The sequence below is a fragment of the Cupressus sempervirens genome, chromosome 1, assembly GCF_028749045.1.
Source record: "Cupressus sempervirens isolate cs-2001-9-10 chromosome 1, ASM2874904v1, whole genome shotgun sequence".
NCBI classification, from domain to species: domain Eukaryota; kingdom Viridiplantae; phylum Streptophyta; class Pinopsida; order Cupressales; family Cupressaceae; genus Cupressus; species Cupressus sempervirens.
The window spans coordinates 354,493,135-354,565,223 of record NC_143118.1 but is presented as its reverse complement, the minus strand read 5'-3'; the positions used below and the strand labels follow the sequence as shown (position 1 = coordinate 354,565,223).

The window sequence follows — 72,089 nt, the reverse complement described above, 5'->3', positions numbered from 1 at the left end:
GAAGGAAAAATTTAAACATGAACAAGATCATAAATCATATGACGATGACATATTGCAAATGCTTAACTTATGTTTAAACAATGATAAAGTTTATTGTTAATCAATATTCTATTAAATTTTTGAATAGATTGGGTATTGAATTTAATTTCATATGTATGCACATATCTAATTTAATTTCATAAACAAACATATCTAATTTAATGTCATACATGAACAAACATATCATATCATATGTCGTATATGAACAAACATATCATATATTAACCAATAATGTCATAAGTCGAATAATGTCATACATCGAATAAATGTCATACATCAAATATAGAATGTCATATACATCAAATGTGTATCGAATATGTTGACTGATGCCTATATATACATGTCTAGATCAACTACATCTTTTCCTTCCCATGAGGGGAAGGAAACAAGTCTCTCGACGTCCTTTGCCATCATGTGGAGGGAGATAGTGGAGATGACGGAGCCCTCCTGACATGCTCACTTGACCTCTTGTTGAGGCTCTTCTCCAGCTCCAACTAATACAAAGAAAGTAGATATGAATCAATATTTATTATATGTTGAAATAAAATATATGTACAGACAAAATTAGTTATTTTCTTACCACCAAAAAATAGTCACTCTGTAAATTCACCTCAAATGCTCATGGACAGTCAGGCGTGACGAGACCCTACAACAATTCAATAAATATAATCACCTATAAATACACATATCACCAACAAAAATATTGTACCCAAGTAATTATCACCAAATTCATCTTATACCCACCAATTCCAACCCAAGTTTTGATTATGGGTCCAAGATATTTAGAGCGTGTGAAATTTGATCTAACAACTTATTTTTGGGTTTAGAGAGAAAATACATGTCATAAATGGTAAGATAAGGTCCAATAAATGAAAGTAATTATTTTGTTGAAGTTGAAATAGAGAAGCACACTTATAGATAAGGGTAACCTTGAGTTTTTTAAGAAAATGAATCAATATAGGACTTAAATAATAATTTGAAGGTCCAATGAGTGTTTAAAGGAGAGTGTGAAATCAATGTAGGAACCCATAATGTATATTAAAATGGGGCTAAAAATAATACCAAATAAATTTTCTTACTTTTTCAAATGATACATGTAGTCCCCACTTTATTGGAAGCATGTGTCCACCTCATGCACACAATACAGTAGAAGAAAAAAAGAGAAAGAGGTAAAGATCTTGGGAAAAATACAAGGAGATTAAATATCAGCAAGCTGAAGGACAAAAGCTCCCAAACCAAGAATATTAACTATTACATTCATTTTCAAGGATACATAAAAGAACAACAAAATCCTAAACTAAGATTCCAAGTCAACTAGTTGAAGAGACCTCACTCAAGAAAATGTCTCAATCTCAAGCATCGTGTTGTAAAAGCTATAGCAAAAGCTCAAGTGGTGACTTGAGAAAACAAAGAGCAAAAATAAAAGATAAGAAAATTCTCAATTATTTATCCCACTAGCATAGCTATAAGAGTATGAAAAGAAGAGAGAAGGGCCATGAATCTAAAAGTCTAGTAAGTTATCTTATCCAAGTTTATTTTGTATGAGAGGAGGAGGAGGACGAGAATGAAAGAATGTAGAATTTTGTTATGCTAGTTCCATTCATCCCAAAGAAATAGTGAAGGAGAGTTGATGGTGTTGATTCCAAAAACTATAGTTTCTTTGAATCATACGGATATGCCTAGTTCTATTATCAAGTTCAACATTTGACTTTGGCCTATGAATAATATTAATTTAAAACACAAATTCTCCTGCACTTATGACTCTACTAGACCAAGCTGAGTATATCTAATCACCAATTATATCTTTAAACTTGACTATTATTTATAGAAAACATATAACTTCCATCTTGTAGGTCCTACTCCTAGTTGCAATCAAATTGGAATACAACTAATCTTATATTCCTATCTTTACTTTTAATTTCATTATCTCCTACTCTTAGTCCTCATACCTTTATTTGATTTTCCTACTTCTTCTCTACTTCTAACTTCAATATGTGCTCCTAGTTCTTCTTTATCTAATTCTTTCACTGCTACTTCTACCTTCACTCTTAGTTTTTGAATTAAAAGTAGCCAAAACTAGGGGGCTGACCCTTTAACAACAAACTAACCTACTATTAGTAGATAACCATTAAACAAAACTACCCCTTACCACTTAGTGAAACAAAAACAAGGTTTCGATCCATAATTAAAAGAGTATCAGTAGGCCTAACATACATACTGCTTGTGTAAAAATCATAAAAGCTATAGTAATATATAAACAAAGGTTAACATTAGAAATTTTGAGAGTAACTATTATAAACAAAAACTAAAATGAAGAAAATTCTTTCATACCTCCGTTAGTGGCTGTGAGCTAGCCACAGCTGCGGCCACTCCACTATCAACAGACTGTCGCAGATGAGGAGGTGTGTCTGACATCATGAGATGCATGCCCTATAATACATGTTACATCTAACATGAAACATAAATAAATATAATCAAATAAATTAAATTAACATGAAACAACTGTACCTGTGTGAAGCTCGTATGATGTCTATGCTCTGAGTTTGTGGTAAAGGTTGAGGGTCCTGTGGATAACTGATGCACATGCATAAATTTTTTTTTTTCAATTCTGAATATGATTACATAATAAATATATGTATTAATAAAAATGATTAAATCGATATATACCTCAGGACTTGTGGAAGGGACAAAAAATGGGCCTGGAGGATCGCTACTAGGCCCAGCAACACTCTGACCCTATATTTTGAACAATTCCAATAGACACTAATTAATTAATCATTCACTATACATATGAAATGTGATCAAATTAGTAAATTATAATTGTAATTTACCCATGTGTCAATGACAAATGTCTCGTTCAGGAACTGATCAGTGACAAGTCCATCATCTGCACCATCTCCAGCATGAGTGCCAAATGTGCATAGGGATTTGCATGAAGTACACATGTGACCACGACGCACAAAAGGCTCCCCCTCAACTAATGGGCTCGTGGAATCGATGAGGGTCTGCGTCAAAGCATTAATGGTCCCTAGAGTGCTAGCCTCTAAATTTTCCTTCACAACTGAAGGAATAGTCACATGCTCATGCTGTGGCTTAACCATAGGTGCCCTAACTACATTAGGGTCACGACGTGCTCCCAGCCTCTCAAATGATGATCCCCCACCTCTACCCTGGGAGTCTAATATATCAAAATAATTGGGGATCTCCCCAAGGACAAACTCATAATATAATTTCTTCAAAAAATACATGGGGACCTCATGATTGTTGCGAGGAGGGGCATCAAAAACCATCCACCATCTATCCCAAAAATTATTTCTAATAGCCTCGTGTATGCACCAATGGATGGGGAATCATTTAGTACCCTCTATAACAATATTTTTCTCACTGAGTTTTCTAAATAATGCACATATACTACCTTTTGGTATTTCCTTTTTTTTAACATCTTCATATGACAATTTATTTGCATAAAATCTTTTTTGTTCATCCCTCTTAACCCACCAAATATCTAACTGACCACTAACTGAGGCTATCTAGGTGTTAATGGATTCGAAGGATGATGCCAATTGAGCCCTTATTGGATTGGTTTGTCCGAATTCTTTCAACTGAGCAATGAGTCTTTCTAATTCAATTTTGCCTCTCACTATTTCATTTATTATATTTTCTTGTGTGCTTGGTGGAGGTCTTGCAATTGGTTCAGGTTGTGGAATTTGTTGTACTTCTTGAGAAGGGTTTTGGTTTTGGGGTTCTTGAGGGTTTTGATGTTCTTGTGGATTTTTTGGTTGATTATGAACATTTCTTGATAAAAAATCAATTGAAATCCAAATAAATAAACAAATCTAAATGAAATTTGTAAAAACCCTACAAAAGAATATAAAAAACTTACAAAATAATATGAAAAATATGTCAAACAATGCAAAGTTAGGTTTATATCACTTATGGCGTCATCGTGGGTGCACTTGTGGTCTTGGATTTTATCGACAAGGAGGAATTTTGGCAAATGGTGGTGAAAATGTTAAGTCTTCAACTTGCGTACGCGCTGCTTGCTATAGGAGTAGAAGAAAATACTGATGAAAATGATGGGTTACGAGTCTATAGCCCATCATATATAATTTTTATTTTTTAAATAGCGCACACACACTATAGCTTTGGTTGCCCAAGCCATAGTACGTGTGCGCTATAGCGCGTATGCGCTATTTAAAATAGGAAAAAAAAACTACTTGTCACCTTTTTGGCACCACAACTCGGTGCATATGCCCTAAGCCTAATAGTGTTGATATGTTGTTATTATTCTTATTAGACTAGTATATTTTACATTTAGTGTCTACATAGAATGTCTTTATATGTCCTTTAAGTCTATCATTACCTTGCCATTTGTCTATGGTGAGAAGTATCTTGTATTTTTCCATGTTTATTATCTTAAATATTCTAATCATGTTTAACTATTAGGATCTCTCTCTCTCTCTCTCTCTCTCTCTCTCTCTCTCTCACACACACACACACACACACACACACACACACACACACACACACACACACACATCATAATGACATGGTGCATATTATTATAATGCGTGTATCCTACATATTCTATATGTGCTTGCATGATCATTTATCTTGTTTGCATCCTTTTTATTCTATAGTTGATTCCATATTATTATCCTTACTATGCTTGCATCATTTACATTCTATATATGATTACATGATTTTTATCTAGCCTCTAGGGGGTAAGTGCACCAGGTTGTGGTGCCAAAAGGGGGGTATAGGTGGACACCTTTTTCCTGAAATCAACAATTTTTGAACTTCAACAAGAATTTGAGGATAGTTACTCTCAAAATTTTACGATATGATAAAAACAAAAGTTGTAGTCCTTTGAATCTAGTTTCTAAACTACTATTTATTTTTTCAAAATGGTTTATTTTTAGGTCCTCAAAAAAGGGGGCCACAAAAAATTGTACTATTTATTCCCAAAAAACATAACACAGTACAAAGTGTGGCCCCCATAAAATTTTTACTTTTTTTTTGAAATTCTTTAGTCACTTTGGTCAAAAGTTAACACTATGTAGTTTATCCTAGAATTTTTGAATAATTTTATAATGTGTATTTTTTTTTTTAATGAATTTTTTTTAACTAAACACATCCCAAAAATGTGAAATATCTGTGTGCTCCCCCTAGAAATAATTGAAAACTAATCTAAAATCAAAACTTTTTTTTTTTCAAAGTGTGTAGAATGGAGTCTAGTTTATAAAAAAGTAAGTTGTTGCAAAATTCGATGAATGAGCTAAAATCTATAGCCCAATTAGTACATGGTACTTTTTGACAAAAAGTGAACATACATTCAAAAGAAATTATAGATGAAAGGCTTGAAATAGTTCAAATTACAAATAAATTATATGGTTAGATAGCTAACATAGAGACCTATAATGCCATGTAACCTGATCTTATCAATACCCAACCACGAGGAATCTTGAAGGAGAGCACACAAGAAAAATTAATCATTTTTTGTATGTTTGCTGGAAAACACGTCTTAGACTTGTTTATAAACTCCAAACCTTTGGGTTGGATCTTCCAGGCAAAACCAAACCTTAGGCTTGGTTTTAATGCAAATCTTTCAATAGTGCTTGCGCCCTATAGCATGCACATGCTATTAGAACCATTTGAATTCTCAATAGCGCATGCGCACTATAGGGCGTACGCACTATTGAGGCCTTCATTGCAAAGCAAGACCAAGAGAGAGTTGGGGGGGAATGGTTATGTGTGTCTGTGTGCATGAGAGAAAGAGATAGAGAGAAAGTAGGGGATGGGAGAGGGGAGAGACTATGGAATGGGAGAGAGGAAGTGAGAAAGAGTAGGGGTGGCAGAGAGAGTACAGGATGGGAGAGAGAGGAAGTGTGAGAGAGTAGTGGTGCCAGAGAGAATACAGGATGGGAGGAGAGAGGACGTGTGAGAAAGAGTAGGGGTGGAAAAGAGAGAGTACGGGATGGGGGAGAGAGATTGAAAGTAGGGGATGGGAGAGAGAGGAAGTGTGAGAGAGAGATTGAGAGTAAGGGATGGGGGAGAGAGAGTAAGCGGTGGGAGACAGAGTGGGAGAGTGAGAGAGAGAGAGAGAGAGGAGGATGGGAGTGCATGTGTGTGAAAGAGAGAGAGTAGGGAATGGGAGAGGGGGGAGACAGAGTAGCTCGAGAGAGAGTAGGGGATGGGAGAGAGAGTAGGCAATGGGAGAGGGAGTGGGAGAGGGGGAGAGAGGGGGGATGGAAATGTGTGTAAGAGAGAAAGAGAGAAAGAGTAAGGGATAGGAGAGAGTGTGAAAATGTGAGAGTAGTAGGGGGTAGAAAAGAGAGAGTAGAGAAGGAGAGAGGGAGAGAGAGTGAGAGAGAGAGAGAGAGAGAGAGAGAGAGAGAGAGAGAGAGAGAGAGAGAGTGAGAGAGTGAGAGTGAGAGTGAGAGTGAGAGTAGGCAGTGGGAGAGGGAGTGAGAGAGGGAGAGCGTGTCAGAGACAAAGTAGGGGATGGGAGAGGAGAGAGGGGGGATGGGTGTGTGTGTGAAAAAGAGAGAGCGGGGAATGAGAGAAGGGAGAGAGAGATAGAGAGAGAGTAGGGGATGGGAGATAAAGAGAGTAGGCAATAGCAGAGGGAGTGGGAGAGGGAGAGAGAGGGGGGATGGGATGTGTGTAAGAGAGAAAGTAGGGGATGAGAGAGAGTGTGAGAGTGTGAGAGAGAGTAGGGGTGACAAAGAGAGAGTGAGAGAAGGGCATGGGAGAGAGAGGGAGAGAGTGAGAGAGAGAGAGATAGTAGGCAGTGGGAGAGGGAGTGGGAGGGAGAGAGAGGGGGAATGGAAGTGTATAAGAGAGATAGAGTAGGGGATGGGAGAGAGTAGGTAGTGGGAGAGGGAGTGCACAAGAGAGAGAGAGAGGGGGAATTGGAATGTGTGTAAGAGAGATAGAGTAGGGGATGGGAGAGAGTGTGAGAGTTTGAGAGAGAGTACAAGGTGGCAGAGAGAGCTCATACAGGATCAGAGAGAGAGTAGGGGATGGAAGAGAGAGAGTGAGAGTAGGGGATGGGAGAGAGAAAGTAGAGAGGGAGAGAGAGTACTTGAGAGAGAGATAGTAGGCAGTGCATGAGGGAGTGGGAGAGGGAGAGAGAGGTGGGATAGGAGTGTGTGTGACAAATCTAGAGAGTAGGGGATGGGAGAGGAGAGAGAGGGGGGGGATGGGAGTGTGTGTGTCTATGAAAGAGAGAGAGTAGGGGATGGGAGAGGTGAGAGAGAGAGTAGGGGATGGGGGAGAGAGAGTAGGCGATGGGAGAGGGAGTGGGAGAAGGATAGAGAGAGGGGGAACGGGAATGTGTGTAAGAGAGATAGAGTAGGGGATGGGAGAGAGTGTGAGACTGTGAGAGAGAGTAGGTGGTAGCAAAGAGAGCTTGTACAGGATGGGAGAGAGAGAGAGAGAGAGAGAGAGAGAGTGAGATTAGGGGATGGGAGAGTGTGAGAGAGAGTACGGGATGGAAGAGAGAGAGAGAGTGAGAGTAAGGGATGGGAGAGAGAGAGAGAGAGAGTGAGAGTAAGGGATGGGAGAGAGAGAGAGAGAGAGAGAGAGAGAGAGAGAGAGAAATTGAGAGAGAGATAGTAGAAAATAGGAAAGGGAGTGGAAGAGGGAGAGGGAGAGAGATAGGGGGGATGGGAGTGTGTGTGACAAATCTAGAGAGTAGGGGATGGGAGAGAAGAGAGTGGGGGGATAAAAGTGTGTGTGTTTATGAAAGAGAGAGTAGGGGATGGGAGAGGGGAGAGGGGAGAGATAGAGTAGGGGATGGAGGATATAGAGTAGGTGGTGGGAGAGGGAGAGAGTGAGAGTAAAGGATGGGAGAGACTATAAGAGAGATTAGGGGATGGGAGAGAGTGTGAGAGAGAGTAGGGAGAGGGAGATAGAGAGAGGGGAATGGGAGTGTGTGTGATAGATCTAGAGAGTAGGGGATGGGAGAGAAGAGAGAGAGGGGGATGGGAGTGTGTGTGTGTGTGTCTATAAAAGAGAGAGTAGGGAATGGGAGAGAGTGAGAGAGAGAGTAGGGGGTGGTAGAGAGAGAGAGTACCAGATGGGAGAGATAGATTGAAAGGATAGGAGAGAGTGAGAGAGAGAGTAGGGGTAGCAGAAAGAGAGAGTATGGGATGGGAGAGACAGAGTGAAAGGATGGGAGAGAGTGTGTGAGAGAGTAGGGGATGGGAGAGAGTGTGAGAGAGAGTTGGGAATAGGAGAGAGAGTATAAGAGTAGGGGATGCAAGAGAGAGAGAGAGTAGAGAGGGAAAGAGATAAATTGAGAGAGAGATAGTAGGCAGTGGGAGGAGTGGGAGAGGAGGAGAGAGAGGGATGGGAGTGTGTGTGAGAGATCTAGAGAGTAAGGAATGGGAGAGGGGAGAGAGAGGGGGGGATGGGAGTGTGTATCTATAAAAGAGAGAGTTTAGGTGATGGGAGAGGGGGGGGGAGAGAGAGAGAGAGAGAGAGAGAGAGAGAGAGAGAGAGAGAGAGAGTAGTGGATGGGAGAGAGAGACTAGGTGGTGGGAGAGGGAGAGAGGGGGGATGTGAGTGTGCATAAGAGAGAGTAGGGGATGGGAGAGAGTGTTAGAGACAGTAGGAGGTGACAAAGAAAGAGAGAATGGGATGGGAGAGGGAGAGTGAGAGTAGGGGATGGGAGAGTGAGAGAGAGAGAGTAGGGGATGGGAGAGAGTGAGAGAGAGAGAGAGTAGGGAGAGGGAGATAGAGAGAGTGAGATAGGAGTGTGTGTGACAAATATAGAGAGTAGGGGATGGGAGAGAAGAGAGAGGGGGATGCGAGTGTGTCTATGTCTGTGTCTATGAAAGAGAGTAGGGGATGGGAGAGCGTGTAAGAGTGTGAAAGAGAGTAGGGAGTGGTAGAGATAGAGTACATGATGGGAGAGATAGAGTAAAAGGATGGGAAAGAGTGAGAGAGAGTAGGAGGTGGCAGAGAGAGAGTATAGGATGAGAGAGATAGAGTGAAAGGATGGGAGAGAGTGTGAGAGAGAGTAGGGGATGGGAGCGAGTGTGAGAAAGAGTTGGGGATTGGAGAGAGAGAGTAAGAATAGGGGATGGGAGAGAGAGAGAGTAGAGAGGGAGAGAGAGAACTTGAGAGAGATAGTAGGCAGTGGGAGAGAGAGAGGGGATGGGAGTGTGTGTGAGAGATCTAGAGAGTAGGGGATGGGAGAGGAGAGAGAGTGAGGGGGGATGGGAGTGTGTATCTGTAAAAGAGAGAGTTTAGGGGATGGGAGAGGGGGAAGAGAGAGACTAGGTGGTGGGAGAGGGAGAGAAGGGGGGGGATGGGAGTGTATGTAAGAGATATTAGGGGATGGGAGAGAGTGTGAGAGAGAGTAGGAGGTGGCAGAGAGAGAGATCAGGATGGGAGAGAGAGAGTGAGAGTGAGAGTAGGGGATGGGAGAGAGTATGAGAGAGAGTAGGGGATGGGGGAGAGAGAGAGATAGTAGGCAATGAGAGAAGTAGGATGGGAGTGTGTGTGAGAGAACTAAATAGTAGGGGATGGGAGAGGAGAGAGGGTGAGAGAGCAAGAGAAAGTAGGTGATGGGAGAGGGAGAGAGAGAGAGAGAGTAGGGGATGGGAGAGAGGAGAGATAGAGTGTAGGGGATGGGAGAGGGGAGAGAGTAGGGGGAGAGAGAGAGAGAGAGAGAGTAGGGGATGGGAGAGGGGAGAGAAAGTAGGGAGAGAGAAAGAGAGTAGGGAGGATAGGGAGTAGGGAGGATGGAGAGTGATGTGTTTTCACATAGTGTGTACGCGCTTTATAGTGTGTACGCACTATAGGGCATACGCACTATGTGAAATCATCTAAAAATGGTCAAAAAGCTACTTTACGGCTTATTTCATCCATTATCTACTTTTGGTCTATTGTGCACTCTGTTATTCTGATAGAAACCATGGGTTTCAACATAGCAAACACTATTTCAACACTTTTTGAAGCTAGCAAAAACCAAATTCAATCATTGGATACGTGACTTGAAGACTTTTTGAATATTCCTTGTATAGAAAAGGTTAGTACGCCAATCCATTTTAAATATTGTTTGTTGATATATAGATACAAATTTGATTATAAATTGACATGTTGTTTAATATATGGTGAATTCATTGAAAATTGTATGTTTGAATAAAATGTTATTTTGAAATGGTTAGAAATTTGACAAATTGTTTGATATATATATTTTTTATTCATTCAAATAATTATAATTTTTATATGTATTTGAATAATTTGTAATTTACACAATTTAAGTAATTTTGATGTTTAAATCATTTGACATGTAGAAATCATCATCATGCCAAAGAAGAAACCAAAAACTCAAACAAATGAAGATAGGGAGAGAGATTTGGCAATTAAAAGAGATAAAATGAAATTACTACGTGAACAAAGAAAATTGCAAACCAATAATGAAGAATTGACTTTCGAAGAGGATCAAGAACCATCGGTACAAAGAAATAAAGTGGAAGAATTGGAAAGACAAAGAGAACGAATGAGACTGTTATGCTCAAGAAGACAATTGAATTTTGAAGCTACACCATCTTCCAATGTTGAAGTCATATCGTCGTCTCATGTTGAAGAGACGCTAATTTTTAGATCTGATGATATACACACTCCATCATGTCATGTTGAATGCACAACATCAACACATCAAGTACGTGATATTCCATCTTTTGCATCTTATTGCCAAGGCACATCATCTTCAGTTCAAAGTATGCAATACACTCAACCTTATGTTAATGTTCAAAATGTTAAGGGAATTGAAGAGATTATAACACCTTCTAGAATTCGTTTTAGAAGACCAAAATATTTGATTGATATTGGTACTAACATTTTGAAATCAATGCCTGACAAGATTAGCAAGCGTACTTGTCAAAGAAAAGTAAATTGTATGTGGAGATTATTTTTTGAAGAATTAAATATTAAAGGTCAATGCCACTTATTTGTTGAAATGATGAGGAATTTTAAATTTAGGGCTATCATGAACATTCTTGGGCTAAGAACGATGGACGATTCAAATGAAAAAAGTATTATAAAGAATCTAATGAGTGCTTATGACAAAGTGGATTCTAAATCATGCACCAAATATAGTAATATCACAAGACGAGCACTTACATCAACAATAGTAAGTAGCCAAAAGAAGAAATCTCGACTCATGAGAAAGAAAAGCAAAAAATTAAAAATTGGTAGAGGTACTCTAAGGAGGGCCATGCTAAGATTTGAGAGATTGGAAAATCCAACAAAAAATGAGTTATGGACATTTAGCGGTAGACTACCTTGAAAGGATAAAGAAATTAGTGAAGCTTTGAAATCATTGATCGAAGATTTTTGGAAAAATAACACACGTGTTTCCCCTAATCAAAGAGATGTTGTAAGAAGGAGGATTGGTAGCCAAAATCGTGACCAACATGCGAAACATTTTTTGGACTCAACTTAGACACAATTTTTTACAAAATTTATTGATATGTATCCTCAAATTTGAATAAGTCAATTTTTTTTGAGATGGGTAAACCTTTTTATGTGAAGATAAATCACACACGCACAACTTTTTGTTGTAGGATACATATTGAATTTTCTAACCATTTTGATATTTTTAGGCATATATGCGTATTTTTGCATTCTCAATTTATTTTGCAAGATTGTGACATGAATGAGCCACCAAGATCTTCAAGGGAATTCATATCCAACATTTTATGTGAAATAGGGAACGACCAACAATTTTACTAGATATCATGCTTGGATGGTACATGCTTATTTTGTGGTTCTCTGCAACTTTTATCAACTTGTCAAAATATGGATAGTACATATGCAATTGAAAATGAAATAGTAGATTACGAAAAATTTAAGACAGTGACATATGCTCTAAAAGATGGGAAACATGGTAAAAAATGTGATTTAGTCATTGAAAAGATTCCAGTGTATGAGTTCATGAAGATTTTTATGAAAAGATTATTTACAAGTATGCAAGGCATACCCATAGAGCTTGATGGCTAGATTTGCAATTCAAGTTGTGCAAGGATACGTTTCCACTGGATACCATTGTTTCAGTTGTAGATTTCGCAGAGAAATACACACTACAACCACAAAATGAGGTGCAAGAAAAATATTATACTTCTCAATAGGTTTCCATATTTGTTCACATAACATTCATGCATTCACCTACAAGTACAGAGGATGATAGGAAGATTTTAAGGGGGTACCATTTTTACATCAGCGATGATCGATCACATTCTACGAAGTACGTACATGGTTATTTTCAACTATTGTATGGAGATTTTACCAACAAGGGGATACCATATCATCAACACATTATTTGGTCAAAAAATTGCACATCTCAATTCAACAATGCACAGATGTTCTATTGGTTGAGCAGGATGCACAAGTTGTGTAGAATTCAATATATGTGAAATTTCATAGAGGCTAGTCATGGTAAGGGAGAGCACAATGGTGCAGGCACATGCATCAAAAGAGCCTTGGCTCGTGAAGAACTAAAGTACAAAGATGGATCAATATTGATAGATGTAAAATCTATTGTCCAATGGTGTAATGCTACAATTGGTCTAGGTAAGGAAGGTGAGTCTACGGTTCGTAAATTAATACTAACATTGCACCATATTAGGATTCTTGCACACTAACAAGATCTAGTGAGTTACACTCTTTTAGAAGCTCTAATGCAGGTTCATGGAGTATCCACACATGAAAAATGGCATGCTATTGTCCATCATGTGCAGAGAAAAATTGGGATGACTATGAGTCAACTAAATGGGTGGACAAATGGGATATATGATTTTTGGACCCAATTGACACCTATCATCCCCCATAAGCACTGGAAATGGTAGAGATGGATTTTTCTATTGACTTTGACCATTTATCAGGTCTAGTGCAACTTGGCAATATATATTTATATATCTTTGTAATTTCAATATGTAACTTTATAACTTTTACCCAAGTATTTTCTAAATTAATGACCGCATTTTGTACATTTGTCACTATAGGCCATGTTTTTGTTGTTATTGCACTTGAAGATAATGAAGAAGGGATAGATTATTATTTGTGTCATTGTGTCCAAGCCAATCAAAAATTGGATCACTCGGTTATAGATGGTGAAGGTTTAGAGTACCATGTCGGTGCGGTGGTTGTAATCGGCACATGGCTTAGACGATATTCTATGAAGAACCCTAACTTGTAGTTATTAGAGGATTGGAAAATAGAGAGGAAGGTTCTTCATTATTCAAACCTTGTTGTCACATCAAATGTCCACTTGATAAAATATGGTGGAAAATCACATAATAAGATTCTTTGGAAAGTTCGTGAGTCAGACCACAAGGCAATACTTGAGACATTAAAATGTCGAGCAGATCAAGTTGGCTCATTAGATATAATAAGGAGAGAGGGAGAGAGAGAAAGAGTGATCAATTGGATCCAAATAAAATGTTTCAACCTCTTCCCCAAGGTTATCCACATGACTAAGGTGGACCGTATTGTTATGATGTTTAAGTGATGAGATTTAGTTTAAATCATAGATTTTATGTTTTGATTTATTTAGAATCTAGATACATTATTTGAATTTATATTAGATTCCTTAATAGGACGCATTTTTAGATTAGTCATTTGAATAAGTGAAAGTTTAGAATTTTTTTTTTAGATCAAAATGTAATGAAAGAACATGAAAATTGTTAGAATGTGAATGCTTTGTGATGTAAAGTCATGATTGTGTGCATGTAACCAGAAACTTCAAACTAGCAAAAGCAAGGATATAATGGGAGGAGTTTTCAATACTCATCAAGCAAGGGTTATCATACAACTTAGAAAGCATGGATTTGTAAAAATGGATAATTCTTAATCACAAGCCAAATTCAATTTTTATCATTCTCTAACTTTAGTGGATTAATCTTATCTTAGATTTTTTACTGTGCTAATTCTTCATTTACAGGTCACCAAAGAAGAGGGCTAATAAAGTCAAAGCACCAGTGATAAAGGGTGAGATGCCAAAATCATCTGGGAAAGAGTATTATCAATTCACATCCTCAATATTTATTAGTGCTTTTTGTTCAAGTACCATTGTGTGTTAATCATCTTATGCTGGAATTGCAGAGGATCATAGTCATCAAAAAGTAAGAAGGAAAATAGGTCTCAATCTGATGATAGGTTTGTAACATTTTAAGATTTAATTTTTTGGATTTTTCCCTCATGTTGTACATGATAGGTTTGTTCAAGTGACATATGATGAGGTTGTCTATACAACATAATGATTGAGTTGAAGTGATTTATGAAGTAAAGGGCTATTTAATGTGGTTATTTAAATCATGCATATTTGATGGCCATTTCCCTCTATCTTGTAGTCCTTTTTCACAACACTATTTTTAACATGGTGTTAGTTGTTCAAGTTCATGAATGATCACAATATCTATGACTATACAACAAGTGTGTGTGTTTGATGCAAAGCCCTCCTATATTCCCCTAGGAACCACAACTCAACTCTGGGATTCTCTTGTATTCTTGGAATCTACCCAAGGAATCAGACTCTAATAGGGTTCAAGAAGAGGTCTCTGACTTGGTAACATCTTCTTACAACCATGTCTAAGAGGTTATAACCAAAATCTTCAATTTGTCTTCTAAACACTCACATTGTTCACCATGCACCTAATGTACCCTGGTGCCTCCAACATACCAAAACTTGTCCTTGGCTTCATACCATGACCCCAACACCTTGGATCATCTCAACACATCCCATCTAACATTTTCCAAATCCTTACATACTCTCAGCAACTCATCTCTTACACTTTATCAATTTTGCCTCTTTTAGGCTTGTTCCAACTAGCCCTTGCCAGTAACTAATTTGTTGTTTTCTCAAAAATTTCCCACATAAATTTCTAAACTATTGGGTGATTAAAATACCCTTTTTTCCACTCTAAAATATACTCCAAAACTAACTACACTTGTTTTGTAAAATATCACTCAAAACTGGCTATTTCAATCTACCAACTAGGCCTAGTTTAAGATTTACAAAGCAACTCACAATCCCTTGACTCCTAGAACTAACATGACACAAAAAAGTCTTAATACATGACTCAAATGCAAGGATTCTTCTATTTTTTTGGTCTCATGATCAACTTTACAATATTTTTTACAAAACCCTCCTTTCTAGCCCCTTTACCCTAGGCCTTTCTAGAAATCTTACTTTGCAATGTCTCTAGAACCAAAAAATGGTTCAAACACCTTCACTTTGGTTATATTAGATGACTTCCAACATAAAATTCAACTCTTGTTTGGAGAAAACACTAAATTCACCTTTGGAGCAGTCACATACCCCTTTTTATGCACTCTTTCTCACTCAACCCCATACCCTTGGGCATCAAAAAATCAACTCCAAGTTCTTCCCTGCACATGAATGATTAAAGAACATATTTTACAATATTCCTGACCCATTCCACAAGCCCTAGTAATTACATAAAGTAGAATGGGTCAGATTCACAAAATGACTCTCAAACCCCTCTTAAACTATCACCTACAACAGATTTTAGGACAGTCAATATGAAAAATACAAAATGATTGATTAAAACTTCATACCAATGCTAAATTAAAGTTAAAACATTTTCCTATCACCTCCAAAAAGAATCAGAACAAAAGGTACTGTGAAAATGAAATTACAACAGTTACAAGTTTAGATTTTTGATCAAAATTTCAGGGAAAACTATGTATTCATTACTCAAACTTCAAAACTCTTACATTACCAATCAATTTTGACCATCCAAAATTGTCTCCCACATGTGTGAATGAGGTTTTAAACTCACTTAGACTCTCAAAACCAAATGAAACCTCTCTAACTACTCCTCTAACCACCTTTGTGCATTAATCACCTTATTTTGTCGTCAAATTGACACTTTTAGTTGTCAATTGACAAGTTTTTGATCTTCCCTGCTACATGACTATCCCATTAAATTAATATGGTCATTTGAGACCTTATTAAACAAAAAAGATAAAACAAAACTCATATCTACCCTTTGAACCCCTTACATGACTCCATTAAGCCCATTTTGGCTTATATTTACAAAATATTGCACTTTTAGTGCCTTTTACATCTTTTAGAGGCTTTGATAGCATTATTAAATTATTCAAGACCTTTATAGGTATTTTATATCCACCCCTAACTTAGGATCAATCCAAATCCATTCCTAGTGACCCCTAGGTAACTTAAAGGCTCAATAATGCCATTAAGGCTTACATTAAAGCTTTCATTACAATATGATCAATCTATGATCAAAACAAGATCACATGTCCATGATTAAAATCATTACAAGTTTTAATGACCTTAGAAGGCCATTTGTCTTCCAATCCACCTAAGGATCCATCAATGTCCCAACTACTCATCTAGCCTCCTACTTGTGACCTTGGTGCTCCTGCACCAGTGTTGGCCAACAATTGGAAAATTTGTGTTATCGATTGAGCTACTAGATCTTGTCATTCTCAATTGGAAAATTAGTCTTGCAAATCCAAAGGTGTGGAGTTCAGTGGGTTAAGCCTTTTGAATTATTATTCTCTGATAAAAGATTGAGTGGGCTGGGTCATTGTTTTAGTTACACTTAAGGAAGATATAAGGGCATTTTTCAAAGCAAAGGGATAGTTAGTTGTTTCTACATCAAATCATTGGTCGACCACTAACCTATACATCACTTAAGGTGCCATCTCTAATTATAATTGAACAAACTATATCATTAACTCTCTACATAAATGGTGAAATAGTTCACTTTCACTCACCCTTATATCTTCATACTTCCCTTAAAGACCCTACAACTCAGATTGCTTAACATACATGTCACCTTTACAAATAGCTTCTAGCTTTTTCCATGCCTCATGGGCTATCATTTATCCATAGATGTGAGAATACTCTATATCATAAAAGGCACTAATCAAATATTAACTTTCTATCATGCATATAAAATTGGCTAGTTGTCTCTACTATCTCATACTCTTCCTAAGATCTCCCATAATTTCTTGTGTATCCCTACGCCTTTTTTAAACCTCATGGTTCCTATTTCCAACTACAGAGGATGGAATATCAGCCTCTATATCTTTTGGATGCATTTCATGTTGCACCGGCTTTTCCATATTTTGTGAATCTTCACCACATGATCCTACTTTGTACTAGTAACTATACTTGAGATTTGATGCCTTTGACTTGGTTGATTTATCCTTGTAGCTTTTATCAGCTACTCACTTTGATCATCTAGTACAAAATATTTATACCTTCTAAATGCCTTTTCCTCCATGAGCTTAACATCACATCTGAGTATAACTCTTCCCTTGGTGTCATCTTCCTTAGCATCTTGTGTGCAGATTTTTTGTATGTGTATACTATTATACTACATGTCTCTTCCCATAGGTAACAAGGAATGTCCTGGTCATGTAGCATATAACACTTTCTACCTTATATATAGAATGATTCTTTCTCCCAGCAACTCCATTCTACTATATATTATAAGGAATATTTCAATCTCTTTTGATTCCTTCCCTGGTATTTCCTTTGTACTAGATCAAGAACAACCTCAAATCTAGCATCACTCATTAGAAAAGATGGTTTTTTAAACTTCCCCAAAAAATATCATTCACATGCATCATAATGATCTGTGCTTATCTCCAGAATACATGTCACTATCTCTTGAAGAAATTTAAGTTATCCATGACGAATAAGGCCCATCCTCCTATTCCATATCTCTCTAAGACAATGCTAATGGATCAGCATTAGTTCATACAACTAAACACTTAGCAAAGGGCCACACCATCTTTTCACCTCTTTAGACACCCTTTAACCACTTCTTAGAGATTCCAAAAGATCAAACTTTGACTCTGTTCCAGCACCAACACACACCCACTTTGAGTCACAGATCTAATTGACCATATTAGGCTGGGTTACAAAGGAAGTATGAGTACAACCAATCCATACATACCAACCATACCAAAATTTCACTACTAACAATCCGTACAAGCCATACAAAATTGAAACAACAGAGAAAAAGGTAGAAATTCTAAGTTTTATTCAATGTTTGCTGCTCATTGGTCAAGTTGATCACATATAAGTATGAATATCTAGTATGGTTGGATAGCTTTGTGAATCTTCTTTCTGTTGCACTTGAAATGAGGTTCTAATTCACTCTACAACTCAGGATATTTCCATTTTACTAATTGTTGTCCCCATTTTGTGCCATTACCTAGTGTTTCATCTATTTTGCCTCATATCTTGAGATTCCACCATGGAAAATTAATGACCCTTGGTGGAATCTGAGTTAGGACAATTTTTTTTATGTTCCTTTTGGTTTTAGGTCAAAAAAATGAGGTTGGAGAGAAAAACTTGATGCCCTAGGCATGCAAGATCCATGTGCATGCTAGATTGTAGCAACATATTCCATAACTCGCTACAGAGAAGGTTTCGAGGCTTGAAAATTAGTATGTGATCATCTTATAGGATCCCCCTCATGTTCCAATTTCTGGTTTGAATTTTTGTTCAAGGGGTAGGGTACTTCCTTTGTTAATGGATGCCTAATTACCTATATTCCTAAGTAAGCCTTAAAAAACTTAGTTGCTTCATACTTCTCTTGAGATCCCAAGGCTTTACTATGTTGTATAAAACCCAAAAGGGTGTCCAAACCTATGACTCTTTTCTTTGGGTTGTGAGGAGATGTTTGTGATTTTTCATGTTCAAGGCTATAAGCCTAGTCTTGAGTTTGTGAAGCAACTAGCCAATGAAAGTTGCATAGTTTGAATTTAATGTTGGATTCATGTTATTTTGGACCTAAATAGACCCTTTCCATGCTTGGAAGTCACCCTTGGTCATTATTTTTTAGTTGTGGGGTTTTGTGTCAAATATGCCTATGGGCCACTTTTTAGGCATAAAAATGAGCAATATAGGTGATTTTTCAAGGAAAAAAAGAATTTTATGTTTCTTAGAAGGTTAAAAATGTCCTTAGGGTCATTAGGTTAAGTTTTAGACATCTAGGAGTTAAGATGTCAAAAATTGCAAAAGTTGTCAAAGCAAAATTGCGAAAATGCTAAGAACTTTGCAGGAGTTTGGAAATTGGTAAAGGGATGAGCATTTGAAGATAATTTATTTTATTATTGCTGAACCTTTTCTAAGTTTTAGAATTGGAATCAAGTGAAAAATGTTAAAAATGCACTTTTTGTGCAAAGTTGCATTGTTGAAAGTTGTAAAAGTTGCTCAAATTTGCAACTTAGTGGAAAAAGGGTCGTGGGATCGAATTGTCTACTCCATTAGCTCTAGGTGGCTGGGTAAACCCTATCCCCAACCTCGTCATGTCCACTTCAATGCTTGAACGTTCTCAGGCACGCCAAACTAGAACATCCCTAAGGGTCACTAAATGCCATAGGGCTGCGATCTTTGACGAGGCATATCTCGAAGCTTGTGTGAGGTATGGATGTGATTCTAGTTCCTAAAAGACCATGTTGTGGAGACTTACAACAATATCTCTCACTTTTTGGAAATCACATTTCATTTTCATTTTACGACGCCATCTCAGGTGATGCTGAAACTTTTAGTGTTGGTTAGTACAAAGTTGTCAACTACCAAATCTCTCTCACCTTTCGTTATGGGATCAAAATATCTTCTTCGTTAGCTCCGAGTGGCTGGGAAAACCCTATCCCCAACCTCATCCTATCCCCTTTAGCACTCAAACGTTCTCAGACACACCAAATTAGAATGTCCCTAAGGGTCACTAAATACCATAGGGCTACAATCTTTGATGGGGTATATCTTGGAGCTCGTGCAAGGTATGGATGTCATTCTAGTTCCTACAATATCATGTTGTAGAGACCTACAATAATCTCTCTCACTTTTTGGAGATCACACTTCACTTTCATTTTGCAATGCCATCTCAAGTGATGGCGAAACTTGTAGTGTTGGCCAGTATAAAGTTGCCAATTGCCAAATCTCTCTCACCTTTCGTTGTGGGATTGAACTTTCTACTCTGTTAGCTCTGGGTGGTTAGGTAAACTCTATCCCCAACCTCGTCCTATCCCTTTCAGCGCTTAAACATTCTCAGGCATGCCAAATTGGAATGTCCCTAAGGGTCACTAAATGCCATAGGGCTGCGATCTTTGACGGGGCATATCTCGTAGCTCATATGAGGTATGGATGTGATTCCAATTCCTACATGATCATGTTGTAGAGACCTACAATAATTTCTCTCACTTTTTCGAGATCACACTCCATTTTCATTTTATGACGCCAACTCGGGTGATGTTGAAAGTTGCAATGTTGGCCAGTACAAAGTTGCCAACTGCCAAATCTCTCTCAACTTTCATTGTGGGATCGAACTATCTACTTTGTTAGCTCTAGGTGGCCAGGTAAACCCTATCCCCTTCAAAACTCAAACATTCTCGAACACACCGGACCGTAACGTCCCTAAGGGTCATGAAATGCCATAGGGCTGCGATCTTTGATGGGGCATATCTCAGAGCTCGTGCAAGGTATAGATGTGATTCTAGTTCCTATAAGACCATGTTGTGGGGACCTACAATAACCTCTCTCACTTTTTTGAGATCACACTCCATTTTAATTTTATGATGCCATCTCGGGTGATGCTGAAACTTGTAGTATTGGCTAGTACAAAGTTGCCAACTGCCAAATCTCTCTCACCTTTCATCGTGGGATCAAACTGTCTACTTTGTTAGCTCCAGGTGACCGGGTAAACCCTATCTCCAACCTCATCCTATCCCCTTCAGTGCTCGAACATTCTCAAGCATGCCAAACTAGAACGTCCCTAAGGGTCACTAAATGCCATAGGGCTGCGATCTTTGATGGGGCATATCTCGTAGCTCATGCAAAGTATGGATGCAATTCTAGTTCCTACAGGACTATGTTGTCAAGACCTACAATAACCTCTCTCACTTTTTGGAGATCACACTCCATTTTAATTTTACGACGTCATCTCGGGTGATGCTAAAACTTGTAGTGTTGGCCAGTACAAAGTTGCCAACTGCCAAACCTCTCTCACCTTTCATTGTGAGATCAAACTATCTACTCCATTAGCTCCAGGTGGCCAGGTAAACATGGCTAAATCAATTTGGCTGGGTAAACGTGCCAAATCTCTCTCACCTTTCGTATGTCTTTCTTGATGTGTTCCTAGATTCTAAATATTAATTTGAACTCAGTTGACATGGTTGTAATGATATGTAGGTAGTACTTTACAAAGTGTTTAATGGTTATCTAATTTCAACTTATTATATGATATAGCTAACCTATATGAATATAAAGTTCCTATTACTGGTATCGCCATTGTAGGTAATGAAGATTTACCATAAGACAAGGAGCTAGAAGACCTCCCTCAACCACCAGTACAAGAAATTGAATGCATTATAGACAAGAGGATAGCCAAAAAAACCAAGAGGTCTAATTACTATGAATACCTAGTAAAATGGAAACACCATTTATTGGAGGATGCTACTTGGCTGACACTTTAAAACATTAGGAAGACTGCTTTCAATTTAGAAGAACTCCTAACTAAAGGGACTTAAGTTGTTTGGTCTTAGGGAGTATGGTTTTAGTTGTGTGATCGTATCTATGGTGATTCTTACAAACTAAGTTGATTTTTTGAATATCCTTTGTGTTATTGTGATATTTTAAATTGGTTTGAGATAGTTTATTTTTGATTTAAAGTGTTTAAGGCAAGTTTTCTAGAAACAATCTAGGAAAATGCTTGTTAAGAGCTCATTCCACAAATGAAGCCCTTTTTTGTATTTGAACCAGTGGAATTCTCTAAGATTCTAGAAAATTCAAGGAGGGTATAATTATAGATTCCTAGAGCTCGGGAAGTGTCTCAATGGAAAAACCATGTTTGCATTAGTCCCTAAGTTGAATAGCTTAATGTATTCAGGTAGGATTGAGACCAAAAAGATTGAAAAATGTTGAATTGAATTGATGGGTGTAGTTTAGTCATGGATTTGAGTTATTTTTGGTTAGTAGAGGAGGTCTGAGGCCATGCACCAATTATCTAGTAATTACTTCGAAAACTAGACCTAGTGTGACCTTATTAGGTCTATGTACTTTACATGGGTTAGGTGCCACAGGAATGGAATTAGGAATCTAGGCTTTGGAGTCTTAAATAAATTCAAAAGGATGTCTGAATCTACACATAGAATAGTTAGATTTCAACCTAAGAGGAATTTAAGTCTAGAAAATTAGGGTAGGAGACCCACAAGGAATTCTGTGATAGTCAACATTTTGTACTATACGACAATTAGAGGGTTAAACCAAGAGTTGATTCTCGATCAGTTCAACATAAGGAAGGTGTCCCAGTAGAAACTTGGGGTTTGTGAAGCCATTGATGAAGAGTTATAGTTATTGGCTTGGAATAGGGCTAGTGTCCCTAAAACAAAAAGGTACAAGATCTTGATTGGAGAAGTACTCACCTTGGAGGAATTCACAAATGACCCTATCACTTTGGATAGGCCACAAAAATGATATCCTAAAGGAGTAAGATATTAGAAAGGCCACAAGTTTAGTTTGGTAGATTAGGAAGAAGAAAGTGCTTAAACCTCACTTCTTGCTCAACATCTCTACATTAGTGAGGGGGAGATAAAGACAATAGATGGCTACATAGATATGGGAAAAATAGGAACATAAAGAGGGGGGGAATAAGAGAGAGTCAGATACAAGGATATAGAGATATGAAAAAAAATTATATAGAGAGATAGAGATAGAGAAGTAGGGAAATATAATAATAAAGGGAGACAGAGAGAGGGAGAGAAGGGAAGATGCATAGGGATAGAGGGAAACAAAAGAAGGTGTAGGTAGACATGAAGATTAAAGGAAATAAAAATATAGTGATAAATGAATAGAGTTATAAGAAGAAGATGAATGTGAGATAAAATAGAGAGAGTTAGGGAGACGTAGAGAGACATCTAGATGGTGATATAGATTCATAGAGATCATCATATTAATACTTAGTTTTCTCTAATTCAAAAAATATTGAAGATATCATGCTAGAACTCTCTTATTGATTTTGTATCCACTTCATACTTAATTTGTCTTCTTTAGGTCATCTTTTTTAGGTTTAAGTGTATGTGCATACATTAATGATTATTAGAAATTGTAAAACTTGATCTTCTTCTTATGTAACAATATTTCCATGCTTAGATGAATACACTATTTATTTGATTATATATCTATAAAATTTGTCTATACAATGAAGGCTAGTCATCTACAATCCAAGGTTTTAATTCAGCTAACAAATGGAGAGCTTTTCAAGCTTCTAATTTCTTTCATGGAGTTCCTAATAAATCTCAAGGTTCTCATTTAAGTGACCAACTGCCAGGAGGTCCATGAATAGACCCACTGATTGTCCACTTTTGGTGTTGGGAGGTCTTGGAACATCAAAACCTGCTTTGTTACCTTGTGGGAAGAAGGTCATTGCTGATCCAATAAGGGGAAGTCAGATTCTTGTCCCCCTTGGGTGAGTGGAGTTTTTAACCTATTGGAAAGTTGTATTATCTATGTTGTATTCATTTGGAAGTGAGTCATAGTTCTTGTTTAGTCCTTGTGGAGTTAGGAGAATTTGGGTAGTAGGTTGATTTGTTTGGTGCTTCCTTGTGCATACTCTACATCATCCCCCATCTTGAGTCCTTTCTATGACATGCAAGGGAAATCTTACATAGTCCAATTCTAACTTTTTTAAATATTTAAATTGTTGATAAACACTCTTCTCTCATAGCAATTTCAGAGTTGACTCAATGCATGTTTGTGCAATAATTTGTTATATGTTGGTAATGCAATATATTAATTTGATAATATTTAAAATTAACCTCAATAATTAAATTTACAAATTTTTTACATAGAAAGAATCATTTATAACCATTGCATTATACTAAAATGAATCTAATCTACACATTAATCTAGGACACCTACATGGTAGATTATTGTTTATATGAATACAAAGTTGGTGTAGTTGAAGAATTTGACCTTGGGTAACACAAGATAACACAACTCTTGCGATCTAGTGATCCCTCCCAAGGTATTTTCCATACTACTAATTCTGACAAAAAACTTAAGATGTAAAATATATGGGTGAAATAGAGGGTAGGAGCATAGTTATAATATCACTTTGTGCATTAGGTTAATACTATAAAGGGTAAGATTGGTGCAATGTTGATTTGTAGGTAATACCATCATAGATCTTGCATTGTTACTATGCTTATTGGGGCTTGTATTATATTATTAGTTGTTTTATCTAATGCTCAATGTATTTTAAATTTGATTGCTTCAATTTGGAATAAACTGGTAGCATATATTATTTTTGTTAAGGGAAGTGTTAGGTATATTATAGTAATGGATTTCTTTCTAGGGCATTTGATCCTTTTGTGACTACCTTGGAAACAAGTCAAGCTATCAAGCAGTGCCTCTTAAACTTTGTGAGATCAATCTTCACTAATAAAGTTTATTGCCAATCAATATTGTATCAAAAATTCAAACTAATTAAGTATTGAATTAAACTTGATAAACAAATGACAGATAAGGAAAACTTTAAACATGAACAAGATCATAAATCATATGACGATGACATATTAGAAATGATTAACTTATGCTTAAATAGTGATAAAGTTTATTGTTAATCAATATTCTATCAAAGTTTTGAATAGATTAGGTATTGAATTTAATGTCATACATGAACATATCTAATTTAATGTCATACATGCACATATCTAACTTAATGTCATACACAAACATATCTAATTTAATGTCATACATGAACAAATATATAATGTAAAATGATAACCAATAATGTCACATATACATTAACAAACACATAATATATTATGATAACCAATAATGTCATATATGAACAAACATATCATATATTAACCAATAATGTCATAAGTTGAATAATGTCATACATCAAATATAAAATGTCATATATACATCAAATGTGTATCGAATATGTCCACTGATGCCTATATATATACATGTCTATTAATTATATCTTTTCCTTCCCATGAGGGGAAGGAAACAAATTTCTCGAGGTCTTATGTCATCATGTGGAGGGAGATGGTGGAGATGATGGGGTCCTCCTGACATGCTTGCTCGTCCTCTTGTTGAGGCTCTTCTCTAAATCAAGCTGATACAAACAAAGTAGATTTGAATAAATATTTATTATATGTTAAAATCAAATATATGTACACACAAAATTAATTATTTTCTTACAGCCATCAGATAGTCACTCTGTATGTCCACCTTGAAGGCTCATGGACAATCAGGTGTGATGAGACACTACAAGAATTTAATCAATACTTACAAATAACATTAGAAATTTTGATACTAACTATTATAAACAACAAATAAAACCAAGAAAATTCTTTCATACCTCAGTCAATGGCTGTGAGCTATCCATAGCTACGGCCACCCCACGATCGATGGACTGTCGGAGATGAGGAGGAGTGTCCGACATCATGAGCTGCATGTCATACAATACATGTTACATGTAACATGAAATATGAAACAAATATAATCAAATGAATTAAATTAACATGAAACAAATGTACCTATACGTAGCTCATATGATGTCTATGCTCCGAGTCCGTAGTAAATGTTGATGGTGCTATAGAGAACTGATGCACATGCATAATTTTTTTCATCAATCCTTAATATGATTACTTAATAAATATATTAATTAATTTAAATGATTAAATTGATACATACCTCTGGACTTGTGGACGTGACAAAAAATGAGGCCGGAGGATCGTTACTAGACCCGCCAACACTCTGACCCTGAATTTTGAACAATGTCAATAGATGCTAATTAATTAATCATTCACTATACATATAAAAAGTGATCAAATTAGTAAATTATAATTGTAATTTACTTGTGTGTCAATCCCAAATGTGTCATTTAGGAACTAATTAGTGATGAGCCCATCATCCTCACCATCTCTAGCATGAGCGCCGAATGTGCATAAGGATCCACATGAAGTGCACATGTGACCATGACACGAAGAAGAATCCACCTCAACTAATAGGTTCATGGAATGGATGAGGGTCTGCGTCAAAGCATTAATGGTCTCTAGAGCACTGGCCTCTACATGTTCCTTCACAACCAAAGGAATAGTGACATGCTCGCGTTGTGGCTTTACCACAGGTGCCCTAACTACATTAGGGTCACGACGTGCTCCCAACCTCTCAAATGATGACCCCCCACCTCTACCCTGGGAGTCTAATATATCAAAATAATTGGGGATCTCCCCAAGGACAAACTCACAATACAATTTCTTCAAAATAAATATGGGGACCTCGTGATTGTTGCAAGTAGGGGCATCAAAAACAATCCACCATCTATCCCAAAAATTATTTCTAATAGCATCGTGTATGCTCCAATGGATGGGGAACTGTTTAGTAACCTCTCTAACAGTATTTTGCTCACTGAATTTTCTAAATAATGCACATTTTATACCTTTTGGTATTCCTTTTTTTTAACATCTTCATATGACAATTTATTTGCATAAAATCTTTTTTGTTCATCCCTCTTAACCTGCCAAATATCTAACTGACCACTAACTGAGGCTATCTAGGTCTTAATCAATTTGAGGGATGATGCCAATTGAACCCTCATTGGATTGGTTTGTCCAGATTCTTTCAACCGACCAATGAGTCCTTCTAATTCAATTTTGCCTCTTTCTATTTAATTTATTATATTTTCTTGTGTGCCAAGCAGAGGTCTTGCAATTGGTTCAAGTTCCAAAATTTATTGTTCTTCTTGTGGAGGGTTTTGGTTTTGAGGTTCTTGAGGGTTTTGAGGTTTTTGTGGATTTGCAAGTTGATTATAGACATTTCTTGATAAAAAATTAATTGAAATCGAAATAAATAAACAAATAAAAATAAAAATTATAAAAAACCTACAAAACAATATGAAAAATGTATCAAACAATGAAAAATGAAGTTTAGATCACATACAGCATGGGCATGGGCGTGCTTGTGATCTCAAATTTTGCTGACGAGGAGGCATATCAGCAAGGTGGGTGATGAAAGTTTTGTTTTATGCAACTTGTGTACACACTGCTATTGAAAGAAGCTTAAAAACTAAGATAAAATAAATGCGCTGCAGGTATGCAGCCCATTTATAAAATTTTACCTTTTTTAAAGCACGTACGTGCTATTCAAAAATGTTAAAAAAAAAAAACACCACAACTCGGTGCATATACCCAAGGCTATTATTATGTTTCTCATATCTTTTACATTCTATATGTGCTTAGATGATCTTTATCTAGCTTTTAATAATACCATAACTTGTCATTTGTCTACAATGGAGACACCATTTTTCTTCTCTTTATTACAAGATTTTTAAAATATAATAAAAGATGTCTAAAATTATGATATTGCTATCAAGATTTAACTATGTAGCTTTTGAGTTAGACTTATTGACTCATGTTTCATGAGTAGTGATTCACACGAATCCGTCTCTCATGACAATAAATGAGACACTTAGCACTCATTGAATCTAGGTGATGCTCACAGAGGTGAAGCATTGGGACTTCCTGTGAGGTCACTCATCTTAATACTAATCTAACTAAAACAACAAGAAAGCAATGTTTGAATTTAGCAACAACAACAACAACAAAAGATCATTTGGATGTGGGTAATGAACAAACTTGCCCTAAACCTCATATTCAGACTCAAAGAAAATTTAAAGACCTAGTAACTAACATGTGCTTGGTTCTTTATTTACTTTTAAAGATTTTTTTGGTTTTGAAAAAACCAATATTTTGATTATAAATAAAACAAAGCTACTCCAATAAAAAACTATCAATTTGCTAACATCTTATAATCAAATTATGGGTAGTTAAAACTCACTATGCATCTCCTCCTTTGTTTGTTCATTGTCGATTATCTATACATTCTTGAGCATTGTCTTTCATCTTGACTAATTCTACTATTTTGTACTCCATACATTGTTGTCTGTAATTGTCTTTTAATTGCATGTTGATGTATCCTTTGTAGTAATGTTGTCAATCCATTATTGTAGTCTAACTACTTTTTGACATCGATGATCTCTCACATTTTGAGACAGCCATTTTTCTTTTTAAAATAGACACATCTTCAATAGAAACAATAATATATTTCTTTGAACACTTCATTTGATTGATCAGGGCATTTTTAAGGGGTTAGAATCAAGGTCATTTCATTATTATAGGCCACCTTCTTTCTATTATTCAAACTTATATTCTAAGTCAATGAAATACTTCCACCTAGTTGCATGTTCCACACAAATCTTCCTTCAATTATACTAGCCCCACAGATTTAAACCTATAATTGTTATTTCACCAAAGGACAATTCATCTAACTTTAGTACCACGTTGAATAGTTGATAGCTCATTTGCTTGCATCAATGGACAAGTTCATCATGTGGGAACAAGTGGAAGAAATTTCAACCAAAATTTTAATTCAAAAGGAACTATATTTACTTTCTCATAATTTGATAAGTGATTTCTACCACTCACTAGAAATGTAGGTTGAGATAATTAAAAGACTACTTTAGTTATTGGGAAAAACTAACACAAGACTACTACTTATATGCTGAATCTTGTAAAAAACATATTATGATTGGATTATGTTTAAGGTGGTCAAACATACACCTATTTATCTTTATTCTTAACAATTATGTACTACAACATTGAAATTTTAAATTTTTACCAAGTAAAATAATCCTTTTTTTCAAAATATAGCTAATAGCTAATAAACTACATTTAATTTTTACAGCATTATTGGTGCCAAGTTTGGGGCCCATCCCTTTAGGTTGGCTTCCATTTTTGACATGATTTGGTTTCTTCATCGTCTTCATGGTTTTGTTGACTCTGTTGGTGACTGATGTAGATACTCTTACTTGGCTTACTACTCTTTTGTCTTTGTGGCAGAGTCTAATCCGACCTCCTGAGCCTATTGCTAGTTCACAAAGGCTTCATCTTTGTTGGGCTAGATTGGGATAGATATTAACCACATCCCTCCATTCCAGTTCTCTCTCGATGTTCCCGCACACCTCCTCCCCTCTCAGCAAGAGTTGAACCAACATGTTAGACTTAATATTTATAGATAGCATATCTCTATGATATGATCTAACTTGGCTAGTGGGTTATGCCCGAAGATAGCCTTTTATGCAAAACACATTCTGATTATCATAGACGCTATCATTGTGGCTCCTAGTTACTTATCTCAGCATTGGTGTCATGCCTTATGCATCTCTTTGCACTCCTTTAGGGTTGGATCCCATCGGCTTCAAATTCAAACTAGTAACCACATGGGCAAAGAGTACCAGACCTGTGACTTGTGTACTTTGGGCATGGCTGAGACAAAGATCCAATTCATCTTTCACTAACCTACCTACTACAAGATTAGTGAGAGATTCCATTGCTTATTTAGGGAGTGTAGCTCCCTCACGATCTTCTTCATCTACATGGACTAGAGATGCCTCGCACTATACCTTGGATAAACTATGAACCTCTGTAACCACACCTTACAAATTTTATTCCCCAAGAGAGTGACCCTGGTTCAGCTCATCACTTATTTCTTCTCTCCTTCATCTCCAACATGTGGGAAAAAGTAGTCTTCTAGTGCCACCATCACTAATCACTCTAGATCTACGAGATCTTGTAGTAGTTATACTCGTCAATGACACCATTCCAACTCTTCTTGGTAGTGATTTAGGGCTCTTTCTTTCCCTAGTCCATACCCTTTGATGCTTGGCTTCTTTCTTTTGAGGAAGGACCCTTAGTCCTTGCCTCGTTCTTGTGCTTCTTCACGTTTCTCTTACTTTTCCTATTTTCTTTCTTTTCTTGGCACCATTTGGTTCCCTAACTACTAGGGATCTCTTATCTTGTTCACTTTTTCATCCCTTAGACCTTTGGGGTCTCTCGTTGGACATATATTAATAAATTTATCTTATCTTATCTTATCTTACATATTTTTTATAGAAGATTGATAAATTGTTTAAATTTTTAATTTTATTGCCACTTAAAGCCCTTGTTTTTCATATCATGATCCTACACATGCCTAGGGATGACATATTTGTGTACTTTATGTTTTGTGTTTACCAATGATTTGTTCACTTGTTCTTTATTGCACTCCTATGTTGCAAAACTTGTGTTGTTCATTAGTTTCACATCTACATGTATATAATCATTGTCATGTTTGTCTCACAATTTCATTTTTACAATATTTATCATGAAACATCTACCAATTTCATGTTTATAATCCTAATGATGTGTATATATTGTTATTATTCTTATTAGACTCATTCTTTTTTACATTTAGTGTTTTCTTTCAAGATCTTTATCTATCTTTTAAGTCAGTTATTATTACCTGGCCAGTTGTCTATGGTGAGATTTTTTTTCCATGTTAATTATCTTACATATTATCCTAATCATATTTAAATGATAGAATTTTATATTATTACTCTTATCATGCTCATGTCATATACATACATACATACACACACACACACACACACACACACACACACACACACACACACACACATATATATATATAACGTGGTGCCTATCATTATATTGAGTATATCCTACACATTCTATATATTCTTAGATGATCTTTATCTAGTTTTTAATAATACCATTACCTTGTCATTTATCTACAGTGGAGACATCATTTTTCTCCTCTTTATTACACAAAATCATGTTTCCCCTCTTTATTGCATAGCTATGATGTATGCTCATACATGCTTATTAGATAAAGCATCATGATTTGGTTTCCTTTATTATGCAAGTAAATCTTATTTGTACTCCTATAGACTTATTTTCATCCATAAAAATATTGTGATTATGTTTTTAGTCTCCTTTAATTATTTGCAAACAAATTGGAGGGATATAATAAATTTACAACTTGTGCTTGTTATTGTTCCCCTATTCAAGTGTAATGGGGGAGTTTATAACTTTTTATGAAAGGCAATATTGAGCTATATTTTCATTTATCTTTTCTATTTTAAATGAGAGCTCTTTTTAAAATTGATATTTTAAAATGTGTCAATTTTAATTATTTTACAAGTTTTGATGTTTTCAATGTTCAATATAGATTATTCTTGTGTAAAAGATATCTTAGGTACTAATTATTTATTCTAACATATATTTTCTCATGAATAGATCTTTACATTATGCTGGTAATTAAATTGGTTCTTTTTAATTCAACTCTCAAATGCCCAAACTCGAAATAACAATCAGATACCAACAGTTGGATAATCTATCTTCAAGTTGATAGATTTCCTCTAAATTGAAAGGTACAGGTCCCTTATCAAATGATATTCAATGAATTTATTTGTTCCTAAACTAATTGGGTACATTCTTAATTGGAGAACGGAAGAGGAAAACCAAGCCAGCCCTAGATAGAACTAACTCAGGCAAATTTTAGCTCCTAAACCTAGCCAATACCAAGAACCCACAATTCTTATGACTCCTTGACATTGGTAATGCAATGATGTTCTTAATTATGTAGATGCAATGACATGAAATGAAAATGGAGATTAACATATTAATCCCTACAACAAGAACAAATGACAGTGCTCTAATCTATCACCCATTCACCATTTAGCTGAGAATGTAAGAAAGTGCTCAAGACTGATTATAACAATACTCCAATTGAAAGTAATCAGAAAAAGTGATGCTTAAATACTTTAATTCATAAAAAAACCTTTCTTATCTTAAACACAACAAACATAATACTTGGATAACATCTTCTCACAATCTCTACCAAATCTGTTACAAAAAATCATCATTAATCTCCATCGCATAACCAAAATACAAAAATTAAAATGCCTTCCTCCCTCTACTCCAACTATCCTATTTTCTACCAAAAAGAAGAAGAATGTCCAATCCCTCTCAAAATTAACCATAAATATTGTCCTTGTAGAAATTATTCAGTTTCTCCGTTGGTGACTTTTCAATTACTAAAATTGACCTTTCAATTTCTTTCTTATGACTTCTCATATTTATGTCTTCACAGCTTTCGGGTTTCTCTTTCATATTTGAATCTATTTCCTCTTACCATCGTTATGCATAATTCTTTCAATTGTTTTCTTTATATAATTCTCACTTTCAACATCTAAAGCACTGGTTGCTTTGTCAGGTACTAAAACTATTGGGCTTCTAAAAATCGCTCTAGCAATAGATATACGTTGTTTTTGTCCCCCACTAAGACGAGCATTAATGAAGCCCAATCGATAGATATCTGCCTTTGAACATCTTATGCAAACGAGCTTAAGAGTAGCCAACAAATAAACCCATGAAAACACACAAAGTAGGCTAAAGTGACTAGGAGGCCTGAACACATCTCTGTGGACTAATTTCCATCCTGTTTCTTCTTGGGCTTCATCCTATATCTTTAGTTGGTCATATTTTGAAATATCCCTATACCAAGTTCCTATCATGATCATTACCACCGTGCCAGGAGGGAACAACACAATCATCAATGAATTAATTATGGAGAACCAACGGATCTGATCATCTGACATTAGCAAATATGTATTTTATCCAGATGCCCATTTCACAGGATTATCCTTGAAAGTAACATCATAACTGAAGATGAAATCTTTACCTTCCTCTACCTCCTGGGGAGTGTCAGAACTTAAAACATAGCGCTTAGTGTTTGCCTTGTAGGTTATCAAATGTGGATTCTTAGGCTCCCAAAGCTACTCATATTCATGTTTTACACTAAAAGGTGTGACTTCAAAACTAACAATAAGTGTAGTATTAGTCTCTACATCTTTGTGGTACTTTGATTCAAAGTTCAAATGGTTGTGGATAAAATACTTTTCTTCTGTACTCTCTACATAGCTTGCTTTGAAGCCAACATGGAAGCCATGTTCATAGGAATATGTTGGGGTTCCATCCCTCCTTTGCTTGGGTACTACCGCAGGAAGATTATCAAGAATCATTTGCACACAATACTCATCATCTATTTTTTCCTTGAAATTCTTTGCAGAATCCAACTTTTTCGTAGACATAATTGCGCAGCTTGTTCTTTTTCATGTCAAACAAGTGTGAAAAGTTCTCAATACGATCCCCGCAAAGAACTCCCAAATTTTTAGCACTGTTGACGATCTCCTTTGTGTTGGAAATGATTGAAATGATCATAAGGAAAGTTGTTGGAATGATCATATGGAACTGGTAAAGAATGTTCTCAATCATTGTTTTGTTATTGATGTCAAACTTGCTACTTGCAGGAGTGACAATTGCTTTAGTGATCCAAATACTATCAATTAGTTGATTGTTAAGGAGGAGGCAATTAATAAGATGTAACTAGAACACCTAGAGAAAGGTTGAAGTTATGATATTGTAATGAAATACAAGGATCAGCTAAGCCATTGATGAAAAAGTGTATTTGATGACATACTATAAGATACAGAGAATGGGCACACTGAAACATATCAAAGATGTAAGGCTTTAGCTAAGACATCTGTAAAGCCTAACTAAAGTTCACTAGAGAGAAGGAGCTGAGCAAGCTAATAAGTGTCGAACAGATTCCTAGTTGAAGCCGAACAAGTAAACTTCAAGTGCCAAGTAAACCTTAGATGCTGAGCAAGTTCAGATGTCGAGTAAACTTCAAGTGTCGAGTGATATCAAGTGTCAAGCAGATATAGGTGTCGAGTAACATAGAGATGCCGAGCAGGTCAGTAAAACCAATAGTGCCGAGTAACACAGAGATGCTGAGCACCAGTAAAACTAATAGTGCCGAGTAACACAAAGATGTCGAGCACCAGTAAAACCAATAGTGCCGAGTAACACAGAGATGCCGAGCACCAGTAAAACCAATAGTGCTAAGTAACACAAAGATGTCAAGCACTAGTAAATTAATAATATCGAGTTGCTGCATTATTTTGAAAATCGAAGATTTGCAAGATCTAAGCTAACAAGGTTGTTACTTAGAAATTTGTGAATTAAATGGAAGATAAGAATGATGAGCTGGTGGCACAAAACACCATGTAGAACATTTTTAAGGATACAACTGACGAAGTTTGTAGGTAAGAACAAGATATGAGGTAGATACATTGTATACTACCTAATCCATTCAAAACCCTAAAATTGGAGAGGGAGAATTGAGCGACAAAGGGAAATCAAATTTCTATTTAAGGAGTCATAAGTTAATAAAGAAATAGTGAGAGGTGGTCAGGCATGAAAGCATGAAATGCTGAAGGAGGTGCTAAGGAGGAAAGAAAACATAGTTACTCTATTTCAGTAAGAAGACCCCTAATTTGGATGCATTGTTACAATGAGTTAGAAGACTCAAGGAGACAAAGCTTGAGAAGAAGACAAGCAGTCAGAGCTGAAGTGATTGAAGCCAAGCATAAGGATTCAACTGAAAGTATGATCTAAAATCTGCAAAGTATGTTGTAAGTTATATCAGATCAAAAGGCCATTATCGTTACTTTCTAGCAATTGTAACAGTTAGTTTAAATGCTATGGACTTAGGTTGGTTTGATAGCCATGAGATAAATCCTTTAATAGGGTGACATTCCAAGTGAATGTTCAAAAGTCCTTTAACTAGGCCCATTCCTAACAATTTGGTGAAATCCTCTAACAAGGTCACATTTAACAGTGTGTTGTAAGCCTTTAATAGGGCATGCTTTTAACAAGGCATCACTTTAGAAGAGTGAGAATCAAGTAGCATGTTACTGGTGGGTTTTCCCAAATTGGGTTTCCACATAAATCATTGTGTCATGTGTTGATCTTGCATGTTTTATCTTTGCATGTTGATTTACTATAACCTGCTAATATCGTTGATTCAAGTTTGGATGGATGAAAAGTGTATGGATTCATTAAAAGTAGTGAAAAAGTATTAATAGGGCATTTGGACCTTGAATAACTGATTCACCCCCCCCCCCCCCCCCCCACTCTTAGTTATTCTAAAGAATTCTAACACTTTGGCTCCAAATAATAGTAATCATAAGGAAGTTGTGTCTTAGTTAAGGTTAGCTTGTCCACTTTTACCTGCGGCTCATCACCCTCGAAGTGAAGATAGACATTATCCATATGAATTGTTGGCACACTTGGCATTTTATTCTCGCAGTCTCTGCATATTTCTAATGGTTTGTGTATATCAACTAGCATATTGTGAATCATACCCACATGACCTTCTCTTTGACAGAGAATGAGTGAATAACTTCTCCTTGCGAAAAATAAGAAAATAGCTTCTCCTTGTGCAAAATAATAAACTAGCTTCTCCTCATGGAAAATAAGCATGGGAGGGTATTTTTTGCCAAAGCAATATTGATTGGACACTTGTGATATGTCATAATGGCTCTAATCTTTTAAGTTGATAATGATAGCCGAATCATGTGATTGAGAGCCAATTTGATGCTTTATGCTTCTCTTATCTAATGCTCTATTCAAACTTTTAAGGATCTAGAGATCAGACATCATTTGTAACCTGAAGCCTTTAACATGAGACTAGTCTAGAGCTATTAAATGGGTATATAACAGAAGAATTTCCCCTCCATATCTGTTGTGAAAACAGTCCATGCACTTTTTCAGTTGGATGCGCAATATCTCAGAACACGTATGCACTTGTATCATTGCAATACAAATCCTTTGGATTTGTCATTCCACATTGTACTTGTACATTAAACAATTCCGATCCAAAGTTCTTTTTTGTATTTTGGATTTACCTAGCAATGACTTGCTGCGTCACTGGGTTTTCAAATAACTAACCCATCCTTGATTGTGTTGTCGAGTTCATGGGACTACGGTGATTCCACGATGAATGTAAAATCCCTTAGTAGTCTTATCAGCCTCTTGTATATTCTCTTCATTATTGATGGTGAAATTCTTCCCAATTCGTGCATTTTTGTCTATAATTTTATTCTTGATACTAGTGTTTTCTCCAATTCGTATAGCAACTCCACCTTCTGCAAGAAGTGATCTTCTTTCATTATCTGTTTCATAGTAATCTACACCAAGCATTACCATATCCCTTAAAGAAACACCAAATTCATGCGAGATTGGAGACTAATGTTTGAGTGTTCGATAGAACAACTTCTCAAGAAAAAACCATGAGAAACAATTGAATCCACGATCTTAGACTGCTGAACTTTATTTGGTGGTATACTCCGAGGTGCTGTATAAATAGGCTTTTCTATATCATAGAAGCTGAACTTAGATGGTTGTGCAGTGAGATCAAGATTTTCTCTTTTGCTAAGGTAGGAATAATTTCTGAGCCAAAGTCATTTGCAGTAGGAAACCGCCATTTTAGAAGATTCAAGAGGATATCCTCTTTAAATACATAGACACCCATTGCTGCAATATAAGGCTTTTTATTTGCACCTTTTGGTGATAAGCCCAAAATAGTTGTGTCCACACCCATAGCTTGCAGGTCCTTTCCTTTTGGCTTCTCATTAAAGTAGAGGACTCGACCATTATCATCAATTTTTATCAACCCAAAATCAGATGCACGACTATCATCCATAGAGATGCATGAAATGGTAATATCTGCACTGCTACTTCTGTGATTCTAAACAAAGTCCATATAATCTATACGGTACAAGTGATCTACAGATAGGATCAGGACATCTTCAATTTCCTTATTTCTTGCATCCTCAAAAAGCCAGTGAAACTAATGCACATCTGTCATACCTTGAAACCAATTTCTTTTCTTTTCTCCAGGTCTTTGAGTAGCAGCCAAGGCCTTTCATATTATACTTATTGCTTATGAAACGAAATATTCTATAGAAATTCCTCAACAAAGCCATCCGCAAAGTTTTCTCCATTACCAAAGTTGTGTGCCTTTGCAAGGTGTCGATTGAGAGAAGCTGAATTAAATTGAGTAAGAATGTAAACTTTTTTGATTCCACTATCGATACAATTACTCATTGGCACAACAATTAAACAGTATGCACCCCCAATAGGAACCTTTCAAACACAATCATATTTTTCACATGTTGGATGTTGCTCGGCTTCGATTTCAACTTCAAGATAATATTGGAAATCTTTATCTTTATCTCGAACTCGAGTCTGCATAATGAATTTAGCTTTACTGTATAATGAGATAGCCCATTACGAAAAACATGAAAAGTGATTCTCCATCCCAATTCTAATTCCAATTCCAATTCTGCTTCTTTTTGTATATTCAATCAAAAAAATTTGAAGACTAACTCAATTGTTCCTTTTTTTCTAAGTCAGGTTATGAACATGAAGCTGAAGAAGCATAATAAATCATATCAAACTAAATCTATAATTTTGAACCAAGGCAATAAACTCTGAATTGTGGCATAGGAACTTTCACATCTGCATTAGAACTTTGATCTTTTTCCTTCATAGAAACATTGCTAAGCAAACTAGACACAAGTTTGGGAAATTCTTTACGAGAGGCAACTTTAAAAGTTGTAAGATGGTGTACTAAAAGTGCACCTACACATTAAATAAGAGTTAAAGATACACTATTCAAAACAAGTAGAGGGTAAAATGTGTGACACATGTCTAGTCATTTCATGTTCTTTACTATTTTATACATTTTTTTAGTGTTCTTTATTTGTTATGGATATAATTAAAAATCTCAAAAATGAATTGCAAGTTTTGTTATATCATACAACTTAGCATCCTTGTGTTCAATTTTGTTTTATCAAAATTGATTTGAAGTGTGATTTGAAGTGTGTTAAATCATACAATTTTGTATCTGTTCATCTAAAACCAAATATTTTTTAATATGCACATACATTCTCCAAAAATTCATATGTACATTTAAATAAAAGAATATAAAATTGATAAAATAATAACATTCCATAATCTAGATTATATCTTGAACTCTCTTTTATGAAGATTAAAAGGGGCAAATTCTTGATTAAATTAATCTCAACTTCACTTAACAAAAGGAGTTGGACCTTCATATCATGTTCCCATATATCTTGAACCCCCTTATAGTTGAGTTCTTAAAGAAAATAAGGGGAAAATTCTTGCATAAACTTAGTTCAACTCTACATAACAAAAAGAGTTATACACCCATGCCATGTTCTCGTGTATTTTGTGCCCACCTTAATTAATGTTCCCATGTATTTTGTCACGTGTCTTGCATCCACTTTAATCATTCTCATACATATTGTACCCACTTTAATTAGTGTTCCAAATACAAACAAGTGACAAATTCTTGTGTAATCTTACCTCAATCCACCATTTCTTATTTTCATGTGTTGATCTCAATTCCTAGATCTCCATTCGTCAACCTAAATCAAACCTACAACCTTAAAAGTATTTCAATTCCAAATAATTTTTACAAATTTTGTATTGTAGGCCATCCTAGTGCACATTGTGTTACTTTTTTTATATGTTATATTTTACAGAAGATGTTTATTTATTTGTAAATCATCAATGATAATGTAACAACTACTGAGATGCACATAAAATCTTGATTTGCTAATGCAAATAGAATTAACATTTATTTAACCTTTGCAATTTAGTTTATTCCACAAAGTTGTTCCTAAACACCCACCAATCCTTGACAACAATGCATATGTTACAAATTGAAGTGAATTATTTTAGTCCCTTACTAAATCCTAAAGTCATTCATATGAATAACCCATGAAATTTAGTTTTGGAAAATCAATTAGTTCAACTCCACTTGACAATAAGAGTTAGACATCCATGGCATGGCATGTTATTGTTGGAAATGATTGAAATGATCATAAGAAAATTTGTTGGAATAATATATGGAACTGGTAAAGAATGTCCTCAATCATTGTTTTGTCATTGATGTCAAACTTGCTACTTACAGGGATGACAATTGCTTTAGTGATCCAAATACTATCAATTAGTTGATTGTCAAGGTGGAGGCAATCAATAAGATGTAACTAGAACACCTAGAGAAAGGTTGAAGTTATGATGTTGTAATGAAGTACAAGGATCAGTTAAGCGATTGATGAAATAGTGTATTGGATGACATACTAAAAGATATAAAGAATGAGCACAGTGAAACATATCAAAAGATCTAAGCTTTTACCTAAGTCTTTTGCAAAGCTCAAACTAAGTTCATTAGACAAAAGGATCTGAGCAAGCTAGTAAGAGCTGAGAAAATTCCTAGTTAGAGTGCCGAGCAAAACCAAGTGCTGAGCAGAATCAAGTGCCGAGTAGAATCTAGTGCCGAGCAGAATTAAGTGTCGAGCAGAATTAAGTGCCGAGTAGAATCAAGTGCCGAGGAAAATTAAGTACCGAGAAGGTATAGGTGTCAAGTAACAGAGAGGTGCCGAGCACCAGTAACTCAATAATGCAGAGTAACACAGAGGTGCCGAGCACCAGTAACTCAATAATGCCGAGTAACACAGAGATGCTGAGCACTAGTAACTCAATAATGTCGAGTAACACAGAGGTGTTGAGCACCAGTAACTCAATAATACCAAGTTGCTGCTTTATTTTGGAAATGGAAGATTCGTCAGATCATCTAAGCCAACAAAATTGTTATCTAGAAATCTTTGAATTAAAAGGAAGATAATAATGATGAGTTGGTGGCACAAAACACCATGTAGAACATTTTTAAGATACAACTGGCAAAGTTTCTAGAAAAGAACAAGATATGGGGTAGATACATTGTATCCTACCTAATCCATTTTGAAACCCTCAGATTGGAAAAAAAAATTGAGCGGCAAAAGGAAAATCAGACTTCTATATAAGAAGACATAAGTTAATAAAAAAAGGGGATAGTGAGAGAGAGAGTCATGGTCAAACATAAAAGCATAAAGTGTTGTAGAATGTGCTAAGGAGAAGAAAGCACATGAAATTTATTTGGATAGACGACCACAAGGATGATTGCATTGGCAAGATGAGTAAGAAGACTGAAGAAGATGAAGCTTGAGAGAGAGACAAGCAGTCAGAGGTGAAGAGATTGAAGGCAAGTATAAGGATTGAACTAAAAGAGTGATCTGAAATTTGCAAAGTATGTTGTAAGTTATATTAGATTGAAAGACCATTATCGTTACTTTCTAGCAATTGTAACCGTGAGATAAATCCTATAGACTTAGGTTGGTTTAACAGCCATTAGATAAATTCTTTAACAGGGTAACATTCCAAGTGAATGTTCTAAAGACCTTTAACCAGGCTCATTCCTAACAGTTTTGTGAAATCCTCTAACAAGGTCACATTTAACAGTGTGTTGTAAACCTTTAACAGGGCAGGCTTTTAACAGGGCATCACTTCAGAAGAGTGAGAATCAAGTAGCATATTACTGGTGGTTTTCCCAAATTGGGTTTCCACATAAATCATTGTGTCATGTGTTGATCTTGAATATTTCATCTTTGCATGTTGATTTACAATAATTTTCTTTTATGACTGATTTAAGTTTGAATAGATAAAAAGGGTATGGATTCATTAAAAAGGTATTAATAGAGCATTTAGACCTTGAATAACTGATTAACCCTCTCCCCCCCCCCTCTTAGTTATTCTAAAAGAATTCTAACAATTGGTATTAGAGCCTAACTGCTGATTTAGTTTAAAGGGACTACTAGCAGAAAAGATCAAAATGCCAAAGAGAGAAGTTCCCAAGCTCAACAAAGACAACTTTGTTGCATGGAAAAGTTTGATGAAGCTACATCTTGGATCCAGAGGAAATTATGCCCAAAATTCAATTGTCACTAAACATGTAGATCCAACAGGTGTTCCTATTGCTGAAGACATGAAAAACAAGCAAGAACACAACTAGACAATGCTGGAAATTGCCTCTGCACTCAGCTATGTTGAATTTGATGATATCAAAGAATGTGACACTGCATTCAAAATGTGGAAAGCCCTATCAAACATCTATGGAGGAGATCAGAATGTACAAAGAGCAAAAAGAGAAAGTCTTAGAGGAAAATTTGATGACATGAGAATGGAAGAAAATGAGAATGCTGCTCAATATGGTGCAAGAATAAAGGAAGTGGTAAGTGCAATAAGATGCTTGAATGGTCATCTGGATGAAGATACTGTTAATAGTAAGTTCTTAAGAACTTTGCTCCCTATCTATGCTATTAGAGTATCAGCAATACAAGAGCTAAGATGTATACTAGGAAATAATCTAAGCTTTGAAGGTATAATAGGTAGACTCACTGCATTTGAGTTATCTAACTTTGACAACTACAAACCTGAAAATGTTGAATCTGCTTTTATGGCCAAGTTATCATTGAAAGATGTCGAATAGGTGAAATCAAGGAAAGGAAGAAAAATGAAGTATGTATCTAGTGAAAGTAGCACTGATGAGGAAGATGTGGAACAATTGGAAGCATTGCTCGCTAGATGATTTCACAGGGGCAAAGGAAAGTTCAAAGGTAAGATGCCTATCATTTGTTTCAATTGCAATGAAGTAGGTCATATTGTTGCAAGGTGTCCACAGAAAAAGGATTCCAAGGAAGGCAACAAATACAAGAATAGAAGAGATGATGACAAGAGAGATTACAAAGAAAAAGGTAAGAAGTGTTATATTGTTGAAGAAAATTCTGATGAAAATGATGATGAAGTTGTTTATGTAGCCATGAAGGACCAATCTAATGAAGAAGAAGCAACATCACTGGTGACATGTATAAACAAGAATGACAGATGGATCATAGACAGTGGATGCTCACATCACATGACAGGAGACAAAAGTAAGTTTGTTAACTTTACTCAGTATGATGGAAATAGTGTTAGATTTGGTAATGATGCTCCATGTCAAATCAAAGGAAAAGGTTCCATTAAACTCACAGGACAAATTTCATGTGACAATGCATACTATGTTGAAGGATTAAACTACAATTTACTGAGTGTCTCACAATTAGGCAACGTAGGTTGCAAAGTGGAATTTGAAAACAAAACTGTAAAAATCTAGGACAATGATGGTAAACTGATAGAAAAAGGAGAACAAACAAAGAGTAATTTTTTTTACGTTGATATGGATGATGTTTCTTGTCTACTTGCAAAATTTGATGATGAATGGTTATGGCATAGAAGATTATGTCATGTCAATTTTGATAATCTAGTCAACATCAGTAGAATGAAGAAAGTCAGAGGTTTACCAAAATTAAAGAAGCCTGATAATATCATATCCAAACAATGTCAGCTAAGAAAGATGACAAAATCAAGTTTCAAAAGCAAAAACTATACATCTAAAGAGATACTTGAGTTAGTTCACACTGACTTATGTGGTCCAATGGAAATACAAAGCTATAGAGGAGATAAATACATAATGTTATTTATTGATGACTATTCCAGGATGATGACTATTATGTTCTTAAAAATAAAATTTGATGCTTTTCAAATGTTTAAGTGGTATGTGGCTAGAGTTGAAAAAGAAACTGGAAAAACCTTGAAATGCCTAAGATCAGATAGAGGTGGTGAATTTACATCAAATGAATTCAAGATATTCTATAATGACAATGGAATCAAAAGACAAATGTCAGCTCCCAGAACTCCCCCACAGAATGGAATTGCTGAGAGAAGAAACAAATATGTAATTGACTATGCCAGAACATTAATGATGGAAAAGAATGTTGCTCTAAAATATTGGAGAGAAGCTGTAATGTAGCTATTCATACACTGAACCGAGTACAAGTCAAGAAAGGTACAAATACAACACCTTTTGAATTATGGTATGGTTACTCACCAAATGTAAAACATTTCAAAGTGTTTGGTTGCAAATGTTTTATCCTTAAAGATGTTAGAAATGGAAAATTTGATGCAAAAATTGATGAAGGTATATTTCTTGGTTACTCCCTAGAAGTAAGGCATATAAGTGTTTGAATATTAACACTAACAAAATTGTGAAAAGTGCAAATGTAAATTTTGATGAGCACACAGAAGTCCAAGCTAAAATACCAAAGAAAATGGAAGAATACAAAACCTTTGTATATTCTTATGAAGGAATGACTTCTGAAGAGGATGATGTCAATCAAATTGAAAATCAACAACAAGTGTTAGTTTCAGCCGATTCACAACCAGTGAATGTCGAGTTGCATTCAAAAGCCGAGTTACAGAATAAAGAAAATGCACAATCTCATTCTAAAGATAGTACACATAATGAACAACCTGACAATGAAGTGCACAGTGATCCTGAATCCGAAAGATCAAACATGGAAACAAGGACAGAGCCAAGATTATCCAAATATGTGAAAAGACATCATCCTACTGAACAAATAATTGGTGACAAAGGTGCAAGACCAATGACAAGGAACAAACTAAAACATGAATCATGTCTGATTAACTAATTTGAACCCAAGACAGTACATGGTGCATTACAAGATGATGACTGGTATAAAGCTATGGAAGAAGAAATTGATCAAATAAGGAAAAATAAAACCTGGAGTTTGGTTCCTAGACCAACTGACAAGAATGTGATTGGCACCAAATGGGTATTGAGAAACAAACTAGATGAGAATGGTGAGATTACTAGAAACAAAGCTAGACTAGTATGTAAGGGTTATGCTCAAGAAGAAGGAATAGACTATGGAGAAACATTTTCTCCTATTACTAGAATGGAAGGAGTAAGAACTTTACTTGCATATGCTGCCTACAAAGATTTTAAAGTCTATCAGATGGATGTAAAATCTGCCTTCTTAAATGGTATACTAGAAGAAGAAGTCTACATTGAACAAACAGAAGGATTTGTTGATGAAAACAATAGGGATATGGTGTGTAAGTTACACAAAGCACTCTATGGCTTGAAACAAGCTCCTAGAGCATGGTATGAGAGACTTCACAAGTATCTAGTGCAAATTGGATTTGAAAGAACTAATGATAATAGTAACATGTACATCAAAGCTGAAGAAGGTAAAGACATTATTGTATCTAAAATTTTTGTGGATGACATAGTATTTGGTGGTAAGGAAGTAATTTGCAAAGGCTTTGCTGACAAAATGAAACATGAATTTGAGATGTCTATGTTTGGAGAAATCAAATTTTTTGTTGGATTGCAAGTACATCAACTCAAACATGGAATATTTATTACACAATCAAAATACATCAAAGAAATTCTTAAATAATTTGGATTGGAGGAATCCAAACCAGTTAGCACACCAATGGCCACAAGAAATAAGCTATCCAAAAATGATGAGTCAGCTGAAGTCAATCAAACAATGTACAGATCCATGATTGGAAAACTACAATATGTTGTACATAGTAGACCAGACATAGCATTAGCAGTTGGAATAGTGGCTAGGTTCTCTGCTAATCCTAAAGAAAATCATCTCATAGCAATAAAAAGAATAATGAGATATCTCAAAGGGACTGATGACTTTGGTCTATACTACAAAAAGAATGGAAAATTTGAACTTAATACATATACAGATGTAGACTGGGGAGGAAACATTGATGACAGAAAAAGCACAAGTGGAGGTACATTATTTCTAGGAAAAAGGTTGGTTACCTGGACTAGCAAGAAACAAACATGTATATCCCAGTCCACTGTAGAATTAGAATATGTGGCAGCTGCAGTCAATTGTACAAACATTGTATGGCTCACACATTTATTGAATGGAATGAAAGAAGAAGTAACAAAACCAGTGATATTGTATTGTGATAATAAAAGTGCTATAAACATATCCAAAAATCCTGTGATGCATGCAAAAACCAAGCATATTGTAATCAAGTATCATTATGTTAGAGAATTGGTAGAAGACAAACAAGTGAAATTGGAATAAATTCACACAAAGAAACAAACTGCAGATATCTTCACCAAACCATTGCCCAAGGATGCCTATGAATATCTTAGAGGCAAGTTGGGGGTTATACCCCTAAGTCAAGTAGTTTAAGGCAACAAGGAAGCTGCCTTGCATCAACAAGAATAAATCATTGAAATATTAACAGGTTGATGCAAAGGATGACAGCAGGAACAGAAACTCAGAATCAGTCACAAGCATGGTGACAGAGGGAGAAAAATAACAAGAACCCAAAGCTTATATTTTGCATGATAAAGATGCTACATCTTTGGCATTTATGTCAAAGAGGGAGAAATATGCAGAAAACTGATCAATGCAAAGAAAGAGGGAGATATATGAGATCAGTAGTGAAAATGCAGCAAGCAAACATATACAATCTTGGTGGTAACTGAATTGATTACTCTGAATTGATTACTTGATGAGTTTGGTTTGCCATCAATGCCAAAGAGGGAGATTGTTGGAAATGATTGAAATGATCATAAGAAAAGTTGTTGGAATAATATATGGAACTGGTAAAGAATGTCCTCAATCATTGTTTCTAGAAGAGAACAAGATATGGGGTAGATTCATTGTATCCTACCTAATCCATTTTGAAACCCTAAGATTGGAAAAGAAAAATTGGGCTGCAAAAGGCAAATCAGACTTCTATATAAGAAGACATAAGTTAATAAAAAAAGGGGATAGAGAGAGAGAGAGAGTCGTGGTCAAGCATAAAAGCATAAAGTGTTGTAGAATGTGCTAAGGAGAAGAAAGCACATGAACTCTATTTGGATAGACGACCACAAGGATGATTGCATTGGCAAGATGAGTAAGAAGACTGAAGAAGACGAAGCTTGAGATGGAGACAAGCAGTCAGAGCTAAATAGATTGAAGCCAAGTATAAGGATTGAACTGAAAGAGTGATCTGAAATCTGTAAAGTATGTTGTAAGTTATATCAGATCAAAAGACCATTATCGTTACTTTCTAGCAATTGTAACAGTAAGATAAATCCTATGGACTTAGGTTGGTTTAACAACCATTAGATAAATCCTTTAATAGGGTAACATTCCAAGTGAATGTTCTAAAGACCTTTAACCAAGCCCATTCCTAATAGTTTGGTGAAATCGTCTAACAAGGTCACATTTACCAGTGTGTTGTAAGCCTTTAACAGGGCAGGCTTTTAACAGATCATCACTTTAGAAGAGTAAGAATCAAGTAGCATGTTACTGGTGGTTTTTCCCAAATTGGGTTTCCACGTAAATCATTGTGTCATGTGTTGATCTTGAATTTTTTATCTTTGCATGTTGATTTACAGTAATTTTCTTATATGACTAATTTAAGTTTGAACAGATAAAAAGGGTATGGATTCATTAAAAAGGTATTAATAGGGCATTTGGACCTTGAATAACTGATTCACCCCCCCCCCCCCCCCTCTCAGTTATTCTAAAAGAATTCTAACAGTTATCATATACCTTGAACCCCCTTTTTAAGGGTTCTAAAAGAAAATAAGGGGCAATCATGTAAATTTAGCTCAACTCCACATTTTAAAAAAAAAAAAAAAGTTATATGCCCACACCATGTTCTCATGTATTTGAAGAATTTGAGCAATACAAATCCACAAAACTCGAAGAAGACCTGCATGTAAGAAGCTATCACATAGAAGAAAAGACAAAGAAGAGGCAAGGGTTTTTCTTTGAGAATATGCAAATTATATTATCATACTAAAAGAATGAGAGATATTTACAAAAGATCAATCCTTATAGAAGGAGATCAAAAAATCTAAAAGGGAAACCCTAAGAGCTAAATTACATTTAATAACTACTAATTAATTATTAAATGGAAATGTAAGTGCATAAAGAGAGACCTTAAGAACTGAGTAAAGGTAATTTAATAAATTAAATTAAATTAACGTTTTACTCTAACACCCCCCCTTAAGATGAGCAATAATGCAACTATAGACAATGTGAAAAAAAAAAGGAAACTACAATGCTGAAAGAAAACTTAGGTCCTGACAACAAGGCCTGATGAGGTACCCAATCACAACCAAATCTTAATGAAGGAAGGAAAAATCACTAAGACCCCCTAAGGACAACGTCATTCACCCCAAACATAGAAAGTAGTTGAAGATACCGCGTGGTTGCAAACAGTTTAGTGAAGATGTCTGCAACCTTCTTAGTAGTGGGAATGTACTCCAAGCTCAAAGAGCCATCCTAAATCAAATGCCTAATGAAGTGCATGTGAAGATCAATGTGCTTGGTCCCCTAATGCTCAATTGGGTTGTAGAAAATGTGTATAGCACTTTGATTGTCATATCAAAGAAAGGTGGGACTATCAGGAGGAAATCCAAACTCTGTCATCAACTATTGAAGCCATAAAACCTCCTGAATAACTAACATAATTTCCTTGTACTCTGACTTTTTATATGATAATGTGTGAGCATGCTGGTTCTTGCAAGACCATGTGATAGGACCAGAAAAAAGATAGAAAACAAATCCAGAAGTAGACTTGCAATCATCAATATCACCAGCCCAATCTGAGTCTATGTAACCAACAATGTGAGGATCCCCTAATGTGTAGCAAATGTCATAACATGTAGTACCCCTAATACACCTCAAGATACATTTGGAATCTTTCCAATGACTCTCATGTGGATCATGGGAGAATCAAGATATAAGTCCAATCGGAAAGGAAATATCACGATGTGTGTGCTTCAGGTACAACAAACTACCCACAAGTTGTCTATATAAAGTGGAATCCACTGTAGGAGTAGTCCAAATGGTAGATAAAACCACACCTAACTAAAAATTTGTGGGAACAGGTTTGCAATCAAGCATGTTGAATCTTTGAAGCATATTAAGAGCATACTTCTATTGGAGTATGGCTATCGCATCTGAAGACTAAACAACCTGTAGGCCTAAAAAAAAGTGCAGAAGTCCAAAGTTTTTTTAATCTCAAACTGCTCTCACAAAGCTCGATGAATGCTCTAGATCATGGAGGATGAACTACCTGTAATGATGAGATCATCTAAATAAAGCACAAGTATCGATAAGTCATCCCCATGACGTTGAATGTAAATTATAGGATCAGAATGACATTGATTGAACTTTGAAGCAAGTAAGAAGGAATTCATATTCTCATACCAAGCCCAAGGGGCTTATTTGAGACAATATAAAGACCTCTGAAGCCTGCATACCAAATAAGAGTTCTACACAAAACCAAGAGGCTACTCCATATAGGTCTCCTCATGTATGTTTCCATGCAAAAAGGCACTCTTTACATCCATTTGAAAATTTGTCCATCCCTATGAAGTTGCAAGAGAGAGAAAAAGGTTAATAGAATTCATCTTGGCAACATGAGCAAATGTCTCAGATTAATCAATACCCTCAACCTATGAAAATCCCTTTGCAACAAGACATGCCTTGTACGTGTCAATAGAACCATCTACAACATACTTGGTATGGTCGCTGACACCAAACTAACTTTCTTCCTTTCAAAAGAGGACAAAGATCCCATGTGTGGTTCCACAGCCCTATCCCACTCTAAGTGTTCTTTCATCTGTGAAAAACTCTATGGATCATCTAAAATGACATGACTCAATAGTCCAATACCAAATGTCTAAGTATGAGTGTGACAAGAATTTGAAGGATCGCCTGCCATAGGTCTTGTTGCATCAACAGTACCATGAGCTTACTTAGGCACTCACTGAACAATTGATGGAGGTGGTGAAGGGGGTTCAATATCAAGATCTTCCTTAGAGGTTGCATAATCATGTGGAGGAGTAAAGGAAGTACTAGGTAGTGAGGGAGAATCTAGTGATGGAGGCTCCATCTGAGGATATGCTCATCAAATTGAACATCTCATTGAAACAAGACATCTCTAGAATCATGTTCAAACAACATGTATGCCTTCACATTATCACAGTAGACAACAAAGATGAGTGATCGACTCTTTCACTGCATGTCTTTTCATTGAGCATTTGAGATAAATGCCCAAGCCTCACTACCAAAAATGTGGAATGTAGAAACATCAAGCTTGACATGAGTCCAAGCCTCCTTAGGATTCAACTGTTGTAATGCCTTGTGAGACACCCAATTATGCATATAGTTGATACAATTGATAGCCTCATCCCAAAATAAAGAACTCATAGCTGAAGATTGTATCATACAATTGGCTATCTCCCGTAATGTCGTATTCTTTCTCTCTGCAACCCCATTCTACTAAGAGATATGGGGAACTATGAATTGATGTTGTAAACCATTATCAATACAAAAATATCTAAAAGATTGATTCACATATTCCCTGCCATTGTTAGTGTGTATATGCCCATCAGAAAGACTAGACTTCTTCTCCACAAATGTCTTAAAGATTTCAAATGAATCAAAGACATGAGACTTGTACTTCAAAAATTACATCCATGTGCATCTGGAGAAGTCATCTACGAAGGTAAGCACATATCAAGCACTAGAAAAGGATGGAGTAGGGAATGGTATAAGATCACTATGTATCAACTCCAATGGTACCTTAGTACGTGTGGATCTACCTAAAGGAAATGGATCTCTGTGATGTTTTCCAAGTGCACAATCTTGACAAATACCATTAGTACAAGAGATCTGAGGTAGCCCAATCACTAGCTCCTATGTACTCATATTTTATAGATATATGTAGTTGACATGGCTAAAACACTCATGCCAAAGCTTGCTCATTATGTCTGCTTGAGAAATAACAGAAATAACTATAGAGTCAGAGCTCTCAAAGCCATTAAACTGATATAAGTGAGACTGAAGATCAACACTTACAATAGGAATAACCAAGTGAGGATCATGGATGTCTTGAATTATCACTTCATGTGTTGAGAACTCAATTGTCTTACTAGAGCTGAAACAAAAAATCTGAAAGACAGACAAGAGGTTCATCAAAATGGCCAAAGCCAAGAGAGCATCCTGTAGTGAACCACCCTCTAAAGAGATGGTTCATGAACCTAAAACTAAAAGTTGTGTAGAGTCACCAACTATGATTTTTGTAGTAACACTCTAAGAAAGAAAGGTAACCAAATCAGGTGAGTGTTTCATATGGTGAGAAGCACCTGAATCAAGAATTCAAGTAGTTGCAGAAGAAAATGCTCATGCAGAAAGAGCACATCCTCTCCCTAAAGGAAGTGTTGGCTTTAGAGAAGCAATACAATGTTGTTTCATGGCCTCCTCTACCTCAAGATGTTTTCAACACCTAGAAATTGGATGTCCTTCCTTGCCACAAAAAATTGCAAGGATTCCTTGTATATTTCTTAGTCTTGGAGCAAGACTCACCAAACTTAGAAGATTTATGCATTGGAGTGGGTTTCCAAGCATCTAATTTAGGAGTAATCTTGGAGGAACTCTCATCACATGTTGAATCTCTCTTGGGCTTCAGTTTCTACTTCAAGTTCCCTATGGATGTTTGAGCAACCAATGCATGTGTCTTTGAACCTGTGATACTATCCAACTATGTAAGCTTGAACTAATCTCTAGAAAATCAATTATAAAAGACCTCAAAAGTGGGCATGATAAATCTAGGACCCAAGGCATCCATAGTGGAATAGAAGGTAGAAGAGAAAATCTAAAAGTTTCCTTGAAAATTTGATAGAATCAAATAGATGCACTCCTTGTTTGGCTTCTCTTTCTTGCATCCCTATAAAAAATTTCTCTATTTTTTGAGCCTCATGAGAAAGTCCTCATTAAAGCGAAAAGTATCTAGTACAAGAGAAGTAAGCTCTGCCTCAATTTGAAGTGCTTTGAACTCATTGATGGTATCAAACAAGTCCTTGAACTTGTCCCACATTTCTTAAGGAGTGGAACACTCATCAAGATGAAATTGTAAGTTGTTTGAAAAACTCAAAAAAAAAATATAGACCTATTGCTTCATCCATCTTATTCTTGTGCTGCAAAGTTTGATATTGACTTCAAAATACTAATTGCATTGTATCTAAACAAGACCACAAACCCTTTGAACAGAGAAGTTGTTACATAGCATATTTCCATGTGTGATAGTTATGTGGGTTTAAAAGTACTAGATGAGAAGAGCTCTTGACCATTGTTTTAAGATTTTTTTTTTTGAATTTTTTTGATATACTAATATTGTAACAGAAAATAATGAAAAAATGCCCCCACAATGCAAAAAATCGAAGCCCAACTTATAGAAGGAATGTGTATACAAGAATAGAGGAAAAAGACTTTAGTTGAGTATTGCAAATACCAAGTAAAAAATAGTGGTGAAATGATAGATAATCTGGAAAGTTCTCGAGAAGAGCTTTCCAACACTTCTTTCAAATGAAAAAATGGAGCTAAAAAAAGCATGTTATGCCCCCTGGAAGATAAAAGGAATCATCTGACTTTGAGCCAAAAAATAGGTTAAACTAGAAAAATAATCCAAAAAATACTTTCACTATCATCTTCATCTCTAAATCAGCTTTCTAGCCCTTCTTTCAAATCCAAAAAACACCTCTGTATGCTCAAGTTAGAGCAAAAAGACTAGTAGGGCCTCTAGAAGGCTATAAAAAAAGTTTAAAAGGGAGTTGGCCTCTAGCCCCCCCACATGAAAATGAGCCAGAGGCTAAATGGAGTAGTGGTGGAGGGTGGGCAGTGTAGTTGGTGTTAGAGTAGTGCAAAGCTAATGGCTAGTGAGGTTGCGGCGATGCAAACTGGCAAAGGCAGTTGCAGTGAGAAGGTCGACCATTAGCGATGCCACTACAGTGAGAAGGTCAACCGCTAGCGGTGTCACTATAATGGTTCCTATGGTTAGGATGACCATAATGATGTTTTCACACTTTTTTTTAGTTTTTAATTCAAAATTGTACGTGTGCCTCGATATGTGTGCCAGAGGCCCTATGACCCTGGTATGCAAAAAATATTTGTCTTCCCAATCAACATTGTCCAAAATTGACAAATTGTATATGAAAATAGGGTTTTGACATCTTCTAAATCCAATCGTGAGGTCTGTTTGCCCTCAAATTGCTCCAAATATTAGATACCCCCTATTTTCACAAAAAAAAAAAAAGACAAAAATATCTAGATATGTTCTGTCAAACCCTCGTTCTTCTTTTTCTCCAAATAAGAACAAGCTACATCAAGTCAAGCCCTGATACTGTGAAGGATTTGAGCAATACAAATTCACAAAACTTGAAGAACACCTACATGCAATAACCTATCATAGAGAAGAAAAGACAAAGAAGAGGCAGGGATTTTGTTCTGAGAATATGCAAATTGTATTATCGGACTGAAAGAATGCAAGATATTTGCAAAAGATCAATCCTTATAGAAGGATATCGAAAAACCTAAAAGGGAAACCCTAAGAGGTAAATGACATTTAATAATTACTAATTAATTATTAAATGGAAATACAAGTGCATAAAGGGAAATCTTAAGAAGGGAGTAAGGGTAATTTAATAAATTAAATTAAATTAACATTTTAATAATATTTTGTGCCCACTTTAATTATTTTTACATATTCATGTCATGCTCTCACATATTTTGTCATGTGTCTTGTTCTCAATGTAATTATTGCTCTCATGCATTTTGTTCCCACTTATATTAATGTTCCTAATTAGTGTTCCAAATATAAACAAGTGGAAAATTCTTGTCTAATTCTAGCTCAATTTGTCATTTCTTTTTTTAAGGTATTGATCTCAATTACTAGATCCCACTGTCACCCTAAACAAAAGATATAATCTTGAAACTATTCCAATTTTGAATCATTTTCATTATCTTTCTATATGTTGGGTGGATGTTTTGCAACTAACAATTTATGCATGTTTAGTCCCAAAATAGGGTGACCAACTACAACATGTGAGATAGGGTCTCTCCTACCTTTAAAAAAATGATCTCCCTTCTCATCATTGTGTTGGGACTCAAAAAGCCACAAGGATTTTGAGTGCCATATTTGAAAACTATGCAAAAGTACCCCTTATAAATGTTTTTCATTCATATCTCCATGACTCTCATTTTTAGGCCTATGATGTGTTTTAGGTATTCCATGCCTTCAATTTATCATGTCCAAACATCTTAGGTCACTAGTTTCAAACTTGATTCATTCGGTGAGATGTGTTTTTGTGCACTCGTCAAATCTGCAAAATTGTCAAAGTGTCAAATAGTGTTTGGAAGCCTACTTTGCATTTGAATATCTTGCACCTAATTAAGTGTCTCACCACTTTTGAAATGTTTAGCATGCATATTAGAGAACCATGTTTCATATTTCAAGTCATTTTGACATGTTTTGATAGGGTTTTGAGTTTCCCAAAGTTGGTTGTTAATTATTGTCTTGCTAATGCACTTTGTTAAAAAAATTGGGAAGCCCTATTTGACCTTGAATAACTATGACCCAATTGACACAAATGTGGAAATTCCTTCACCAATGCATTCTAGAGGTCAAATATATCCTATTTTTTAAATTTGAGCTTATGAAAAATTCATTTAACTAGTTTTCAAATGCAATTCCAAATGAAATTTTTAACTTTTGACTGCAAATCAGATCCTCAGAATGATTGGAAGGCCTGTTTGTGAGGTCATATCTTTCAACTTGTGATTGATGAGGTAAAATTAATTGTACCCCTAGATTATACATTGAAACTACTTCAAGTATGTTGGTTTTTAGATCTTAATGATTCCATTTGAGCACTTTTCCAGGTTCATTTCATTTGCAAAAATTTTTGTTTTTCCTAAATGTCCAATACTGCAATTTTAGGAGGCCAATTTTAGAGGTTTTCCAAATTCACTCAAATTATTCATGAGCCCTAAATTTGTCTGCATAATCTCCATATAAAAAGGAACAAGTGCTCCAAGTTTCATCTCCCCAAGTGGTTGTTTCACTAATTTTTGAAGTCAAATCCAAATGCAATTTTATGTTTATGACATTTTTGGATGCAAACCAATTTTAAATGAGCAACATCAACAGTTAAAATCTTTTGACCTGAATATCATCATGAAATGAAGTTTGGGAGGGTGAGTGTGCTGGCCTAAGAACAAATGTGCCAAGCGCCAGACCATGATTGTAAGAAATTTTTAATTAATGAACTATTGTTCATGTTTGATTTCTGTCAATGTAGTGAACTTATTCACAACAATCTTCAGAGGTTCAAGTGTTTGAAATATTTTTAAAAAATAGTCCGGCCACTTTGTGATCTGACTCTCCTTATTAAGATATTGCATTTTAAATTGATGGGATATTGTGGATACTTGAATAAGATTTGCAATGTTCAATGCAATTTTAATGTGTCATCAATGGGGATCAAATCGGTGTGTGGAATTATACACAATGAAAAATCAAGGAGGGAATTGAACATACCAGTGAGGTTTCAAGGTTCACACTTATTGAGGTTCACTTCAGATGGCCCTTCACTTGAAACAAATGTCTAAAACCTTGAAAGAAGTTAAGCATTCTTATTGGAATTTAAGATGTCCTAGGGAAATAATTTGAAATGAGATTATTTCAAAAAATTAATAAATTTGTGACCCAAGTATACATTGCAACTTGCATTTTTATAGAGTGACTTCTTATACACAAAAGATGCCACTACCAAAATATTGTGAATTTGTTATATGTCTTAGATAGTCTCTAGTCTCGTGGTAATCTAATCAAAGTTGTTATATTGTATTAGGAATATGGAAATTGAAATCCTAAGTGGATGAATGGTATACTATGAACATGATGGGACAGTGATTGACCAATTAACCATTTCCTCTTTAGTATAAGGATGATGCCCATATGTAGAGAGCCTGTGCAGAATGCCAGTAGAGAAGAGAAATGATAAATAATTATTGTGGGAGCAAATTGATTGTAGAAGAGGATCCCATTTCTATTTCAAATAGTCAACTTAGTGAGTATGTTCATATAGAATGATAGTGGCAGTTTGTGCATAGACCATTGTCATGTCTTGTTTGTCAAATTAAAGAAGTAAGCAAAACACCATGGCAGCTTCAGTTTCTTTCTGAGTGGCAATTGTCCATGATCATTTGAAGGCCATGGAAGTTTCTCATTTATCCTTTTTATCCAACAGTTACTTTCTTATAACCCCTCTCACCAAGGAGAAGAAGAGGGTGTTTAAAGTATTTTCTTCAATAGTAACCAAGAAGGATCACCACTTGCGGTTGAGTGAGGAAAATAAAGTGCTTATAGGAAGTTGCATACCTTTTTCCTTTTGATAGAAAGCATGATAATTATGTGTGGATGTTGCAAGATAGAAGAAAAGGGGTGACCAATATGATAAAACAATGGACCATTTCAAATGTTTTTGACTTTTGCAATTACCCGCATCATGACTGTAACAAAAGTTGGAGCCTCTATTATTATTGTGTTCTCTTCCTAATCTATTCAAGTTAACACAAGAGGAAAAATTATTTCAATTGTTATCCACTATAGAGGCTAAGGCAGCTTGCACCCAACTTGCCAAATACAACATAGTCTTTTGTCAAATCTAATACATAGGTTGTGGATAACTTTGTGTTGACTTCTTATGCACGTGCCTAGTGTATTCAAGCAAACTTGATTAACTAGGATATCGTCCAATTCTATAACTGATGTCAGAGCCTCCCTCATTTGAAGTCTCTCCCCTACTTATGCACAAAATAGTATAAAGCCAATGCATTATTTTAATTATTCTCCCACTTAGTGGCTAAAAAATTTGGTATCTGTTGGGGATTTGTATTAAAAAGAACATGGTTGCCATTTTCTTTTGTATGTCAAAGGAGTTTTTCTTTTGGTGCATAGTGCTTAGGGATAAAAAAAAATTATATATAGTCACACAGAATGGATTGGTCTACAGCACTAACTTTGTGACACAAATGAAAAGTTTCTCTCTTATGGGACCCAGACCGGTTGGGGTGCTAAAGTAATTTTGATTGGTTATTCTAATGAAATGGATAGGTGACATGAGTTGACCAACTAATTGGAGCGTGACACATGATAGACAGATCAAGGCATGTGACTTGGCTGAGATTGATAGGTGTCAAGTGGTCATGTTTTTAGGTGAGGTTGTCAGAAGAACATGAAAATGTGACTAAGCACCACATGGAAAAAAGGTCCCGCGGGATGGACATGCATACAAGGTGACATGTGGCCCAATATCATGTTAATGTGAGTAGCTAACATGTAGTGTGTTGGGCCCTACAGATGTTGAAGTAGATGTTGTGAGGAGGCAAGATGTTGTGAGGAGGTGACCAGTTGACAGGTGATGTTCAAAGCTAGTGAATCAATAAGTGACACGTGGCACCTAGGGTTCAAAGATTGTGACATCAACAACAAGATAGGTGTCAAATTTAAGTTGGAAATTTTTCTAACTACTGTGATACCATCTTTTCAATTTTTCTCTGTATATGATCAGCAATAATGAAGCTAATATAGATAGTTATAGTCTGGTTAGTAGTCTTATGGATCATTTACATGCATCTTGCAATCTTTGGGTGCAAAACCTAAAAAAAATTTGAAAGGTTTGTGGTAAGCCAAAACCACTAGTTTTAAATAAATGAATACAATGAGCAAGAAATTTCTTAGTTTCATTCTGATTCTCATCTCTTATCTCTATAATTTGTAATGTTTTGTGGTTTAAGGATAAAGAACTTAAACCCTTTTGCATTCCCTTAAGGTTGTATGTCTTATGTGTTTTGTTGTTGGAACAAAGAGCCAAGTAAATGTTTGACACATTTAACAAGGTTGTTGGTTATATGAGAAGGATATTGCATGAGTATGAGGTCTTTATGAATACTGATGTCTGCTTCACAAAGTGATATGATAGATCTGATATCTTGGTGTATGGAATATGTCACTGATATCATAGGTGTATGTGTATGATTTATGGAATTTCCCAATAGATACGACACTAATAAGCTATAGGATCAACATGTTTCTTACTATTGCATATTTAGGATCTTCTGAAATCAAATTTATGATCATCCATTTCCCTTTCTATTTAAAAGATGAAAGGATACCCTCATTCAGCTTGTGGATTTCACAGGATTTAAAATTTTCTACTGTACATCTATGTTATTGCATACTTGGTCTTATTTTCTTTGTCTAGATTTAGTTATATAAATTGCATCGGTACTATATAAAGAATCTGAGGTACACCAGCCTGGCTTTTGGAGAGTATGAAGAGTAGAAGGAGGGTTAAATAGCCTTCTAGTTGGCCCTAGTGTCTAAATAAGTGCATTGAATATGGGAGTTAGTTTCCCCTAGGTGCATGTGTTCTTATCAATAGGTTATTCAAAAGTTGTTAATTTAGAAGCCAACAAGACAACGACTCTGTTAGAGACAAGGTTGTAGTATAACCTTATTAGAAGGACAAGAATCTTTGATTTAAACTGAATATCATAGTCTTATATTTCTTTAACCTTGTCAAGAATGTAAATTCCAAGGTTTTTGTGTGAGGTTTTCAAATATCTGTTGTAAAATATGAACCATCTTGTTATGTTTTGCAAGTTTGGAAAATATTTTCTTACTAAAGGAGTGGTGACTCGAAGCTATATATTTGTACTAGTGCACAGTGAAGTTGAACGTATTGTGAAGGATACAATAGTTGGAATGGAAATTTGAAGAACTGATCGCATGCCCTTGGCAACAGTTGAAAGAAAATGTGAGATGTTTTGCAAGAGTTACTAAATCAAGATAGGATTTGAATCTATTGTTGTTCACATCATTGAAGAGGTTTGCAAGCATCACACTTAAGGTATTTTTCACTTTTATGAGTTTTCTTTTTCATGAAAGAAAGTTCTGAAAAGTTTTTCCATCAAGTTATTTCTCAGCACTAAGTAGGATAAGTGTTTTAAGGCATCTCAACATACAATATGAAAGACAGATTCAACAAATGTATTCACATTTTGGAGTATGTTAAGAGATTAAATTGGTAGATAAGTTTTCAAACCTACTACAAGTTATAAATTCTGAAAGTTATTCTGGTGAGTTGTAATTTTGCAAGATATGGAAAATTTCTTTTCACCTAGTATGCAGTCCATTAACAAAAATCATAGATTTTTCCCTGCCAAGAGGTATATACCATTACTTTTTTATGGCATTCATGGTTTCTGAAACACCATGTTGTATGATCTTAGAAAGCATTTTCCTAAGTTTAGTGGAATCCATTTGGATTCCACCAATTAGCATATTCAAATGTTCAGTGATTTGATTGGTGATTTTGAGATTGCTCATGAAGATGTGCATATGAAGTTGTTTGTTCAAACCTTAGAAGGTGATTCTAGAGATTGCTTCTCCTTTCTACCAACATGTTATATTTCATCTTACAGTGAGTTACATTCAGCCTTCATGGAACAATTTAAGGAAAGGGTGAGAATCTCTGATTCTTTTGACATTTTTTTAAAAATCCACATTAGGAATGGTGAACTTGTTCTTGAATTCAATATCAAATTTTCAAGGGCCTTAAATGAGATTCCTGAGAGATGTAGATAGGACGATGAAGTGTGTCTAGTGGTTTATCTTGATGCATTTGATGCAAAAATGAGTTGTAGGTTGAGATAAATAACCTAGGACTTTGTATTAGGCATTCATGATGGCAATAGAGATTGAAAATAGTGCAAGGTATGGACTAACTAGGAGTCAATTCTCTAGGAGTGTTTGCCTACAAGATGAAGTCAAATAGAAAAACTAGTGTCATGTTTAGTATTCAAGTTCATATCGGTATGTAGGTTCCCCTACTGTTATTAATAATCTTGTAAAAAAATCAGAATCAAAAACATGTGAAGTTCAAGTTGAAGCCTCTTTGCTACCAAGGAGAGTTGATCTTGTTCTTGTTGAATAGAATGCACATGTTTGTAGTTTTTTAATAGTAGATAATAAAGTTGATTCATTCGATTAGTTGTATTTTCAAGATTTAATTTTATTTGTTACTTCTCCCATTCATGATTTGTCTTGTGTTGAAAATGGTACTAATCGTGAAGTTGAAAGGCATTCATCTCAATTTTATATGGGTGAAGAGGCTAGAACTTATGTTTCAAGTGATGAGAACAATGTTGTTGATCTGGTATATTATGAAGAAGAATCATATGAAGAAAATGATGAGAGTAGTTACTTGAGGCAAAGTGAAGAAAATGATAATGCATGTTCTTCTTCATATGAGTCTGATGCGAATTGGGAAGAAGAGAGCAATGAGGATAGTGAGTGCTCTTATTCAAATAAAGGTATGGATCTTTCTTCTAATTTTTATGGTATTTCATCTTTGAATTGTAGGGATCAACAGGTAGTTGAAAGTTTTGAAGAGGAATTTTTTACACAATATGAGGATAAAGAAATTATTTATAGAGGTAAATTGCCTAGTTGTGTAGACAAATGCCCTGAGGCTGCAAGCAGTTATAATCATCAGTATGCTACTAATTCGAGGGTTACTACATCAACACGTATTGATAAAATAAGAGATGATTGGTGGGAAATTCATATGAATCATCTTAATGAAGACAATGCAAATAATATTGATTTATATTCCACATGCTTAGTTGATGAAGTGGATGTTGTGTCTTCATGTAATGATCATGATGATCCTGATTTTTCCTGTTCACATGCTAAAAATGTTTATGAAAGTGATGTTAGAAATGTTTTCAAAGTTTTCACTAATTCATTGCATGGTGAAGAGTTTGATGTCGATCAACACATCACTTGTTATAATTTTTACAAGGGAGCTCTGCATGGAATTATCAACCAACTTTTTGAAGAGTACATAGAATGTCTAGATTTGGTTGATATTAAGCTTGATGGTGATACCTTATCTTACTGTTGTAAGAAGTCATATTGTTCTTCTTCTAGGTGTGATAATTATTGTAATGATGATTCTGCATCTTACAATGTTGATGGCAAGGTGTTAGATGGATTTTTTATTGAAGATGAACCTACACCTTGCAAGGATTTTTATGTTGAATACTCTAATGATGACATTTGTGAGTATAACTATGAGTACTAATTTGAGCACCAACTAGCTATACATGAAAATACACAATTTCAAGGTATATATGATCCTTTTGCCTGAGTTCAATATGAATCTTTTATATTCAAATTTGATAGCATGCATAATTCATCTCATGTAGAGAGGTATCAATTTGATTCTGATAGATTTGATGCTAACCCCTATTTTTAAAGTGGGCATTATATTAAGTATGTTCCTAATATGCACTATGAAAGTCAAGAAAGTTATTTTGTTTTGCCAACTGATCTAATTGAGAATTATGATATGTTTGGTGAAACAATTGAGAATGATACTTAAAGCTTGCCTTAGAAATGTATAAATTAAAATCAAGTGTTTGATAGAGGTAAGAAATTTTGAGAAGTTTTGGGGCCATCACCTTGTACAGTTAGATTTAGGTTTCCCTTTTTTTAGTAAGTTGTTGAGATTTTTTAAAAATATCAAGTGTGTGGTCTACTTCCTCTAGTGATTCTAAATCTTTTCCATGCCCACAATGGGCATGCATCCCTAGATAGAGCCTTTGCTGGCCTGATTTTCTACTCCTCAAAAAAATTGCAAATACCAATAAAAATCAGGGTTGAATTTGCCTTTCGGCATCTAGGGTTTTAGAAAATTGTTATTCATGTTAAAACCCTAAGGGTTTAACCCTTGTCTTTAAAATTCATGAAATTCTCAACTATCCTTTCCCTATCCTAAGTTTTTATTTTGAGTGGGAAATCAAATCATTTTCAAATGTTGTGATCTTTCGATATAAGTGTTAGGTATCTTGTCGTAGGATTGAAATTATCCTTATCCCAATTTTAAGATGTATTATGGTCATATCATCATAGAAGTTCATGGTGAGGTCTCCAACCCTATGACTCCCTTTTGTATCGTATCATCTTATGTCTATGTTGGTAGGGTTTGAAATCAATGTCACAACACTATGGAAAGGGAGATATCTGATGGCATGATAAAAGACAAGATCGTAAGATCTCGATGGTGGAAAGGATGGCTTACAATGCAATGAAAGGTCAAGTGATCGCTAGAACGATTATAAGATTGTAAGATAGTACATTGTGAGAATGTGTTGGTGTATGGTCAGCTCCTAATTACCTATAGGTGCAAACGAAGGTCACATGTTGTAGTTTTACTTCGGTCATCGATCAAATGAGGATTAATGGATGTCATTATGTCACCTATGAAAGATGCATGGTGAATAGCTACAATGACATAATGACATGAAGACACATGTACCAGTAGGCCGAGATGGTGAAGCTAGACCAGAGATAAAAGAATCATAAATTGATATGTGGCACACTCCAGGGAAGGTTGAAACGTCAACAGGAAATGTTTGTTCAATGATTGGTGGATTGTCGCAACTTAAAGGTTTGGGATGTAGCATCGAGAGATCACAGGATCACATGGAGAGAAAAATTCAATCTTTCAAAGGATTTTTTATCATATGAGGAAGAATGCATTCCTTCAATGTCATTTAGTCAAGAAATGGAGTTTCGATCTTATGACAGTGCCTTCATCGTGAGATCGGAAGGTAATGTAAAGGGACCTAAGATGTTATGATGTATCGTGAGATCGTAGAGGTCAAAATGTTGGGTTGTTGTGCTACGATGTTGTCATATGATCAGAAGAATAAATTGCATGGGAGGAGATTATACAACTTCATTGTAGGGTCGTGTGATCGTGTGGTTGAGCGATCGTAAGATCATAAATACATGATGGCCAAGGAAAATCAAGCTCGGATGGTCATATGTTGAAATATTTTTAAAAAATAGTCAGGCCACTTTGTGATCTAACTCTCCTTATTAAGATATTGAATTTTAAATTGATGGGATATTGTGGATACTTGAATAAGATTTGCAATGTTCAATGCAATTTTAATGTGTCATCAATGGGGATCAAATCAGTGTGTGGAATTATACACAATGAAAAATCAAGGAGGGAATTGAGCATACCAGTGAGGTTTCAAGGTTCACACTTATTGAGGTTCACTTTAGATGGCCCTTCACTTGAAACAAATGTCTAAATCCTTGAAAGAAGTTAAGCATTCTTATTGGAATTTAAGATGTCCTAGGGAAATAATTTGAAATGAGATTATTTCAAAAAAATAATAAATTTGTGACCCAAGTATACATTGCAACTTGCATTTTTATAGAGTGACTTCTTATACACCAAAGATGCCACTACCAAAATATTGTGAATTTGTTATATGTCTTAGATAGTCTCTAGTCTCGTGGTACTCTAATCAGAGTTGTTATATTTTATTAGGAATATGGAAATTGAAATCCTAAGTGGCTGAATGGTATACTATGAACATGATGGGACAGTGATTGACCAATTAACCATTTCCTCTTTAGTATGAGAATGATGCCCATATGTAGAGAGCCTGTGCAGAATGCCAGCAGAGAAGAGAAATGATAAATAATTATTGTGGGAGCAAATTGATTGTAGAAGAGGATCCCATTTCTATTTCAAATAGTCAACTTAGTGAGTACGTTCATATAGAATGATAGTGGCAGTTTGTGCATAGACCATTGTCATGTCTTGTTTGTCAAATTAAAGAAGTAAGCAAAACACCATGGCAGCTTCAGTTTCTTTCTTAGTGGCAATTGTCCATGATCATTTGAAGGCCATGGAAGTTTCTCATTTATCCTTTTTATCCAACAGTTACTTTCTTATAACCCCTCTCACCAAGGAGAAGAAGAGGGTGTTTAAAGTATTTTCTTCAATAGTAACCAAGAAGGATCACCACTTGTGGTTGAGTGAGGAAAATAAAGTGCTTATAGGAAGTTGCATACCTTTTTTATTTTGATAGAAAGCATGATAATTATGTGTGGATGTTGCAAGATAGAAGAAAAGGGGTGACCAATAAGATAAAACAATGGACCATTTCAAATGTTTTTGACTTTTGCAATTACCCGCATCATGACTGTAACAAAAGTTGGAGCCTCTATTATTATTGTGTTAATCTATTCAAGCTAACACAAGAGGAAAAATTATTTCAATTGTTATCCACTATAGAGGTTAAGGTAGCTTGCACCCAACTTTCCAAATACAACTTAGTATTTTGTCAAATCTAATACATAGACTGTGGATAACTTTGTGTTGACTTCTTATGCACGTGCCTAGTGTATTCAAGCAAACTTGATTAACTGGGATATCGTCCAATTCTATAACTGATGTTAGAGCCTCCCTCATTTGAAGTCTCTCCCTTACTTATGCACAAAATAGTATAAAGCCAATGCATTATTTTAATTATTCTCCCACTTAGTGGCTACAAAATTTGGTATGTGTTCGGGATTTGTATTAAAAAGAACATGGTTGCCATTTTCTTTTGTATGTCAAAGGAGTTTTTCTTTTGGTGCATAGTGCTTAGGGATAAAAAAAAATTATATATAGTCACACAGAATGGATTTGTCTAAAGCACTATCTTTGTGACACAAATGAAAAGTTTCTCTCTTATGGGACCCAGGCCGGTTGGGGTGCTAAAGTAATTTTGATTGGTTATTCTGATGAAATGGATGGGTGACATGATTTGACCAACTAATTGGAGCTTGACACATGATAGACAGATCAAGGCAGGTGACTTGGCTGAGATTGATAGGGGTCAAGTGGTCATGTTTTTAGGTGAGGTTGTCAGAAGAACATGAAAATGTGACTAAGCACCATGTGGCAAAAAGGTCCCATGGGATGGACATGCATACAAGGTGACATGTGGCCCAATATCATGTTAATGTGAGTAGCTAACATGTAGTTTGTTGGGCCCTATAGATGTTGAAGTAGATGTTGTGAGGAGGCACGATTTTGTGAGGAGGTGACTAGTTGACAGGTGATGTGCAAAGCTAGTGAATCAATAAGTGACACATGGCACCTGGGGTTCAAAGATTGTGACATCAACAACAAGATAGGTGTCAAATTTAAGTTGGAAAATTTTCTAACTACTGTGATACCATCTTTTCAATTTTTCTCTGTATATGATCAGCAATAATGAAGCTAATATAGATAGTTATAGTCTGGTTAGTAGTCATATGGATCATTTACATGCATCTTGAAATCTTTGGGTGCAAAACCTAAAATTTTTTTGAAAGGTTTGTGGTAAGCCAAAACCACTAGTTTTAAATAAATGAATACAATGAGCAAGAAATTTCTTAGTTTCATTCTTATTCTCATCTCTTATCTCTATAATTTGTAATGTTTTGTGGTTTAAGGATAAAGAACTTAAACCCTTTTGCATTCCCTTAAGGTTGTATGTCTTATGTGTTTTGTTGTTGGAACAAAGAGCCAAGTAAATGTTTGATACATTTAACAAGGTTGTTGGTTATATGAGAAGGATATTGCATGAGTATGAGGTCTTTATGAATACTGATGTCTGCTTCACAAAGTGATATAATAGATCTGATATCTTGGTGTATGGAATATGTCACTGATATCATAGGTGTATGTGTATGATTTATGGAATTTCCCAATAGATACGACACTAATAAGCTATAGGATCAACATGTTTCTTACTATTGCATATTTGGGATCTTCTGAAATCAAATTTATGATCATCCATTTCCCTTTCCATTTAAAAGATGAAAGGATACCATCATTCAGCTTGTGGATTTCATAGGATTTGCGATTTTCTACTGTACATCTATGTTATTGCATACTTGGTCTTATTTTCTTTGTCTAGATTTAGTTATATAAATTGCACTGGTACTATATAAAGAATCTGAGGTACACCCGCCTAGGTTTTGCAGAGCATGAGGAGAAGAAGGAGGGTTAAATAGCCTTCTAGTTGGCCCTAGTGTCTAAATAAGTGCATTGAATATGGGAGTTAGTTGCCCCTAGGTGCATGTGTTCTTATCACTAGGTTATTCAAAATTTGTTAATTCAGAAGCCAACAAGACAACGACTCTGTTAGAGACAAGGTTGTAGTATAACCTTATTATAAGGACAAGAATCTTTGATTTAAATTGAATATCATATTCTTTTGTTTCTTTAACCTTGTCAAGAGTGTAAATTCCAAGGTTTTTGTGTGAGGTTTTCAAATATCTGTTGTAAAATATGAACCATCTTGTTATGTTTTGCAAGCTTGGAAAATATTTTCTCACTAAGTGAGTGGTGACTTGAAGCTATATATTTGTACCAGTGCATAGTGAAGTTAAAGGTATTGTGAAGGATACAACAGTTGGAATGCAAATTTGAAGAAGTGATCTCATGCCCTTGGCAACAGTTGAAAGAAAATGTGAGATGTTATGCAAGAGTTACTAAATCAAGATAGGATTTGAATCTATTGTTGTTCACATCATTGAAGAGGTTTGCAAGCATCACACTTAACGTATTTTTCACTTTTATGAGTTTTCTTTTTCATGAAAGAAAGTTCTGAAAAGTTTCTCCATCAAGTTATTTCTCAGCACTAAGTAGGACAAGTGTTTTAAGGCATCTCAACATACAATATGAAAGACAGATTCAACAAATGTATTCACATTTTGGAGTATGTTAAGAGATTAAATTGGTAGATAAGTTTTCAAACCTACTACAAGTTATAAATTCTGAAAGTTATTCTGGTGAGTTGTAATTTTGCAAGATATGGAAAATTTCTTTTCACCTAGTATGCAGTCCATTACCAAAAATCATAGATTTTTCTCTGTGAACAGGTATATACCATTACTTTTTTATGGCATTCATGGTTTCTGAAACACCATGTTGTATGATCTTAGAAAGAATTTTCCTAAGTTTAGTGGAATCCATTTGGATTCCACCAATTAGAATATTCAAATGTTTAGTGATTTGATTGGTGATTTTGAGATTGGTCATGAAGATGTGCATATGAAGTTGTTTGTTCAAACTTTAGAAGGTGATTCTAGAGATTGGTTCTCCTTTCTACCAACATGTTCTATTTCATCTTACAGTGAGTTACATTCAGCCTTCATGGAACAATTCAGGGAAAGGGTGAGCATCTCTGATTCTTTTGACATTTTTTTAAAAATCCAAATTAGGAATGGTGAACTTGTTCTTGAATTCAATATCAGATTTGCAAGGGGCTTAAATGAGATTCCTGAGAGATGTAGATAGGATGATCAAGTGTGTCTAGTGGTTTATCTTGATGCATTTGATGCAAAAATGAGTTGTAGGTTGAGAGATAAATAACCTAGGACTTTGTATTAGGCATTCATGATGGCAATAGAGATTGAAAATAGTGCAAGGTATGGACTAACTAGGAATCAATTCTCTAGGAGTGTTTGCCTATAGGATGAAGTCAAATAGAAAAACTAGTGTCATGTTTAGTATTCAAGTTCATATCAGTATGTAGGTTCCCCTACTATTATAAATAATCTTGTAAAAAAATCAGAATCAAAAACATGTGAATTTGAAGTTGAAGCCTCTCTGCTACCAAGGAGAGTTGATCTTGTTCTTGTTGAATAGAGTGCACATGTTTGTAGTTTTTTAATAGTAGATAATAAAGTTGATTCATTTGATCAGTTGTATATTCAAGATTTTATTTTATTTTTTACTTCTCCCATTCATGATTTGTCTTGTGTTGAAAATGGTACTAATCGTGAAGTTGAAAGGCATTCATCTCAATTTTATATGGGTGAAGAGGCTAGAACTTATGTTTCAAGTGATGAGAACAATGTTGTTGATCTGGTATATTATGAAGAAGAATCATATGAAGAAAATGATGAGAGTGGTTACTTGAGTCAAAGTGAAGAAAATGATAATGCATGTTCTTCTTCATATGAGTCTGATGCGAATTGGGAAGAAGAGAGCAATGAGGATAGCGAGTGCTCTTATTCAAATAAAGGTATGGATCTTTCTTCTAATTTTTATGGTATTTCATCTTTGAATTGTAGGGATCAACATGTAGTTGAAATTTTTGAAGAGGAATTGTTTACACAATATGAGGATAAAGAAATTATTTATAGAAGTAAATTGCCTAGTTGTGTAGACAAATGCCATGAGGCTACAAGCAGTTATAATCATCAGTATGCTACTAATTCTAGGGTTACTACATCAATGCGTATTGATAAAATAAGAGATGATTGGTGGGAAATTCATATGAATCATCTTAATGAAGACAATGCAAATAATATTGATTTATATTCCACATGCTTAGTAGATGAAGTGGATGTTGTGTCTTCATGTAATGATCATGATGATCCTGATTTTTCCTGTTCACATGCTAAAAATGTTTATGAAAGTGATGTTAGAAATGTTTTCAAAGTTTTCACTAATTCATTGCATGGTGAAGAGTTTGATGTTGATCAACACATCACTTGTTATAATGTTTACAAGGGAGCTCTGCATGGAATTATCAACCCACTTTTTGAAGAGTACATAGAATGTCTAGATTCAGTTGATATTAAGCTTGATGGTGATACCTTATCTTACTGTTGTAAGAAGTCATATTGTTCTTCTTCTAGGTGTGATAATGATTGTAATGATGATTCTGCATCTTACAATGTTGATGGCAAGGTGTTAGATGGATTTTTTATTGAAGATGAACCTGCACCTTGCAAGGATATTTATGTTGAATACTCTAATGATGACATTTGTGAGTATAACTATGAGTACTCATTTGAGCACCAACTAGCTATACATGAAAATACACAATTTCAAGGTATATATAATCCTTTTCCCTAAGTTCAATATGAATCTTTTATATTCAAAGTTGATAGCATGCATAATTCATCTCATGTAGAGAGGTATCGATTTGACTCTGATAGATTTGATGCTAACCCCTATTTTTAAAGTGGGCATTATATTAAGTATGTTCCTAATATGCACTATGAAAGTCAAGAAAGTTATTTTGTTTTTCCAACTGAGCTAATTGAGAATTATGATATGTTTGGTGAAACAATTGAGAATGATAATTAAAGCTTGCCTCAGAAATGTGTAAATAAAAATCAAGTGTTTGATAGAGGTAAGAAATTTTGAGAAGTTTTGGGGCCATCACCTTGTATAGTTAGATTTAGGTTTCCCTTTTTTTAGTAAGTTGTTGATATTTTAAAAAAAAATCAAGTGTGTGGTCTACTTCCTCTAGTGATTCTAAATCTTTTCCATGCCCACAAGGGGCATGCATCCCCAGATAGAGCCTTTGCTGGCATGATTTTCTACTCCTCAAAAAAATTGCAAATACCAATAAAAATTAGGGTTGAATTTGCCTTTCTGCATCTAGGGTTTTAAAAAATTATTATTCATGTTAAAACCCTAACGGTTTAACCCTTGTCTTTAAAATTCATCAAATTCTCAACTATCCGTTCCCTATCCAAATTTTTTATTTTGAGTGGGAAATCAAATCATTTTCAAATGTTGTGGTCTTTCGATATAAGTGTTAGGTGTCTTGTCGTAGGATTGAAATTATCCTTATCCCAATTTTAAGATGTATTATGGTCGTATCATCATAGAAGTTCATGGTGAGGTCTCCAACCCTATGACTCCCTTTTGTATCGTATCATCTTATGTCTATGTTGGTAGGGTTTGAAATCAATGTCACAACACTATGGAAAGGGAGATATCTGATGGCATGATAAAAGACAAGATCGTAAGATGTCGATGGTGGAAAGGATGGCTTACAATGCAATGAAAGGTCAAGTGATCGCTCGAACGATTATAAGATTGTAAGATAGTACATTGTGAGAATGTGTTGGTGTACGGTCAGCTCCTAATTACCTATAGGTGCAAAGGAAGGTCACATGTTGTAGTTTTACTTGGGTCATCGATCAAATGAGGATTAATGGATGTCATTATGTCACCTATGAAAGATGCATGATGAATAGCTACAATGACATAATGACATGAAGACACATGTACCAGCAGGCCCAGATGGTGAAGCTAGACTAGAGATAAAAAAATCATAAATTGATATGTCGCACACTCCAGGGAAGGTTGAAAGGTCAACAGGAAAATTTTGTTCAATGATTGGTGGATTTTCGCAACTTAAAGGTTTGGGATGTAGCATCGAGAGATCGCAGGATCACATGGAGAGAAAAATTCAATCTTTCAAAGGATTTTTTATCATATGAGGAAGAATGCATTCCTTCAATGTCATTTAGTCAAGAAATGGAGTTTCAATCTTATGGCAGTGCCTTCATCGTGAGATCATAAGGTAATGTAAAGGGACCTAAGATGTTATGATGTATCGTGAGATTGTAGAGGTCAAAATGTTGGGTTGTGGTGCTACGATGTTGTCATATGATCAGAAGAATAAATTGCATGGGAGGAGATGCTACAACTTCATTGTAGGGTCATGTGATTGTGTGGTTGAGCGATCGTAAGATCATAAATACATGATGGCCAAGGAAAATCAAGCTCGGATGGTCATATGTTGAAATATTTTTTAAAAATAGTCAGGCCACTTTGTGATCTGACTCTCCTTATTAAGATATTGCATTTTAAATTGATGGGATATTGTGGATACTTGAATAAGATTTGCAATGTTCAATGCAATTTTAATGTGTCATCAATGGGGATCAAATCGGTGTGTGGAATTATACACAATGAAAAATCAAGGAGGGAATTGAGCATACCAGTGAGGTTTCAAGGTTCACACTTATTGAGGTTCACTTTAGATGGCCCTTCACTTGAAACAAATGTCTAAAACCTTGAAAGAAGTTAAGCATTCTTATTGGAATTTAAGATGTCCTAGGGAAATAATTTGAAATGAGATTATTTCAAAAAATTAATAAATTTGTGACCCAAGTATACATTGCAACTTGCATTTTTATAGAGTGACTTCTTATACACCAAAGATGCCACTACCAAAATATTGTGAATTTTTTATATGTCTTAGATAGTCTCTAGTCTCATGGTAATCTAATCAAAGTTGTTATATAGTATTAGGAATATGGAAATTGAAATCCTAAGTGGTTGAATGGTATACTATGAACATGATGGGACAGTGATTGACCAATTAACCATTTCCTCTTTAGTATGAGGATGATGCCCATATTCAGAGAGCCTTTACAGAATGCCAACAGAGAAGAGAAATGATAAATAATTATTGTGGGAGAAAATTGATTGTAGAAGAGGATCCCATTTCTATTTCAAATAGTCAACTTAGTGAGTATGTTCATATAGAATGATAGTGGCAGTTTGTGCATAGACCATTGTCATGTCTTGTTTGTCAAATTAAAGAAGTAAGCAAAACACCATGGCAGCTTCAGTTTCTTTCTCAGTGGCAATTGTCCATGATCATTTGAAGGCCATGGAAGTTTCTCATTTATCCTTTTTATCCAACAGTTACTTTCTTATAACCCCTCTCACCAAGGAGAAGAAGAGGGTGTTTAAAGTATTTTCTTCAATAGTAACCAAGAAGGATCACCACTTGCAGTTGAGTGAGGAAAATAAAGTGCTTATAGGAAGTTGCATACCTTTTTTCTTTTGATAGAGAGCATGATAATTATGTGTGGATGCTGGAAGATAGAAGAAAAGGGGTGACCAATATGATAAAACAATGGACCATTTCAAATGTTTTTGACTTTTGCAATTACCCGCATCATGACTGTAACAAAAGTTGGAGCCTCTAGTATTATTGTGTTCTCTTCCTAATCTATTCAAGTTAACACAAGAGAAAAAATTATTTCAATTGTTATCCACTATAGAGGCTAAGGCAGCTTGCACCCAACTTGCCAAATACAACATAGTCTTTTGTCAAATCTAATACATAGGCTTTGGATAACTTTGTGTTGACTTCTTATGCACATGCCTAGTGTATTCAAGAAAACTTGATTAACTGGGATATCGTCCAATTCTATAACTGATGTCAGAGCCTCCCTCATTTGAAGTCCCTCCCCTACTTATGCACAAAATAGTATAAAGCCAATGCATTATTTTAATTATTCTCCCACTTAGTGGCTACAAAATTTGGTATGTGTTGGGGATTTTTATTAAAAAGAACATGGTTTCCATTTTCTTTTGTATGTGAAAGGGGTTTTTCTTTTCGTGCATAGTGCTTAGGCATAAAAAAAAATTATATATAGTCACACAGAATGGATTTTTCTAAAGCACTATCTTTGTGACACAAATGAAAAGTTTCTCTCTAATGGGAACCAGGCCGGTTGGGGTGGTAAAGTAATTTTGATTGGTTATTCTGATGAAATGGATGGGTGACATGAGTTGACCAACTAATTGGAGCATGACACATGATAGACAGATCAAGGCAGGTGACTTGGCTGAGATTGATAGGTGTCAAGTGGTCATGTTTTTAGGTGAGGTTGTCAGAAGAACATGAAAATGTGACTAAGCACCACGTGGCAAAAAGGTCCCGCGGGATTGACATGCATACAAGGTGACATGTGGCCCAATATCATGTTAATGTGAGTAGCTAACATGTAGTGTGTTGGGCCCTACAGATGTTGAAGTAGATGTTGTGAGGACGTGACCAGTTGACAGGTGATGTGCAAAGCTAGTGAATCAATAACTGACACGTGGCACCTAGGGTTCCAAGATTGTGACATCAACAACAAGATAGGTGTCGAATTTAAGTTGGAAAATTTTCTAACTACTGTGATACCATCTTTTCAATTTTTCTCTATATATGATCAGCAATAATGAAGCTAATGTAGATAGTTATGGTCTGGTTAGTAGTCTTATGGATCATTTACATGCATCTTGAAATCTTTGGGTGCAAAACCTAAAATTTTTTTGAAAGGTTTGTGGTAAGCCAAAACCACTAGTTTTAAATAAATGAATACAATGAGCAAGAAATTTCTTAGTTTCATTCTGATTCTCATCTCTTATCTCTATAATTTGTAATGTTTTGTGGTTTAAGGATAAAGAACTTAAACCCTTTTGCATTCCCTTAAGGTTGTATGTCTTATGTGTTTTGTTGTTGGAACAAAGAGCCAAGTAAATGTTTGATACATTTAACAAGGTTGTTGGTTATATGAGAAGGATATTGCATAAGTATGAGGTCTTTATGAATACTGATGTCTGCTTCACAAAGTGATATGATAGATTTGATATCTTGGTGTATGGAATTTTTTAATGATATCATAGGTGTATGTGTATGATTTATGGAATTTCCCAATAGATACGACACTAATAAGCTATAGGATCAACATGTTTCTTACTATTGCATATTTGGGATCTTCTAAAATCAAATTTATGATCATCCATTTCCCTTTCTATTTAAAAGATGAAAGGATACCCTCATTCAGCTTGTGGATTTCACAGGATTTGCAATTTTCTACTGTACATCTATGTTATTGCATACTTGGTCTTATTTTCTTTGTCTAGATTTAGTTATATAAATTGCACCGGTACTATATAAAGAATTTGAGGTACACCCGCCTAGGTTTTGTAGAGCATGAAGAGAAGAAGGAGGGTTAAATAGCCTTCTAGTTGGCCCTAGTGTCTAAATAAGTGCATTGAATATGGGAGTTAGTTGCCCCTAGGTGCATGTGTTCTTATCACTAGGTTATTCAAAAGTTGTTAATTCAGAAGCCAACAAGACAACGACTCTGTTAGAGACAAGGTTGTAGTATAACCTTAT

The 72,089-nt window shown here is 35.4% G+C and overlaps 2 pseudogenes; both read right to left on the bottom strand.

The window, feature by feature from the left end:
* Positions 1-32,096: 32,096 nt before the first annotated feature.
* Positions 32,097-33,198, bottom strand: LOC149577701 (transmembrane 9 superfamily member 7 pseudogene; annotated as a pseudogene).
* A 2,561-nt stretch (positions 33,199-35,759) lies between these two features.
* Positions 35,760-54,966, bottom strand: LOC149577700 (glucose-1-phosphate adenylyltransferase large subunit 1, chloroplastic pseudogene; annotated as a pseudogene).
* Between the last annotated feature and the right edge of the window lie 17,123 nt (positions 54,967-72,089).